A 72,089-nucleotide genomic window follows, 5' to 3' on the forward strand; every position below is an offset into this window, starting at 1 on the left:
CAAAAACTTGTCAAGGTATGTACTCATTGAAAAAAATTATCAAGCGTCTTGATCTATCTCTATAGATCTTGATGCTCAATATGTAAGCAGCTTCACCGAGGTATTTCTTTGAAAAACTCCTTTCAAACACTCCTTTATGCTTTCCAGAAACTTCTACATCATTTTCGATCAACAATATGTCATTCACATATACTAATCAGAAAGGCTGTAGTGCTCCCACTCACTTTCTTGTAAATACAGGCTTCACCGCAAGTCTGTATAAAACTATATGCTTTGATCAACTCATCAAAGCATATATTCCAACTCCGAGATGCTTGCACCAATCCGAAAATGGATCGCTGGAGCTTTGCACACTTTGTTAGCGCCTTTAGGATTGACAAAACCTTCTGGTTGCATCATATACAACTCTTCTTTAAGAAATCCATTAAGGAATGCAGTTTTGTTTATCCATTTGCCAAATTTCATAAAATGCAGCAATTGCTAACATGATTCGGACAGACTTAAGCATCGCTACGAGTGAGAAAAACTCATCATAGTCAACACCTTGAACTTGTCGAAAACCTTTTGCGACAATTCGAGCTTTGTAGATAGTAACACTACTATCAGCGTTCGTCTTCCTCTTGAAGATCTATTTATTCTCAATGGCTTGCCGATCATTGGGCAAGTCAATCAGATTCCACACTTTGTTCTCATACATGGATCCCATCTCAGATTTCATGGCCTCAAGCCATTTCGCGGAATCTGGGCTCATCATCGCTTCCTCATAGTTCGTAGGTTCGTCATGGTCTAGTAACATGACTTCCAGAACAGGATTACCGTACCACTCTGGTGCGGAACGTACTTTGGTTGACCTACGAGGTTCGGTAGTAACTTGATCTGAAGTTTCACGATCATCATCATTAACTTCCTCACTAATTGGTGTAGGCATCACTGGAACAGATTTCTATGATGAACTACTTTCCAATTCGGGAGAAGGTACAATTACCTCATCAAGTTCTACTTTCCTCCCACTCACTTCTTTCGAGAGAAACTTCTTCTCTAGAAAGAATCCATTCTTAGAAACAAAGATCTTGCCTTCAGATCTGTGATAGAAGGTGTACCCAACAGTCTCTTTTGGGTATCCTATGAAGACACATTTCTCCGATTTGGGTTCGAGCTTATCAGGCTGAAACTTTTTTCGCATAAGCATCGCAACCTCAAACTTTAAGAAACGACAGCTTAGGTTTCTTGCCAAACCATAGTTCATACGGTGTCATCTCAACGGATTCAGACGGTGCCCTATTTAACGTGAATGTAGTTGTCTCTACTGCATAACCCCAAAACGATAGTAGTAAATTGGTAAGAGACATCATATATTGCACTATATCCAATAAAGTACAGTTATGACGTTCGGACACACCATTATGCTGTGGTGTTCCAGGTGGCATGAGTTTGTGAAACTATTCCACATTGTATTAATTGAAGGCCAAACTCGTAACTCAAATATTTGCCTCTACGATCAGATCGTAGAAACTTTATTTTCTTGTTACGATGATTCTCTACTTCACTCTGAAAATATTTGAACTTTTCAAGTGTTTCAGACTTGTGTTTCATAAAGTACATATACACATATCTGCTCAAATCATCTGTGAAGGTCAGAAAACAATGATACCCGCCGTGAGCCTCAACACTCATTGGACCACATACATCGGTATGTATTATTTCCAATAAGTCAGTGGCTCGCTCCATTGTTCCGGAGAATGGAGTCTTAGTCATCTTGCCCATGAGGCATGGTTCGCAAGCATCAAGTGATTCATAATCAAGTGATTCCAAAAGCCCATCAGCATGGAGTTTCTTCATGCGCTTTACACCAATATGACCTAAACGGCAATGCCACTAATATGTTGCACTATCATTATCAACTTTGCATCTTTTGGCATCAATATTATGAATATGTGTATCAACATGATCGAGATTCAATAAACCATTTATTTTGAGTGTATGACCATAGAAGGTTTTATTCATGTAAATAGAACAACAATTATTCTTTGACTCAAATGAATAACCGTATTGCAACAAACATGATCTAATCATATTTATGCTCAATGCAAACACCAACTAACATTTATTTTAGGTTCAACACTAATCCCGAAGGTAAAGGGAGTGTGTGATGGTGATCTTATCACCCTTGGAATCATTTCCAACACACATCGTCACCTCGCCCTTAACTAGTCTCTGTTTATTTTGCAACTCTTGTTTCGAGTTACAACTCTTAGCAACTGAACTAGTATGAAATACCGAGGGGTTGCTATAAACACTAGTAAAGTACACATCAATAACATGTATATCAAATATACCTTTGTTTGCTTTGCCATCCTTCTTATCCGCCAAGTATCTAGGGGAAGTTCCACTTCTAGTGACCAGTCCCTTTGAAGTAGAAGCACTTAGTCTAAGGCTTAGGTCCAGACTTGGGTTTTTTAACTTGAGCAGCAACTTGCTTGCCGTTCTTTTTGAAATTCCCCTTCTTCCCTTTGCCCTTTTTTCTTGAAACTAGTGGTCTTGTCAACCATCAAAACTCGATGCTTTTCTTGATTTCTACCTTCGCCCATTTTAGCATTGTGAAGAGATTGGGAATTGTTTTCATCATCCCTTGCACATTATAGTTCATCACGAAGTTCTAGTAACTTGGTGATAGTGACTAGAGAACTTTTGTCAATTACTATCTTATCTGAAAGATTAACTCCCACTTGATTCAAGCAATTATAGTACCCAGACAATCTGAGCACATGCTCACTGGTTGAGCTATTTTCCTCCATCTTGTAGGCAAAGTACTGTCAGAGGTCTCATACCTCTTGACACGGGCATGAGTATGACATACCAATTTCAAGTCTTGGAACATCTTATATGCTCCGTGGCGTTCAAAACATTTTCGAAGTCCCGGTTCTAAGCCGTAAAGCATGGTGCACTTAAACTATCAAGTAGTCATTATACCGAGCTTTGTCAAACGTTCATAACGTCTACATCGGCTCCTGCAATAGGTCTGTCACCTAGCGGTGCATAAAGGACATAATTCTTCTGTGCAGGAATGAGGATAATCCTCAGATCACGGATCCAATCCGCATCATTGCTACTAACATCTTTCAACTTATTTTTCTCTAGGAACATATCAAAAGTAAACGGGGAGCTACATCGCGAGCTATTGATCTACAACATAGTTATGCAAATACTATCAGGACTAAGTTCATGATAAATTAAAGTTCAATTAATCATATTACTTAAGAACTCCCACTTAGATAGACATCCCTCTAATCATCTAAGTGATCACGTGATCCATATCAACTAAACCATGTCCGATCATCATGTGAGATGGAGTAGTTTTCAATGGTGAACATCACTAGGTTGATCATATCTACTATATGATTCACGCTCGACCTTTCGGTCTCAGTGTTCTGAGGCCATATCTGCATATGCTAGGCTCGTCAAGTTTAACCCGAGTATTCTGCGTGTGCAAAACTGGCTTGCACCCGTTGTATGTGAACGTAGAGCTTATCACACCCGATCATCACGTGGTGTCTGAGCACGAAGAACTGTCGCAACGGTGCATACGCAGGGAGAACACTTATACCTTGAAATTTTAGTAAGGGATCATCTTATAAAGCTACCGTCGTACTGAGCAAAATAAGATGCATAAAAGATAAACATCACATGCAATCAAAATATGTGACATGATATGGCCATCATCATCTTGTGCCTTTGATCACCATCTCCAAAGTACCGTCATGATCTCCATTGTCACCGGCATGACACCATGATCTCCATCATCTTGATCTCTATCAACGTGTCGTCACATGGTCATCTCACCAACTATTACATTTTTGCAACTATTGCTATCGCATAGCGATAAAGTAAAGCAATTACATGGTGCTTGCATCTTATGCAATAAAGAGACAACCATAAGGCTCCTGCCAGTTACCGATGACTTTAACAAAACATGATCATCTCATACAAAAATTTATACTCATCACGTCTTGACCATATCACATCACAACATGCCCTGCAAAAACAAGTTAGACTTCCTCTACTTTGTTGTTGCAAGTTTTACGTGGCTGCTACGGGCTGAGCAAGAACCGTTCTTACCTACGCATCAAAACCACTACGATTTTTCGTCAAGTATGTGATGTTTTAACCTTCAACAAGGACTGGGTGTAGTCACACTCGATCCAGCTAAAGTTGGAGAAACTGACACCCGCCAGCCACCTGTGTGCAAAGCACATCGGTAGAACCAGTCTCACGTAAGCGTACGCGTAATGCCAGTCTAGGCCGCTTCATTCAACAATACCGCCGAATCAAAGTATGACATGCTGGTAAGCAGTATGACTATTATCGCCCACAACTCTTTGTGTTCTACTCGTGCATATAACATCTACGCATAAACCTGGCTCTGATACCACTGCTGGGGAACGTACTAATTTCAAAAAAAATCCTACGCACACGCAAGATCATGGTGATGCATCGCAATGAGAGGGGAGAGTGTTGTCTACGTACCCTCGTAGACCTAAGCGAAAGCGTTATGACAACACGGTTGATGTAGTCGTATGTCTTCACGATCGACCGATCCTAGCACTGAAGGTACGGCACCTCCGCGATCTGTGTTGGGGAACGTAGTAATTTCAAAAAAATTCCTACGCACACTCAAGATCATGGTGATGCATAGCAACGAGAGGGGAGAGTGTTGTCCACGTACCCTCGTAGACCGAAAGCGGAAGCGTTATAACAACGCGGTTGATGTAGTCGTACGTCTTCACGATCCGACCGATCAAGTACCGAACGCACGGCACCTCCGAGTTCTACACACGTTCAGCTCGATGACGTCCCTCGAACTCCGATCCAGCCGAGTGTTGAGGGAGAGTTTCGTCAGCACGACGGCGTGGTGACGATGATGATGTTCCACCGACGTAGGGCTTCGCCTAAGCTCCGCAACGGTATTATCGTGGTGTAATATGGTGGAGGGGGGCACCGCACACGGCTAAGAGATCTCAAGGATCAATTGTTGTGTCTTTGGGGTGCCCCCCTGCCCCCGTATATAAAGGAGCAAGGGAGGAGGAGGCCGGCCCTTAGGAGGGGGCGCACCAAGTGTGGAGTCCTACTAGGACTCCCTAGTCCTAGTAGGATTCCACCTCCCATATGGAATAGGAAAAGAGGAAGGGAAAAAGAGAAGGAAGGAAGGGGGCGCCCCCCTTCCCTAGTCCAATTCGGACCAGACCAAGGGGAGGGGTGCGGCCACCCTTGAGGCCCTTTTCCTTCTTTCCCGTATGGCCCAATAAGGCCGAATACGTATTCCCGTAACTCTCCGGTACTCCGAAAAATACCCGAATCACTCGGAACCTTTCCGAAGTCCGAATATAATCGTCCAATATATCGATCTTTACATCTCGACCATTTCGAGACTCCTCGTCATGTCCCCGATCTCATCCGGGACTCCGAACTCCTTCGGTACATCAACATACATAAACTCATAATAAAACTGTCATCGTAACTTTAAGCGTGCGGACCCTACGGGTTCGAGAACTATGTAGACATGACCGAGACACGTCTCCGGTCAATAACCAATAGCGGGACCTGGATGCCCATATTGGCTCCCACATATTCTACGAAGATCTTTATCGGTCAGACCGCATAACAACATACGTTGTTCCCTTTGTCACCGGTATGTTACTTGCCCGAGATTTGATCGTCGGTATCTCGATACCAAGTTCAAGCTCGTTACCGGCAAGTCTCTTTACTCGTTCCATAACACATCATCCCACAACTAACTCATTAGTCACAATGCTTGCAAGGCTTATAGTGATGTGCATTACCGAGTGGGCCCAGAGATACCTCTCCGACAATTGGAGTGACAAATCCTAATCTCGAAATACGCCAACCCAACAAGTACCTTTGGAGACACCTGTAGAGCACCTTTATAATCACCCATTTACGTTGTGACGTTTGGTAGCACACAAAGTGTTCCTCCGGTAAACGGGAGTTGCATAATCTCATAGTCAAAGGAACATGTATAAGTCATGAAGAAAGCAATAGCAACATACTAAACGATCGAGTGCTAAGCTAACGGAATGGGTCAAGTCAATCACGTCATTCTCCTAATGAGGTGATCTCGTTAATCAAATGACAACTTATGTCTATGGCTAGGAAACATAACCATCTTTGATTAACGAGCTAGTCAAGTAGAGGCATACTAGTGACACTCTGTTTGTCTATATATTCACACATGTATTATGTTTCCGGTTAATACAATTCTAGCATGAATAATAAACATTTATCATGATACAAGGAAATAAATAATACTTTATTATTGCCTCTAGGGCATATTTCCTTCAGTCTCCCACTTGCACTAGAGTCAATAATCTAGTTCACATCGCCATGTGATTTAACATCAATAATTCACATCACCATGTGATTAACACCCATAGTTCACATCTCTATGTGACTAACACTCAAAGGGTTTACTAGAGTCAATAATCTAGTTCACATCGCAATGTGATTAACACCCAAAGAGTACTAAGGTGTGATCATGTTTTGATTGTGAGATAATTTTAGTCAACGGGTCTGTCACATTCAGATCCGTAAGTATTTTGCAAATCTCTATGTCTACAATGCTCTGCACGGAGCTACTCTAGCTAATTGCTCCCACTTTCAATATGTATCTAGACCGAGACTTTAGAGTCATCTAGACTAGTGTCAAAACTTGCATCGACGTAACCCTTTACGACGAACCTTTTGTCACTTCCATAATCGAGAAACATTTCCTTATTCCACTAAGGATAATTTTGACCGCTGTCCAGTGATCTACTCCTAGATCACTATTGTACTCCCTTGCCAAAATCAGTGTAGGGTATACAATAGATTTGGTACACAGCATGGCATACTTTATAGAACCTATGGCCAAGGCATAGGGAATGACTTTCATTCTCTTTCTATCTTCTGCCGTGGTCGGGCTTTGAGTCTTACTCAATTTCATACCTTGTAACACAGGCAAGAACTCTTTCTTTGACTGTTGTATTTTGAACTACTTCAAAATCTTGTTAAGGTATGCACTCATTGAAAAAACTTATCAAGCGTCTTGATCTATCTCTATAGATCTTGATGCTCAATATGTAAGCAGCTTCACCAAGGTCTTTCTTTGAAAAACTCCTTTCAAACACTCCTTTATGCTTTGCAGAATAATTCTACATTATTTCTGATTAACAATATGTCATTCATATATACTTATCAGAAATGTTGTAGTGCTCCCACTCACTTTCTTGTAAATACAGGCTTCAACGCAAGTCTGTATACAACTATATGCTTTGATCAACTTATCAAAGTGTATATTCCAACTCCGAGATGCTTGCACCAGTCCATAGATGGATCGCTGGAGCTTGCATATTTTGTGAGCACCTTTAGGATTGACAAAACCTTCTAGTTGCATCATATACAACTCTTCTTTAATAAATCCATTAAGGAATGCAGTTTTGTTTATCCATTTGCCAGATTTCATAAAATGCGGCAATTGCTAACATGATTCGGACAGACTTAAGCATAGATACGAGTGAGAAACTCTCATCGTAGTCAACACCTTGAACTTGTTGAAAACCTTTTTGCGACAATTCTAGCTTTGTAGGCAGTAACACTACTATCACTGTCTGTCTTCCTCTTGAAGATCCATTTAATCTCAATGGCTCGCCGATCATTGGGCAAGTCAACCAAAGTCCATACTTTGTTCTTCATACATGGATCTCATCTCATATTTCATGGCCTCAAGCCATTTTGCGAAATCTGGGCTCACCATCGCTTCTTCATAGTTCATAGGTTTGTCATGGTCTAGTAACATAACCTCCAGAATAGGATTACCGCACCACTCTGGTGCGGATCTTACTCTGGTTGACCTACAAGGTTTAGTAACAACTTGATCTGAAGTTTCATGATCATCATCATTAACTTCCTCACTCATTGGTATAGACGTCACAGGAACCGTTTCTTGTGATGAACTACTTTCCAATAAGGGAGTAGGTACAGTTACCTCATCAAGTTCTACTTTTCTCCCACTCACTTCTTTCGAGAGAAACTCCTTCTCTAGAAAGGATCCATACTAAGCAATGAATGTCTTGCCTTCGGATTTGTGATAGAAGGTGTACCCAGCTGTCTCCTTTGGGTATCCTATGAAGACACATTTCTCCGATTTGGGTTTGAGCTTATCAGGATGAAACTTTTCACATAAGCATCGTAACCCCAAACTTTAAGAAACGACAACTTTGGTTTCTTGCCAAACCACAGTTCATAAAGCGTCGTCTCAACGGATTTAGATGGTGCCCTTTTTTTTACGTGAATGCAGCTGTCTCTAATGCATAACCCCAATACTGTAGTGGTAAATCGGTAAGAAAGATCATAGATTGCACTATATCCAATATAGTACGGTTATGACGTTCGGACACACCATTATGCTGTGGTGTTCCGGGTGGCGTGAGTTGCGAAACTATTACGCATTGTTTCAAATGTAGTCCAAACTCGTAACTCAAATATTCTCCTCCACGATCAGATCGTAGGAATTTTATTTTCTTGTTACGATGATTTTCAACTTCACTCTGAAATTCTTTGAACTTTTCAAATGTTTCAGACTTATGTTTCATTAAGTAGATATACCCATATCTGCTCAAATCATCTGTGAAGGTGAGAAAATAACGATATCCGCCACGAGCCTCAATATTCATCGGACCACACACATCTGTATGTATGATTTCCAACAAATCTGTTGCTCTCTCCATAGTTCCGGAGAACGGCGTTTTAGTCATCTTGCCCATGAGGCACGGTTCACAAGCATCAAGTGATTCATAATCAAGTGATTCCAAAATCCCATCAGTATGGAGTTTCTTCATGCGCTTTACACCAATATGACCTAAACGGCAGTGCCACAAATAAGTCGCACTATCATTATTAACTTTGCATCTTTTGGCTTCATTATTATGAATATGTGTATCATTACGATCGAGATCTAACAAACCATTTTCGTTGGTGTGTATGACCATAGAAGGTTTTATTCATGTAAACAGAACAACAATTGTTCTCTAATATAAATGAATAACTGTATTGCAATAAACATGATCAAATCATATTCATGCTCAACGCAAACACCAAATAACACTTATTTAGTTTCAACACTAATCCCGAAAGTATAGGGAGTGTGCGATGATGATCATATCAATCTTGGAACTACTTCCAACACACATCGTCACCTCGCCTTTTACTAGTCTCTGTTTATTCTGCAACTCCCGTTTTCGAGTTACTACTCTTTAGCAACTGAACCAGTATCAATTACCGAGGGGTTGCTATAAACACTAGTAAAGTACACATCAATAATCTGTATATCAAATATACCTTTGTTCACTTTTACTAGTCTCTGTTTATTCTGCAATTCCCTTTCGAGTTACTACTCTTAGCAATTGAACCAGTATCAATTACCGAGGGGTTGCTATAAACACTAGTAAAGTACACATAAATAATCTGTATATCAAATATACCTTTGTTCACTTTGCCATCCTTCTTATCCACCAAATAGTTGGGGTAGTTCCGCTTCCAGTGACCAGTCCCTTTGCAGTAGAAGCACTTAGTCTCAGGCTTAGGACCAGACTTAGGCTTCTTCACTTGAGCAGCAACTTGCTTGCCGTTCTTCTTGAAGTTCCCCTTCTTCCCTTTGCCCTTTTCTTGAAACTAGTGGTCTCGTCAACCATCAACACTTGATGTTTTTCTTGATTTCTACCTTCGTCGATTTCAGCATCACGAAGAGCTCGGGAATTACTTTCGTCATCCCTTGCATACTATAGTTCATCACGAAGTTCTACTAACTTGGTGATGGTGACTAGAGAATTCTGTCAATCACTATTTTATCTGGAAGATTAACTCCCACTTGATTCAAGCGATTGTAGTACCCAGACAATCTGAGCACATGCTCACTAGTTGAGCGATTCTCCTCCATCTTTTAGCTATAGAACTTGTTGGAGACTTCATATATCTCAACTCGGGTATTTGCTTGAAATATTAATTTCAACTCCTGGAACATCTCATATGGTCCATGACGTTCAAAACGTCTTTGAAATCCCGATTCTAAGCCGTTAAGCATGGTGCACTAAACTATCAAGTAGTCATCATATTGAGCTAGCCAAACGTTCATAACGTCTGCATCTGCTCCTGCAATAGCTCTGTCACCTAGCGGTGCATCAAGGACATAATTTTTCTGTGCAGCAATGAGGATAATCCTCAGATCACGGATCCAATCCGCATCTTTGCTACTAACATCTTTCAACATAATTTTTTTTCTACGAACATATCAAAAATAAACACAGGGAAGCAACAACGCGAGCTATTGATCTATAACATAATTTGCAAAATACTATGAGGACTAAGTTCATGATAAATTTAAGTTCAATTAATCATATTACTTAAGAACTCCCACTTAGATAGACATCCCTCTAATCCTCTAAGTGATCACGTGATCCATATCAACTAAACCATGTCCGATCATCACGTGAGATGGAGTAGTTTCAATGGTGAACATCACTATGTTGATCATATCTACTATATGATTCACGCTCGACCTTTCGGTCTCCGTGTTCCGAGGCCATATCTGTTATATGCTAGGCTCGTCAAGTTTAACCTGAGTATTCCGCGTGTGCAACTGTTTTGCACCCGTTGTATTTGAACGTAGAGCCTATCACACCCGATCATCACGTGGTGTCTCAGCACGAAGAACTTTCGCAACGGTGCATACTCAGGGAGAACACTTATACTTTGATAATTTAGTGAAGGATCATCTTATAATGCTACCGTCAAACAAAGCAAGATAAGATGCATAAAGGATTAACATCACATGCAATCAATATAAGTGATATGATATGGCCATCATCATCTTGTGCTTGTGATCTCCATCTCCGAAGCACCGTCATGATCACCATCGTCACCGGCGCGACACCTTGATCTCCTTCGTAGCGTCGTTGTCGTTTCGCCAAATAATTGCTTTTACGACTATCGCTACCGCTTAGTGATAAAGTAAAAACTATTACATGGTGATAGCATCTCATACAATAAAGCGACAACCATATGGCTCCTGCCAGTTGCCGATAACTCGGTTACAAAACATGATCATCTCATACAACACATTATATCACATCATGTCTTGACCATATCACATCACAACATGCCCTGCAAAAACAAGTTAGACGTCCTCTACTTTGTTGTTGCATGTTTTACGTGGCTGCTACGGGCTTAGCAAGAACCGTTCTTACCTACGCATCAAAACCACAACGATAGTTTGTCAAGTTGGTGCTATTTTAACCTTCGCAAGGACCGGGCGTAGCCACACTCGGTTCAACTAAAGTGAGAGAGACAGACACCCGCCGGTCACCTTTAAGCAACGAGTGCTCGCAACGGTGAAACCAGTCTCGCGTAAGCGTACGCGTAATGTCGGTCCGGGCCGCTTCATCTCACAATACCGCTGAACCAAAGTATGATATGCTGGTAAGCAGTATGACTTATATCGCCCACAACTCACTTGTGTTCTACTCGTGCATAGCATCAACGCATAAAACCAGGCTCTGATACCACAGTTGGGAACGTAGTAATTTCAAAAAATTTCCTACGCACACTCAAGATCATGGTGATGCATAGCAATGAGAGGGGAGAGTGTTGCCCACGTACCCTCGTAGACCGAAAGCGGAAGCGTTATAACAACGCGGTTGATGTAGTCGTACGTCTTCATGATCCGACCGATCAAGTACCGAACGCACGGCACCTCCGAGTTCTACACACGTTCAGCTCGATGACGTCCCTCGAACTCCGATCCAGCCGAGTGTTGAGGGAGAGTTTCGTCAGCACGACGGCGTGGTGACGATGATGATGTTCCACCGACGTAGGGTTTCGCCTAAGCTCCGCAACGGTATTATCGAGGTATAATATGGTGGAGGGGGGCACCGCACACGGCTAAGAGATCTCAAGGATCAATTGTTGTGTCTTTGGGGTGCCCCCCTGCCCCCGTATATAAAGGAGCAAGGGAGGAGGAGGCCGGCCCTTAGGAGGGGGCGCACCAAGTGTGGAGTCCTACTAGGACTCCCTAGTCCTAGTAGGATTCCACCTCCCATATGGAATAGGAAAAGAGGAAGGGAAAAAGAGAAGGAAGGAAGGGGGCGCCCCCCTTCCCTAGTCCAATTCGGACCAGACCAAGGGGAGGGGTGCGGCCACCCTTGAAGCCCTTTTCCTTCTTTCCCGTATGGCCCAATAAGGCCCAATACGTATTCCCGTAACTCTCCGATACTCTGAAAAATACCCGAATCACTCGGAACCTTTCCAAAGTCCGAATATAGTCGTCCAATATATCGATCTTTACGTCTCGACCATTTCGAGACTCCTCGTCATGTCCCCGATCTCATCCGGGACTCCGAACTCCTTTGGTACATCAACATACATAAACTCATAATAAAACTGTCATCGTAACTTTAAGCGTGCGGACCCTACGGGTTCGAGAACTATGTAGACATGACCGAGACACGTCTCCGGTCAATAACCAATAGCGGGACCTGGATGCCCATATTGGCTCCCACATATTCTATGAAGATCTTTATCGGTCAGGCCGCATAACAACATACGTTGTTCCCTTTGTCACCGGTATGTTACTTGCCCGAGATTTGATCGTCGGTATCTCGATACCTAGTTCAATCTTGTTACCGGCAAGTCTCTTTACTCGTTCCGTAACACATCATCCCGCAACTAACTCATTAGTCACAATGCTTGCAAGGCTTATAGTGATGTGCATTACCGAGTGGGCCCAGAGATACCTCTCCGACAATTGGAGTGACAAATCCTAATCTCGAAATACGCCAACCCAACAAGTACCTTTGGAGACACCTGTAGAGCACCTTTATAATCACCCATTTACGTTGTGACGTTTGGTACCACACAAAGTGTTCCTCCGGTAAACGGGAGTTGCATAATCTCATAGTCAAAGGAACATGTATAAGTCATGAAGAAAGCAATAGCAACATACTAAATGATCGAGTGCTAAGCTAACGGAATGGGTCAAGTCAATCACGTCATTCTCCTAATGAGGTGATCTTGTTAATCAAATGACAACTTATGTCTATGGCTAGGAAACATAACCATCTTTGATTAACGAGCTAGTCAAGTAGAGGCATACTAGTGACACTCTGTTTGTCTATATATTCACACATGTATTATGTTTCCGGTTAATACAATTCTAGCATGAATAATAAACATTTATCATGATACAAGGAAATAAATAATACTTTATTATTGCCTCTAGGGCATATTTCCTTCAATTTTCACACGTTCGGCTCGGTGACGTCCCACGAACTCACGATCCAGCAGAGTGTCGGGGAAGAGCTTCATCAGCACGACGGCGTGATGATGGTGATGATGAAGCTACCGGTGCAGGGCTTCGCCTAAGCACTACGACGATATGACCGAGGTGGATTATGGTGGAGGGGGGCACCGCACACGGCTAAGAACAATGTCTGTTGTGTCTCTAGGGTGCCCCCTACCCCCATCCTTGGGGCGCGCCAAGGAGGGGGAGGATTCCTCCTCCTAGTAGGAGTAGGACTCCCCCTTTCCTAGTCCAACTAGGATGACGAAGGGGGAAGAAAAGAGAGGGAGAGGGAGAGGGAAAGAGGGGTCGTGCCCCCTTCCCCTAGTCCAATTCGGACTCCCCTTGGGAGGGGGCGCGCCACCTCCTGGCTTGCTGCCCTCTCTCTCCCCTAAGGCCCACTAAGGCCCAATACTTCCCCGGGGGTTCCGGTAACCCCTCCGGCACTCCGGTTTTCTCCGAAATCACCCGGAACACTTCCGGTGTCCGAATATAGCCGTCCAATATATCGATCTTTATGTCTCGACCATTTCGAGACTACTCGTCATGTCGGTGATCATATCCAGGACTCAGAACTACCTTCGGTAAATCAAAACACATAAAATCATAATACCGATCGTCACCGAACTTTAAGCGTGCGGACCCTACGGGTTCGAGAACTATGTAGACATGACCGCGACTCATCTCCGGTCAATAACCAATAGCGGAACCTGGATGCTCATATTGGTTCCTACATATTCTATGAAGATATTTATCGGTCAAACCGCATAACAACATACGTTGTTCCCTTTGTCAACGGTATGTTACTTGCCCGGGATTCGATCGTCGGTATCTCAATACCTAGTTCAATCTTGTTACCGGCAAGTCTTTTTACTCGTTCTGTAATGCATCATCCCGCAACTAACTCATTAGTTACATTGCTTGCAAGGCTTATAGTGATGTGCATTACCGAGAGGGCCCAGAGATACCTCTCCGACAATCGGAGTGACAAGTCCTAATCTTGATCTATGCCAACTCAACAAGTACCATCGGAGACACCTGTAGATCACCTTTACAATCACCTAGTTACGTTGTGACGTTTGGTAGCACACAAAGTGTTCCTCCGGTATTCGGGAGTTGCATAATCTCATAGTCATAGGAACATGGATAAGTCATGAAGAAAGCAGTAGCAACATACTAAACGATCAAGTGCTAAGCTAGCGGAATGGGTCAAGTCAATCACATCATTCTCTAATGATGTGATCCCGTTAATCAAATGACAACTCATGTTTATGGCTAGGAAACTTAACCATCTTTGATTCAACGAGCTAGTCAAGTAGAGGCATACTAGTGACACTCTATTTGTCTATGTATTCACACATGTACTAAGTTTCCGGTTAATACAATTCTAGCATGAATAATAAACATTTATCATGATATAAGGAAATATAAATAACAACTTTATTATTGCCTCTAGGGCATATTTCCTTCAATTACAAACCGAGTAGGAGTCCTAATCCTATTACAAGTTGTATTCTAACATCCCCCCGCAGTGTCAACGGTAGGCTCGACGACATTGAGACTGAAATGAATGTCTTGAAACGGAGTAGTCGCCAGACCTTTAGTAAAGATATCAGCAAACTGAGCAGAAGTAGGCACGTGGAGAACGCGAACTTGACCGAGAGCCACCTTCTCTCGAACAAAATGAATGTCGATCTCAATATGCTTGGTGCGACGGTGTTGAACCAGATTCCCTAACATGTAGACAGCTGAAATATTATCACACTAAACAATGGTAGCTTGCTCAATAGGACGGTGCAGCTCCGACAGCAACTGGCGCAACCAAACCGTTTCAGCAACCGCATGAGCCACAGCGCGGTACTCAGCTTCAGCAGACGAGCGGGAGACCGTAACCTGCCTTTTTCAAGACCAAGAAACCAAATTGTTGCCAAGAAAAACACAAAATCCAGATGTGGACCTACGAGTATCTGGACAACCAGCCCAGTCTGCATCAGAGTAAGCTGTCAAGGAGGTGGGAGAGGATTTGTTGATATGAAGACCTAAGTCTAGTGTGCCTTTGAGATATCGAAGAATACGTTTGACATGATTGTAGTGTGGAATACGAGGATCATGCATGTATAAACAAGCTTGTTCGACAGCAAAAGAAATTTCAGGACGAGTGAGAGTAAGATACTGAAGTGCACCGGTAAGACTACGATAAAGAGAAGGATCAGAGAAAGGATCACCGTCGGCAGAGAGTTTGGAACCTGTATCAACAGGGCTACGAGAAGTTTGACAAGCAAGCATACCAGGACGAGAAAGAAGATCCAGAGTGTACTGACGTTGAGACAAGAAAAGACCAGAGGAGTCACGGATAACAGCAATACTTAAGAAGTGGTGAAGAAGACCTAAATCTGTCATAGAGAATTCATGGCGAAGAAGAGAGATAATATGATCTAAAAATTGTTGTGAGGAAGTTGTGAGGATAATATCATCAACATATAAAAGAAGGTAAGCAGTGTTGTTGTTGTGATGAAAGGTGAAGAGTGAAGTGTCAGAACGGGAAGGGGTAAAACCAATGGTTTGAGCATAAGTAGAAAAACGTTGGAACCAGGCACGTGGTGCTTGTTTAAGACCATAAAGAGATTTTTGAAGAAGACAAACATGATTAGGGTAGGAGGAATGTTTGAAGCCAAGAGGTTGTTGACAATAGACTGTTTCTTGAAGAGAGCCATGAAGGAAAACATTTTGACATCTAGTTGATGAATTGGTCAGGAAGAAGAGACGGCGATGCTAAGGACAGTGTGAATAGTGCTGGGCTTGACAACTGGAGAGAAAGTCTCATCATAATCGATGTTGTGTTGCTGAGAGTAACCACGACATAGCCATCGAGCCTTATAACGTGCAAGACTCCCATCAGAATTAAATTTATGGCGAAAAACCCATTTGCCCGAAACGATATTTGTATTGGAAGGACGAGGAACTAACTGCCACGTGTTATTCTACAGAAGGGCATCATATTCATCTTTCATAGCTGCGGCCCAATTAGGATCTAGGAGAGCTGATTTGTAAGATTTGGGTAGAGAGGAAGAAGATAAAGATGCATGAAGATTGAGACGATCTTTTGCAGGTAAACGAAACCCGGACTTGGCACGTGTGCGCATGGTATGATCGTTAGTGGGAGCTGGAACAGGAATAACATGAGCAGGAAGGGTGGGGGAAGATGTGGTGGACGCGTCCGGCGCAGCGGAGGAAGCGGGCGCGGGGGGTGGTGGTGAAGACTGCGGCTGCAGGACTGCCGCGTCAGAGTGTAATGTGTTTTCTTCTGCCGGGACAGAGGTGATGACAGAAGTGGTGGTGGCAGGATCTGCTACTGCGGCTGGTTTCGCTGAATTGGTCGGCGGGTGAAAGAAGGGAAGATGATTGCGACGAGAGGGACTAGTGGATGGCGCGGGTGAGTTGGAATCTAATTGTTGACACTCGAAAAAGGGGAAAATGTTTTCAGCAAATGTTACATGACGAGACACATGAACACGACCACTAACAAGATCTAGACAACGATAACCCTTGTGCTTGTCAGAAAAACCTAGATGGACACACGGGATAGAGCGCGGGGAAAGTTTGTTAGGAGAAGTGGAGTAGGAGTTTGGAAAACAAAGACAACCGAAGACGTGAATGTCGGAGTAATTTGGATGAGAGAGAAATAAAGAGAAGTAAGGAGTAGTTTGTGGGTTAACTTTAGATGGATGAATATTGAGCAAATATGTGGCTGTGTGGAGTGCCTCTGCCCAGAACATCGACGGCATAGAAGATTGAATAAGCAGAGTGCAAATGATGTCATTAAGAGTACGAAGAGAACGCTCGGCTTTGCTGTTTTGAGGGGGGGTATAAGGACAGGAGAAACATAAGAGAATTCCATATTGTAGAAAGAAATTTCGATTTTTAAAGTTGTCAAATTCACGACCATTATCACATTGTATGAATCTTATAGGGAGGAAAAAGTGGACCGAGACATAGCGCTGAAAGTTAAGGAATATATTATGAACGTCGGATTTGTTTCGTAAAGGAAAAGTCCAAACATAATGAGTAAAATCATCAAGAATCACGAGATAATACTTAAAACCAGATACACTTCCTATTGGTGACGTCCAGAGATCACAATGAAGTAATTCAAAAGGAAAAGTGCTAGAGGATTGAGAGGAACTAAAGGGAAGGCGAACATGTTTGCCCAATTGACATGACTGACACATAGAAGAATTATGAGAATCTCTATTACAAGGTATTGAAAATTCACTAAGAAGTGTGGATAACACATTTTTATTGGGATGGCCGAGACGTTTGTGCCACAGATCAACAGAGGCCATCATAGATGTTGGAGGAGCAGCGACCGGAGCACCATGGAGAGAATATAAATCACCAGAACTATTGAATCGAGCGATCTCGGCCTTGGTCGGGTAGTCCTTCACAGACAAACCAAATGGGTCAAACTCAACAGAAACATGATTATCAGTGGTGATTTGGCGAACAGAAATCAGATTTTTAATAAGAGCAGCAGCGACAAGAACATCACGAAGAAGCAAAGGCTTAGTTGGGGATTGGATTTGAGCCTGACCGACACAGTAAATAGGAATAGAGGATCCATCACCGAGAGTGATGGAGGGAAAAGGCGAAGGTGTGCAAGAAGAAAGCAAATTACTCGATACAGACATATGATGAGAAGCACCAGAATCGAAAATCCAATCTATACCTGAGTTCCCTTGTGCAGCAAAGTTGTTCATGGCTTGTAGAAAAGCAGCTTGGTCCCAGCTCGGAGTCGAAGTAGAGGCCGGTGTAGTCATGGGAGCTTGCAGGTGTGGTCGCGTCGGCAGTAAGGCAGGCATCGGCGTAAAGAGAGAGGCACCAACATTGTATTGCTGCATGTAGGGGGACAATGGAGCGCCATAGGATGCATAAGGACTGGTGTTGTAGATCGGTGGCGCGTAGGCGGGAGCAGTGTGGTACGCGGTCGTCGGCTATCGGGGCACGAAGACGGGCGCGCCGGTGTGAGGGCGAGCACCGGGCTGCCAGCCACCGGTATAGGTAGGCGGGGCACCATATGACATAGGGGCGGACCAGGGCATAGGCCACGCCTGGACTAACCCTGTCCATGGATCAAGAGATGGGCGCCATCCGGGCGGCGGTGATGGTGCAGTTGATGAAGCTGGGGGCGGTGGTGGTGCATTTGGTGGAGCCGAGGCGGAGCAGGAGCGGGCGACATGCGGAACTACGGTAGCCTAGGGTTTTTTGCCCGATAGTTAGGACTTGGACGCCAGCCGGATGGTTGAGGAGGTGCTATTGGTGGAGGTGGGGGTGGCGGCGTCGACGTAGGCGGGCAAGGAGAAGCAGTGAAGACCTGAGGACGGGAGTCCTTCGTAGTTAGGGCACGATCGGCCCGTTGGAGCATCGAGCGAACCTCGGCGAAGGAGGGAAGCGGACGCATCATAGGGATGAAGGAGGCCTGCTTCTCGAACCGCTCGATGAGGCCGACGAGGAGGACGTTGATGAGTTGGCGATCGTCGATCGGATCACCAAGTTCGCGGAGTTCATCCGTGATCGCCTTGAGGCGTTGGCAGTAGACGCCGACTGGTGAATCACCTTGCACCGTATTTCGAAGCTTGGTGTGGAGATTGTTGGCGCGAGCGTCGACGTTGTCCTGGAAGAGCTGACGAAGGGCCGCCCATAGATCGGCGGCAAAGGCACCGTCACAGTGGACGATTGAAGATCTCTGTGGAGACTCGCATGTAGATCCATTGAATAATGGCGAGATCATCCTTGACCCATTGCGGATCATGAAGTTGATGTAGAGAGTCATCGGCAACATGAGAGCGGAGATTGCATCGCCCAAGGTGGACGTCGAAGAGGTGACGCCAATGGTAGTAGTTGTGAGCAGCAAGGTCTAGGGTTATGGGGATGTAGGGGCCAATATCGAAGATGGTGTCGGTGAAGGAGATGGAAGGGGGTATTGGTGGGAGTAAAGCTAGAGTAGAGGTAGAGGCCGAGGAGGCCGTGGCCACAGCGACCTTGGCAGCGACGATGGCGGCGCGCCGCTCGAAGTAGCCGGGTGGCGGCGGCAGTGGCGGGGCTGGAGGGTTAGCCATACCCTAGGATCGAAAGTCTGATACCATGTAGAATTGTATTGAATAATTGTTGATGCAATATTGGGCCAGTACAATAGGTATATATAAGAGCCAAGCTGCACCTAACCTAGCCCTATTAACCGAGTAGGAGTCCTAATCCTATTACAAGTTGTATTCTAACAATAGAGGCCAGCCCTATGAGGAGGAGAAGGAAAGAGGGGAGGGCAAGGAAAGTGTGGATTAGGATTCCTATTTCCTTCCCTCTCCCCCCTCTTTCCTTCCACCTCGGTTATATATGGCAGGGGGCGCGCGGCTTGGGAGGGACTCCAAGTAGGATTCCTCCTACTTGGGGCGCCCCCTTGGCTGCTCCCTCTCCCTCCCACCTATATATATGAGGAGGGAGCCTAGAACACACATCAACATCTATTAGCCGTGTGCGGCGCCCCCCTCCACAGTTTACGCCTCCGGTCATATTTCACGTAGTGCTTAGACGAAGCCCTGCGCGGATCACTTCACCATCACCGTCACCACGCCGTCGTGCTGACGGAACTATCCCTCGACACTTTGCTGGATCAAGAGTTCGAGGGATGTCATCGAGTTGAACGTGTGCAGAACTTAGAGGTGTCGTACGTTCGGTGCTTGATCGGTCGGAACAAGAAGAAGCTCGACTACATCAACCGCGTTGTCAAACGCTTCCGCTTTTGGTCTACGAGGGTACGTGGACACACTCTCCCCCTCTCGTTGCTATACATCTCCTAGATACATCTTGCGTGAGCGTAGGATTTTTTTTTTTGAAATTGCATGCTACGTTTCCCAACATTTCTAAGCAGGACACAAACCCTACAAAATAAAAATAGAACATCTAAAAACGAAGCCCTTTCACTGGCAAGGACCAGGATCCACAGCAACCGCAGGCCGTGTCGAAGGGCAATGTTTCGGCGAGACGGCTTTGCACCTCCTCTGGGCCACACCACAACCACCATCACAAATAGAGATAACCAGGATACTATGAGGCAACCAAACCTCAAACCTCATCGAAGGACACCAAACTCCGAGAGCTCACCACCGCCACGAGCCCCCAACAAAGAGGTCGACCAACAACACCAGAATGGCCAAGGCAAAGATCGTCGCCATAGATCAGATCCACCGCCACCACCAGACACCCCAAAACACCCACCACGCTCCAACCGAGACATCAAAACGACCGGTAGCGGACCAATGACTCCAAGACAACACCCCCAAGGAGGAAAGCGACATCATAGATGCCATCATCATCCAATCCAAAGATAAATTCTAGGCTTTCGCCCAGAGCACACTAAAAGCGGTTGACGAAAGCTTCACAATGATGTCTTCAAGAAGGTAAGCGATGCCTGATGGCATCACCATCATCGTCGCCGACCAAGTCGGCATTAGGCTTTTTCCTGAAGCGTCGCGACTGTGCCTCACCTTGACACACTGTCCTTCGAGTTCGGCAAGCACATGAGCGCAAGACTTTACCACCCTCCTACCAGACCACAATGAGCGTCCTCGCCATGTCCGAAAGGAGACCCTCTTCAAACGCAATCACTCACCTCGAGCACAAGAGTCAATGGAAGGTAGGATTGGTCCTGACTGTTGCACTGGTACCTCTATCACCCGCAAACCGCTATGCCCCCCCCCCCCCACACCGCCGGAATATGTGGGTAGCACCCCGCTGTCGTCGACGTGGACACCCAATCCCCCACCAGCAACCAAAAATCCATCCACCACCACGAACCTAACCACGCCGGCCATAACCACCACCACCATCCCCGCGGCCAGCCCGTCCAGTTGCGGCCACGGACAGCCGTCGGCTTAGCCGAGCCTGGGGTGGCCGTATCCGGTGAGAAATGCACCAGGCGGCCAGATGTGTGGTCCCCAAGAGTGGGCACCCGTACCTTGCGCGTCGGGTTGTAGCCCAACTACCAGTCCACTCCTGCCTCGCTCCCACACTCACCTGGCCACCACGTCGAGTCCTGTTGCGACAGCCGCTGCTAGCCACGCACCCAAGGGATGTCCACTTCCCCCTCGCGACTGCCGATGCAGCACCTCGCTACCGCCGTCCCTGAATCCAGCTGAGTGGTGGCGGCGGCGAGAAGAGGGAGGGTTGTGGCGGCGGTAGGGTTTCGCCCCCAAGTCGCCAGGGAGGGCGTCGTGGGGTCCAGTATAGAACAAATTTTGATCTAACTCCCCTCATTCTCCGGTATCGGCGTTGGTGAATCTCGAGTATGATTTTTCTTGAGACTTTTACACAATTCTCTCTTTTTCCAACGAATCCGCGTTTGGGGACGTGTCATTGTAATTTTGGCCATGGTCTTTGTGAAGACTTCCACGTAACACTCTTTCACTCTATAAGTGTATAAGACGTTCTTTTCTCGACAAATGCAACAAGACGGAAAACATTGGTATTTACTTGAAATAAAAAAATGATGTGTGATAAAAAATGGAGACAAACTTGCAAAAGAAAAAAAATTGTCATGTGCTAATGTCTAGCACACTCGTCTATCTGTACATGCTACATACTGTACAACATTTTCTTTTGTACATATGTACAATTTATAATTTATTCATAATTTATAATATACAACATCTTTTTTTTGCCTTTGCACCCTTGCCGGGTGCGAAGTGATGTGACCAGCCGTCTATTTTAAATTGGGTCTACGTTGTCCTGCTAAGCAGTACGGTATAATCGTTTCAGCCCGAACCACCGACGAAAATTAGTACGGAGGAAAACCGGCGCTAGTCCTACAGTCCTCCGCCAACGATCGCCCCGCCTCCGGCGCTTCGCTCACCGTGCTCCCGCCGACCGCTGGTAAGGTGCCTCCGACGGCCTACGATTGCCATGCGCGTCACCACCGCCGTGCAACTAATCGGATGCACGGCAGAACGGCCCGCCGTGGGACACCAGGCGCGGCACATTCGTACCCTGTTTTCTCCTGGCAAAATGCCCCAGGACCCAGATCTTTTCCGGCCCAGTTCCTTGATGCTTGATTAATGACCTCTGGAGGAACCTCTAGCGCGCCCTGGTGCACACCCCCTGCCAATGCCAGCACCAGTAAGATGGAGGTGAGCGCAAGAGCTGAATCTAGAGTGGCAATGGTGGAACTAGGATGATCATGAGTTAAGAGGAAGCTATGCGTATGCAGTGGAAGCATGTAGTATATGCAAGTGTGATGTTCAATGAAAGAATCAAAAAAAAAAAAAAATTGAAACGAGGCAAAAGACTTGCCATTTTCATTAATTAAGAAGAAGAGAATTGCCCAATTAACTGACAGAAAACCAGGCTAAAACCGATACTACCCAACCCACATGACATGGGCACCACCAGCCAACCTGGCCATCGACATGAAACAAAAAGTTGCAAAGAAGAAAGACATCCGCCGATGAGTCGCAAGCGTCATCGTCATCACCGGTTGCCTCGAATCGAGCGACTCCGACTTCACCATACAGCTCCGTCAACGAAGCCAACCCGCAAACAGCTGCAGAAGCCACGACGACACATGCCAACGAATGGCCACACGCACCAGCAAACGACAGCTTCGATTTCGACGACGAGCATCGCAAGGGAAATATGCAGGACTTGCGCCGAGCATGTCCTCCGCAAACGACCATCGAGTGCCTGTCATCGTTGCCACATGGACCCGCTCCACCGCAGCTCCAACTTCAAAGCAACCAAGCAACCCAAAGGAGAGCACCTCGAACATGCCGGGAAGAACCGAGTAGCAAAGTCCATGCCGTGACCCCATCTCCTGTCGACGCCATCATCGTTACCAAAACAGAATTTCTCCCGGAGGTGCGCCGACCACCTACCACCATCGACCGCCGCCCACTGACCACCACACCCCTGCCGAAGCTGACTCCAATCAGGCTGCGAGATCCCTCAATCCGCCACGCCCAGGCACGCACCGCCCCTGGCCGAAGCCGCCACCACCAAAACCCGGGCCGCTGCCCCGACAACACCAACAACCACATGTCCCCGTAGCCGGAGACTCGGTCAGGGAGACAAGCTGCAACAATGACACACTCAATAGGGTCACGACGCCCGTGGACGCCGCCATCATCGCCCCGACCGCAGCTAGGCATGGTTTTCACCGGCAGTTGCACCACACAACCAAAGACCGCCTGGTCCAACCTGCGTACCACGACCACTGCTTCACCAGCACGAACACCGCAGCCGTCGTCACCCACCACCGTCCCCGTGCCGCCGCCCCAGGATCCAGCCTCCACCGCAAACAACAGCCTAGCTAGGGAAGGGCGACCAGGCCTGCCGGCCAAGGGCCCGCCTCGCCGAATCTGGAGGCAGAGGGGCCTGACCAGATCGACGAACAACCCAAGCCTTGCTACGAGAGGCCAGCCAACAGCCGAAGCTGCCGCCAGGGAGCCCGAGGCCGCACCGCAGATCGTAGATCCGCCATCGCCGCGAAGTTGGAGCCGCACGGGGACAGGGAAGGCGTCGCAGTCGCCGGGCCACGTCCAGCTCGCAAGGAGCCGACACGACGCTGCCAAAGCAGCAGCCACACAATGCGCCACCAGGAAACCTCATCTGAGGAAAAGCCGGCGTGGCGAGAGAGGGCCCCGGCCTGAATCAGAGGGGAAAAAAGCCGTCGCGGGATGCCCCGCCGTCGCTGTCCGTCGCCCGGGCTTAGCCTGGCGGCATCCTTCGGCGACTGTGAGGGGGGGGGGGAGGGGGGAGGTGGGTGGCGGCGGCGGCGGGAAGGGTTCCCGCCCGAGCCGCCCGTGAAGGCGACGCGGGGGCGATACGCTGCTGTGTAGGCCGCTTTTAATGGCTGCTTGTTGTGCAATGTGGAGATCAGCAATCTTGCTGCATTTTGCCAAACTATTCAAGTTCCAAGAATTTTAATTTGCTATTCTCAAAAATATAAAAAATATATAAAAATGCTATGCTCATACGAAAATACTGTGCTCCAAAAGGGGACACTCTAATAGAAATCTAAATAGAAGGTTAAGCATGATATATGTATACATGTGTGCGCTCCAGAAAACTGAAAATGAATGTGCTTAAAAAAAATGTGCCATGACATAGGAATGTCATAGTATGGTGCCAAAATGATTTTTTTTCTTCTATACATGAGCACGCATCAAGTTCTAATCAGTTATGGCAAATCAAATATCGCCTGCGAGAATAAAACTATAATATACTCCGTACAATATATCCAAGCGGATCATTAAATCATTTCTTTTGTACCAAACAAAACTAAAGGTGCAGACTTATTATTCTAACACTGAAACATCAATACTTGATAAAAACCACACACAGGCACAAAAAGGACCAGGGCAGGAGAAACGGCGGTCGGTCCGGAGACCAGCATAAATACTGCAGATGTCCAGAAAAATCACAGATTGTCGACTTACTGTTCTTACTATCAACAAATTTATTTGACTTGGCAAGAACCTTGACCTGGGCCTGTACTATATGTAGGTCATGCAAAACGATGTTAAAATGAACCTCCCTAAGAATCCTATGTAGAAAGAGGACAGAAATACACCAGGTATGATTGGAACAAAATACTGGCGTGGAGATCTATACTCAATCATAGGCATCAGATTGGTATTGCAAAAAATCTGCATGACTCTACCATTGTGAAACAAGATTACTTGGAAATATTTTGGTGTATTTTGCCGCATAATTGTGTCGGGAACTCAGATTATTTTCGAACATGCATGAACTATTTACCCACACGATGGGATTCTGGACTATGCCAGCAGTAATGAAGTACCAACGAAAAGGGAGAAAATTGTACCAGCTATGCTGAAATGAAATTGCAATCAAATTCCCTCTTCAGATGGAGTCCACATAACCTGCAAAAAGGGATCAAGGAACCCAATGAAATCCTTCCAGATTAAATCACAAAACTGAACCAGGAATAAGATATGTGGCCCATCATGCCATGCTAAGTGCAGAAACCATAGAAATCAGAAAGAATATATACATTGTTGCCCAATTGCTGTACCAAGAATCACCTCAATTCATGTCTGTGGATCGCCACTGCACTATTTACCAGTTAACCGAGCATAGGGAATCAGAAAAATAATCAAAATCATATAAACGGAAAAGGAGGGCAAATAACTCGATGGGCAGATCGGTGCAGCAGAAAATCATCAGGGGAAGAAGCAACGAATTAGAGAGGAGGGCGCATATTGTTCAACGGCGCGGGAGAGGGAAGCAGCGGCGTCCACCCCAATTTTCTCCTCTTCACCTAGCGGTCAAAGGCACTCGAGACGACGTAAAACCACCGCGCTGCTAATGAGCACCATGGGTGTCAGGTATGTGGGCCGATGCGGTGAAAACAGTTTCCACAGCCACTGGTAGTCAAGTCCCCACACAGTACCGTTCCTCTCCTACACCGACAGACCCAGACCACACTGTCCAGCCTCTGACCAAATGGGCCTAGCAGTTGCCCACGATCTGGTCAAAATTGTGCACATCGACGAAAATCCCTAGACTCAATCAATCTGGGAGCTTAGTGAATTAAATGATGATGTCTATATTCATGGTTCAGGTTTGACCTTAGTTTAATGTTTCAAACAGAGCCATCATTGTTGTTTCAGATCATATCCTCAATAAAGAAGTTAGTTCAGTTGCCTGTCAAGAAGATTGCATCTACTCTTGGAGCGAGGAAAGTCTCGTATAGGCTCAAACTCAACACATGAGCCAATATGGGGTTAATCTGAAGCTGCGCAGTCAGTACGTGGAATTAGTGTAGTGTGATGCTATGCTATATACTTTGCTCTGTTTCTTTGTCTCTGTAAGAACTGACAGTTCAACTAGCAGTTTGCAAAATTACAAAACCTAAGATAGGTATGGTTAACCAAGTGGTATTGCAAAACTTCCAGATACTCCTGTTGTGCACATTTTGTTTGGCTAGTGTGGCGCAAACGCCAATCCAAAGTTTTTCATGGTGTTCGAAAATAGTACTACCATGACGTCAAAAGCACAATGTGATGGAAAATGCTAGTACCATTACCCAAGAAGCCCAAATTGCAGATATCACCCACTGGATTATTACATGTTTCTTCCAAAAGAGAACTGGCATGTATGAGGAGGCATGCATTATGGAAGGTGTGCACCTCAATATTGTATTGATCCGGAAATGTAGAAAGAAAGGGGAAAAGCAGCCAACTCATGCATTCGATTAGACTATCATCCAAGGTGCACCCTGCGTCGCAGCCATCTGATCTCCTCTTGGCCGAAGCTACCTCCCTGCTGCTTGAACTTCCACCAAACTTCACGACCCATGGGAACCTTATATACATGAGCCTTGGTGAATTCTGTTTCTGAGGAAGATAGGACTGTGCTTAGAGTAAGTTGGGGTGCAGCCAGCCCCCTTTGTAGCATCCAACTGTACATCAACATCTTAAGTTTGCTTATGTGCACAGTGAACTCTAGGTACCGTGGGAAAGCAGCCACAGCACTCGGGGGATAACCTGCCACATGCACAAGGAACGATATCTTATAAGCAATGGCGTCCGTCTTCTGATTCAGAATCCGAGGAGCCATCTTCACCATGTGAGTTACATCTTTTGGGTCCAACCCTTCCTCCACTAAATTGCTGTATTTATCTTGCAGGTTGGCGCCTTTTCCACGGATAGCTTTGAGTGCCTTCTCCATATATTCCGAGCCTTCAACAAACCCTATGCGTCTTAAGAATTCCCTCTTCTCCTTGACACAGGGTTCAGGTTTACATCTTGGTAATCTGCTGACCTTTGAGCCAATCTTATAATTCATCAACTGACGTGGTTCCTCCATTACGATCCTTCCCAGCCGTGCCTTCCCCACATTGAGTTGCCCAAGAATGGTGCTCGCGGCCTTCATGGTGGCAGCACCGAATATCCATCCATGAGAATCCAGAAACTTCTTCACATCCTCATGGCTCATGCCAATGCCACGTAAGAAACGTGTTCCCGTCCATATGTTCTTACCAACATCCCCGCTTTTAAGATTGCGGTAGTTCAGAAAAAGATCAAGTAACTCCCTTTTCCCAGATCCCAACCTTTGCATGTCGGCAACCACTTGTCGTAGCATCTCACCAGACCATTCCAACAACAAATCTGGATGTTTCCTCACCGCTTTACCAATATCATCCTTAGTAAACCCCAAATCACTCAAGAAGTGCAGAGCTTCGACAATCTTTTGCCAATTATAGGACTGATATTCAGTGAAGAACTGGCCGATCCAGTCTGGCTGAATCCCAATGTCGTCTAGCCACTGCAAGATCGTCTTCAGTTCCACAGCCGGATCATGAACCAATACGGTAGGAGTAGAGATCACTAGTTTGATCACACTGGCCTTACTGAAGCCTAGACCCTCAAGGACCTCGAGCTTAGATGCAAGAACGCCCTGGCCAAGACTAAACACCTCGGTAGCATTCCGGTATATCTCTCCAATCTTGTCATGCGCAATGCCGTAACTGTATAGTGCACGGTAGCTCTCGAGCAGCATGTCGGCATCGGCGAGGAATGTGAGATCCCGCGGCAAGAGGGAATCCCACTCGTCCGGCCTCAGGCCGATGCTCTCAAAGAAGGGCCTGAACTCGTTGACAGGGCGGCGATGGAGCAATCGCACCAGCGCCTTGCTGACCCTCTTCTTCACTTTGGACCTGAATCTCGCCCCCTCTGCAACCTGATCAGCAGGCTTCGGCACCGCATTGTTCACCTTCTCCAGCAGCTCGCTGAGGAAGACGGGCGATCGCTCGCTGATATGCTTGGCGTCAGTGAGGCACAGGCCGCGCTTGACATGGAGGTAGTCCCTGAAAGTTGTCTGTGCGGCGCGGTGTACCCATCTGTTCAGCATCTCTTGCCTGGCCTCATCCGCATCCTCCTCCCCGCCGTGGCTGGGGCTGGGAGCGGTTGAATAAGGCTGCGATCGAATGATGAGGCTGATCGAGCCGACCCAGCCGGACGGGGACGATGAATTTGGGGTGCGCCACCTTGGAACTCCGGACCGGAGGGCTGCCCATGCCCATCCCATCGTCCGCAACAAGCGCGATTGGAGGAGCGCGCCTGAAGCGAGCTCGGGAGGTGGGTGTGAATGGTGGGGTCCGGCAAGTGGAGATGGCAGCAGCCGCTTTGGGACCAACTGGGGATGGCGGCGGCCACCGGTGGCGGCAGACGGAGCTGACTCCAGGCGGCGGGCGGCGGAGCAAGGTTCGTGCGGCGGTAGAAGGCGGCGGATCAGCCACGGAGCGAGGTCCACGCGCAAATAGGATGCCCGCACGCGGGTGCGCGGCGGCCGGCGGGAGGAGAGGCAGAGGCCGGCACGACGGCGGGGGAGACCAGGGAGACGGACCTGGGGTTTTTCGAAGCGAGGAGATCCAAACGCTCTGTTTTCTTGGGCCAGAACAATATCGAATGGAAAGGCCCACAAAGTGCACTTCTCCTCTTTCTTTCTTTTTTCCTTAAAAAAAACGCACTTCACTATTTCCAATTTTCGCGACGAGCATGGTGCGAAAACTCGGGACTCGGAGCTATGGTGAAGTTCTTCTAAAAAATGGCTTGCCAAAAACACGTTCGGTATTCCAGACTTTCAGTGAACACGAATTGCACCTGTCATGTTTTGCGCTTTAACAAAACTCCCAACATGATTGATATGGCTCTAAAAACTATACCACGCCTCTGCGAGCATTAGGGTTAGCCAAGCAACGGGAGGGTTTATGTGTCATCACTAGTAGAAAACATGGCTTTGGTTCGGTCAGAAAAGAGTATTAATTCCGGTTGCATTACGAACCGGGACTAATGTGAGCATTAGTCCCAGTTCGAGCCGCTAGGGCACCGTACAGGCATTAGTCCCGGTTCAAATGGGACCTTTAGGGGCTGTTTGGATTGTGACTGTCTTTGCCATATGTTGCCACATAATTTTAGCCACATTTGCCACGCTTGCCTTAGTTGAGTTGCTCAAATTGTTAGCCACACTTTGGCTTGCCTAAGAGAATCTTGCCACATTTTTTCTGTCTATGACATGTGGGGTTCATTGCTCATAAAAAATTCTTGCCTTAGGTGTGGCTAGAACCAAACGCCTACCTAATTTGGTCAAAGTTGCCTAAGGTTAGGTGTGGCAAAGTGTTGCAAGGTGTGGCTAGGAACCAAACAGCCCCTTAGTCCCGGTTGGTGCCACGAACCGGGACTAAAGTGTGCGATGCCCATTAGTACCGGTTTGTGGCACCAATCGGTACTAAATGTTAGACCTTTAGTCTTGGTTCGAGCCACCAACCGGTACTAATGGGGTTTGAGGCATTAGTACCGGTTCATGGCACGAACCGGTACTAAAGGACCATTTTCAAATTCTACCCCCCCATCGCCTTTTCAGTTTTGTAAAAAGCAAAAGAAAATAATAAAAATTTCAAATATTAAAATCCTTTCAGATGTAGTTATGTTGCTACATGTACTAGTTAGGAAAATTTAAAAACTTAAATTTGGACATGTTTTGCAAAAAGTGTAGGGAAAATGTAAAACGGCTATAACTTTTGCATACGATGTCAAAAAAACGTATAATATATCAAAATGTTCAGCACGAAAATCCGCATCCGATTTTGACGGCCTATGGCCTGTTTGCAAATTTTTAGAATCCTCAAATTCTAAAAGGAAAAAAGTTATGCTCAAATTTCTGTTTTTTTTTTGAATTTTTGTTAAATCTGGTCAAACTATGGTCAAACTACTTATTCAAGAAGTATTAGTGTTACTAAATAATTATTCAAAAATATTAGTGTTACTAAATAATTATTTCAGTTTTTTTGAATTTTGGTCAAATCTGGTCAAACTATGGTCAAACTGTGGTGAAACAATGGTCAAACTAATTATTCAAGAAATATAAGTGTTACTAAATAATTATTTCAAGTTTTTTTGAATTTTGGTCAAATTTGGTCAAACTATGGTCAAACTACTTATTCAAGAAATATTAGTGTTACTAAATAATAATTGTTTTTTAGAACAATAGTTTCAAACTCAAACAGTGAAATGTGTGACTTCATGCTCAAGCTAAATTCCTGAGGGTTAATAGGATTGACATCTTACTATTGTCAGGAAAACAACAAGTGCACACTTGGAAATGAGGGAGAATAAAACCCGGAAGTTAAGTGTGCTCGGGCTGGAGTAGTGAGAGGATGGGTGACCGTCCGGGAAGTTAGATGATTTGGAATGATGAGGGGTGATTAGAGATTAGAGGTTAAATTGAGCAGTGATGAGGGGTGATTAGAGATTAGAGGTTAAAATAATTCAGAAATTTGAAAATAAAAAAAATTCAAAAAAAACCAAAAAAATTAAAAAAATCATAAAATTTTCTTTAGTACCGGTTGGTGTGTGTTACCAACCGGGACTAAAGGTGAACCTCCAGGCAGCGGCCACGTGGAGAACCGGGACTAAAGGGGGAGGCTTTAGTAACGACCCTTTAGTCCCGGTTCCAGAACCGGGACTAAAGGCCCTTTTTCTACTAGTGCATGCCATCGCCGGATCAGGCAAACAGAAACAAACCTTAACCACTCACGGAGGCATGATATAGTTTGTCAGAGGCATATCAATCATGGAGAAATGGCCGAAGAGCGGTGTCACCGCCGCACGAAGAGGAGCTCCGCCGCGGAACCGCCCCGCATTAAGGGGAGGCCATGCCCCGCCTCATGACGACACAGAAGGCTGGAACGCCTCGCCGCCACCCTCCTTGGGCAGGCCCGAACTACGCCAGCATCCCCTCCGAGTACGCCACGGATTAGGTGGTTACACTACTAGGGAAAACCTTATACACAGAATCTTAGCAGCAGCGTGGTTTAAAAACAAACACTACTGCTAATTAGCAGTAGCGAGCTTCAGGAAACCGCGCTACTAATAGCGGTGTAGCAGTAGCGCTCTAGGTGAAACGAACGCTACTACTATAATTGCCACGGCGTTGCCTCCAGGCTAGATATAGTAGTAGCGCCCTTCTCCTGGACGCGCTACTGCTAAATTACTTAGTAGCAGCGTTTTTCTTCAGAACTTGCTGCTGCTAAGTATCACCGCAACTAATTAAGTTTAGTCCCATACTGCTAAGCGAACAAGGTGTTTACCACCTTAAATATGTTACTTTCTCAAACTAAATATGTTACTTTCTCAAACTATCTCGAGCACTTGGTCTTCATTGAACTATATATGTAGGATTTGTGGCTGCAATATGAATCCTCGCCTGTACCTATACAGGTACAGTGAGGATTCATGTTGACTGTTTAAATTCTACATAAAAAGATCAATAATGACCAATGTATATTTTTGATGTTTTTACATTGCTTAGACTTATAGCGTTTTCTAGAACAAAGCGCTACTGATATTGGGATAAGCAAAAAAAATAACTGCTTTCATTAGCAGTAGCGTTTTTCTCTAAAGCGCGCTATAGGTAAATTAGCTATAGCGCGTTTCCTAATGAGCGCTATTGCTAGTTCGACTTAACCACCCGCGGGCTCAAAATTTTGCTAAGTCCTTCCTTTCTCCCCCTGTTCCCCTACTCCTTTGTCGTCGCCGCCCGAGCCCGAGCCTGCCCTCAACCTCACCGCCGCCGCCCGCCGCCGCTCTCGACCTCACCGTCGCCACCCTCGACCTCACCGCCGCCGCCCTTGACCTCACCGCCGCCACCCGCCGCCGCTCTCGACCTCACCGTCGCCACCCTCGACCTCGCCGCCGCCGCCTGAGCTCGCCCAGGACCGCCGCCTCCCGATCCTGAGCCCACCCTCGTCGCCCCTACCTCCGTCGCCGAGCACCTCCCCGCCACCGTCTCTCCCCTCTCTGTAAGCCCCCCACTCCTCCCCCACCCCCCCTCTCTCTCTCTGCTTAGTTAGTAGATGTTAATTTAGGGTTCATAGATAATTATTTTTAGTAGTAGTAGATGTTAATTAGTAGTAGTGATGGTACTAGTTAACTAGGGCAGTATGGTTAATAGTAGATGTTTTTTACTATTGTATAATGTAGTTTTTTTACTGTTTTTAGTAAGTGTTTAAAATAATTAGTAAGTAAATTAATAAACTAGTTGAACTAGTTTAGTTTTAGTTGAACTAGTTTAGTAAGTAAATTAATAAACTAGTTGAACTAGTTGAATTAATAGAACTAATGTATTTTTAGTAAGGAAATTAATATAACTAGTTGAACTACTTTATTTTTAGAAAGAACTAGTTTTTTTTCTATTTATAGTAATTTTATATTTAGTAAGAACTAGTTGAATTAATAGAACTAGTTGAACATGTCATATTTGTTGTTATTTTTTTTATTTTAAGCAATTATTCGGGATGTATTAGTGATAACTTAAAGGGTTTTTGTTTTTGCAGAAATCAAGGAGCCCCTCCATCATCCCCGCCGTCGTCCCCGTCACCGACCCCCTCCGACCTCGAGGTGAGACCAGCCAAACCTTCATGTCAATATGAGTCCTATAAGATATGATGTAGATAAAAACATGTATATCTTGTGTTGCTCAAATAGGATATGTGGTTGCCCAAGTGGCCGGTCATGTTCAGGTTACACCTCCGAGTGGCCTATGTTTTGCCGGAGTGTTGATTAATTTCCGTTCTGGCAAATTTCAGGCGCTCGATATGTCCCTTTTTAGCAAAGGTCATGCCGGAATTTTTCCGTGAATTTTGGCATGACTTGTGCTAGAATATGTAGGAAATATCGAGTGGCCTGGATTTTCTTGAAAAATAATTAAACGACATTTCGGCTTGACTTTAAGTTTGTCGAGGCCGAAGAATCCCGACTGTTGTCGTGGGGGTCGTTTCTCCTTCTTCTCCTTGTGCTAGACCTTTGTTATGCACTAGGGGAAGGAGGAGTAATGACCCGGTCGCAAATGTCAGAGAGGAATCAGTGAGAGAGAGTCTCCACCATATATGAGAGGACGAAGAAACCCGACTGTTGTCGTGGGGGTCGCTTCTCCTTCATTCCCGTATGCTAGACATTTTGGTGTAATGCACTTGGGAAGGAAAGGAGGAGCGACGATCACCAACGGTCGAATGTATACACCACGTGAGCTGAGAGTTTTCAAGAAAAGACTCGACAGACCGATAGTCAACCCGTGATGAATAATAATGATGTAATTTAGGTTTTTTAGTACATATATTCAATTGTACAAGTTTAATTTTTGAATTATGAACGTAGGAAATGTCATAATCGGACGACGAAAGTCTCCCGGGGGAGTGCAGCTGGTGCCACGATGATCGAGGTCTGTGCGACAGGCCTCACCTGGACGAAGATCGGCGCTTCAGCATTAAGCTCGAGGAGGCCTTCGATGTTGAAACGGTACACAACGACGACAAGTGTTTTTTTCGTAATTAAGCACGACTTCAACTATTTCGACGTCTAATTTTCATCTTTTACAATTCGACTAGCTTATCCCATGCCATGCAAGACACCATCTCTTGGAGAGGATGGGTTTTGAAGACCATGAAAATTTTGAAACAAATAAAATACACCTAAGAACCCATCATGATATGGATTTTGAAGTAAATCTGTACAATTCTCAGAGCGTAACCCATTTTGGTTGGTTGCCAAAATTGGGAAGCACTTTGCAAGAGGTACGGTTTTTATGAGGATATGATTGTCACCATGGATCTTGGTGATCCTGACATCGAGCAAGACAATATGGACATTTGGGTCCTTGTTGATACGCTTCCGATTCTACCGCTATGTGAGTTTCTCAAACATAGTTATTAACTAATTTATATTGTTTATTTTAAAATAGTTGACAACTTATTTTCATTGACAGCTTATTTTGATTCTTCAAACAATGTGCGAAAGATGGTAGACAAAACCCATTACACCGATGGCTCCGAATTAACTTATAAGGAGAAAAATCATCTGATCGCATTTTGTACATATCTTGAGAATTACCAATACCTATTATCGAACTCCTCCAAATTATGGTGAATACGTGCCATTAGTGCACGTGTTGAACCACGATAACTTCTATGGAGATACCCTGGTAAGATTTTTTACTATTACGACATCCGTGTATCTTTTGCATACTTCTAAAACTAGTACATCATTGCTAACTACAAAGTTATTACTATGTTTTTCAACAGAAAATCCCGATGGATTGTGTGCCTCATCTGATGTATCAGAATGGTCGCCTTGAAGTTATGAACATACAGCCAGGTCATCCTACGGATCTCACCTGTGCATATCGGATTTCTAAAATCGGTGAACACATGCTAATCAAAGAATGGAAAAAAATGTTTGGACAGTCGTAAGGAGGTTCTTGGAAGCAACATTAAGCGAAAGGCAAGAATTGGAGACAGGATAATCGCCATTCTCCATAATGGAGAGTCAGGGGCTATCTTGTTTTATACTATTTTACCTTAGAGAATATAGTAGGTCCTAAGAGAATGTAGTAGGTCCTATGAGGTACAAAATGTTTATTATGTGGTACAATGTGTTAGAGTTGATGATGAGGAGTAGTTGTGATTATAACTAGTGACCAACTTGCTATGTGATGTCTCGTTGATGAAAACGATGATCATGAGGAGGTGTTATATGACAATGATGTATTATGATGATAAGTTATTAATGATATGATGATGATGATGATGATATTTATTATATCATTGCGTGAAAGAACCGCGGATTAGTTTCAAGTTGATGTCCATCCACTTGAAACTAGTCCACGGTTCTTTCACCCAGTGATGTAATAACTCATTATGATGTTAAAACAATCTCTAAATTGCTGCTGTATGAAAACTTGTATAGAGGTGTATGAATACAACATGAAATAAAATACGGAATAATAGTAGTAGCGCGGGCTGGGAGAAGCGCTACTAGTAATTACCAGTAGCGCTGTTTGGAGAAAGCGTTGCTACTAAGTCGGTATAGCAGTAGCGTGGGTTAACCCACGCTACTGCTAACCTTTAGCTATAGCGCCGTACTAGTAGCGCTCCTGCCCGCGCTACTAATAGGCCTAAAACCCGCGCTGCTACTAGGCTTTTCCCTAGTAGTGTTAGTGATCCTCGTGTGTTCGGGAGTCATGCTTTGATCAACCTTCTAATTAGTTGGAAGATCCTCCTTATTATATCCTCTATAACACTAAGTTCCTTAGTTTTAAAGAGCTCATATGTTGAGGTCTTCAATTAAAATTGGATCATCCGATTTGGACCGTAACAATTTATCAAAGCTCTCTCATTCAAATTTTTATACTATATACTTTGCTTCCTAATTTTTAAGGCCTCACAATTAATTGAGGTGTTCAATTTAGAGTTCGGTCACCCAATTTTGATCGGGTCAACAATTTCTCAAGGCATTTTCCCATTCAATTCTTTTAATTCTCTATGTTCCCTAATTTTGAAGCTCTTCCATGCAATTAAGGTAATCAATTTTGGATTTGGTATACGATTTTGATCGGGGCAACTATTTTCAAATCAATCAGTAGCAACCAGCCTACAAAAGCACATCAATTCCGTGCACCCTCCCACGACCTAGAAAAAAGAAGCGCCGCCATGTGATACTGTAACACCAATCTAATGCAGCCACCGATGAAAAAAATTCCTCACATAAATATACGTTAGTTAGCGGACAACACAGGACCACACCAGAAAGGCACATCAAATCACGCATTATAAATAAAATAAAACACACTCCATCATCTACCCCACCGGTCAAACTAAATATTCCATCAATTTTAAAATAAAAATATAAGGGGATTATTTTTTGGAAAATCAAATTTTTTTAACTTTGACAAAGTTCAGAGCAAAAAATATCGACATCCACAAGATAAAAAAAGTATGTAAATTCATTTCATGATGTATCTAATCATATCGATTTGATATTGCGGCTTGATATATTTCTCTACAAATTTGATCAAACTTAAAATGGTTGACTTTTAAAAAAAAGTAATACACCTTACATTTTGAAATAGATTGAGTAATTTTTTTAAGAAACCCAACAACAACAACCGCGTAGCAAAGCGCGCACAACCTCCTAACTAGGAAGTACGTAATAAAGTTTACATTTTTTATGTAAAGTAATTACTCCACAAGACATGATCCGTGTACCCAGATGGTTCAAAAAAGGGCAATACTGGGCGCCGGCGCGCCGGCCGAAAGTTTCGGCCGGTCGCACCCTAGCCGCCAGATGCGCCGTTGGATATATAGAAAAAAAACCGATTCGCCCAGACATCATCTTCCTCCTGACGCATCTCGCCCTGTATTTCACCGTCTCGTGCAACTTTCCCCAGCGCCGCGCTCGCCTTCCACTTGCGCCGCCCGCGCTCGTCCTCGGCCTCATGCTCGCCGGAAACCCGCTCTCGCCGACGCATCCTTGGGCCGCCCGCGCTCGTCCTCGGTCTCATGCTCGCCGACAACGGGCTCTCGCCGACGCATCCTTGGCCGCCCCCACGCTCGTTCTCGGCATCGTGTTCACCGGCAACCCACGCTCGCCGCCGCATCCTTGGGCGACCGTGCTTACCGGCCATGGCAACCCTGGTGGAGATGGCCGCAGCACCCCGTCGTCGAGCTCGCGCCGTACCTCGCCCTCAATTTGCTGGTCACAACAAAATAAATCATGGGTCATAGCAAAAAATTAAGACAGTTCCAGCAAAAAATCACTTCACCTCACCGGTGATGCCCATCCCCCTCCCTCGTCCTTCTGTAGAAACAAATGGCGACAACTCCGTGGTCTCGCAGCAAACGGCAGTTGTAGCAAAAATTGGGGCTGGTTCCAGCAAACCAAGAAACGGTAGTAGCAAAAATATCGGAAATTAGACGGCGTCCCAACAAACCAAACCCTGGTGGTAGCAAAAATTAAAGCTTGTTCTAGCAAACCAGAACACCGGTGGTAGCAAAGATGCAAAGTTGAGGGCTGGTTCCAGCAAATCAAAAAGGCGATGGTAGCAAAAATCGACGCTGGTTCCAGCAAAATACAAAAGGGTGGTAGCAAAAAATACAAAAGACGACGCTAGTTTCAGTAAAACCAAAACACCGATGGAAGCAAAAAATTGTGCGGGTTCCAGCATCTGGCCACCATGGTGGTAGCAAAGATGCAAAGTCGAGGGCTGGTTCCAGCAAATCAAAAACGCGGTGGCAGCAAAAAAAGACGCTGGTTCCAGCAAAATACAAAACGGTGGTAGCAAAAACATACAGAACAGTGCTAGTTTCAGCAAAAAACAAAACGCCGATTGAAGCAAAAATTTGTGCGGATTTCAGCACCTGGCCGCCATGGTTGTAGCTCTTGCCAGCATCCACAGGCTGCCGCTGTAGCTTGAAGCACCACACCTCCGCTTGCCGACAGTCATCCTCTACGCATCTCTGCATCTTCGTTTGTGCTCCTCCGGGGTCGCTCGCTCGCCACACACCTCTTCCGCCGCTGGCGAGCTGTTTATTTGGAGGTAGACCACGGGAGGGAGAGGACGTGGGAAAGAATGGCTGTGTGGCTGGGAACGCAAGAGGATAAGAAAGAAAGGATAAGGAAGAGGACCAGTTGGGTTCAGTAGATTAAAAAGCGGTGGGGTCAGCAGATAAGGCCGCACACAGGCCAGACGATCTGCTGCAATCGAACGAACCGCGCGTGACCGGCGCAATGGTTCGGCCGGCGCCCCGGCCAAGAATGTTTCCCTTCAAAAAATACTTTTCATAGATCGACCTGCGGAAGTTGAGGACTAATATTACTCGACATCATTTCATCCAATCAAACCCTTTGCATCTAATATTGCCACATATGTATTCTTTTCATCAAATCAAGTGCACGGCTAATACTTTTTTTAAACACTGCACAACTAATTTTCGCAAAAAAAAAAACTGCACAACTAATACTTAGGAGGGCAAAAAAGAACGATGTGTGTGTTTTATGCGTGGCGAAATACTGAAGTAGTGAACTATGTGCGCTCAATTTGTACATCCGAGGTGAGCCCCTGCATCAAACGTCGGGAGAATCGGCGACAGCATCAAAGGGCCTTCAAGATATACCGACCGTCTTCCCCAGCAGCCACATGACGAGCGAGAACTCGATCATGAAGAGCGCGTGCAGCCATGTCCGGTCGACCACGAAGCCGTACACCGTGATGCCCGCCCGGTTGTTCTCCAGGTAGTTCACTGAAAAAGAAAACACCGGCCGCCATTAGCAACCAACAAGAAGCTAAGCTGGTGTTGATGCAAGCCCACAATCGATTCTATTCCTGTGTGTGCAATTGCGCTTACCCAGTGCCTGCCTCTTCTGGAAGCACATGTTGTTGACCTGGAAGGGCACGAGCTTGGAGTCGTCGATGGAGCCCTCGCTCATGTTGTCGTCGTCATCGTCGTCGTCCCCGTAGCCGTCGGACTCCTCGCCGGGGGCCACCCGGTAGGCGTTGGCCGGCGCCAGGTAGCCGGTGGCGGCGGGCAGGGCGGGGTCGGGGTCCTCCAGGTCGTTGTCGAAGGCGTGGATGGTGGCGTCCGCGTGCCACGCCGCCGCCACGCTCGTGATGGCCTGTGTCTTGTGCGTGATCTTGGCCGCGCTGTGGAGGCAGACCAGCAGCCCCGCCACGAGGCTCACTGAGCAGAGCTGCATGCAGACAACAATGGAGATCTTGGTCAGTGCACGGCTGACATCGTGGCCAATGCAGGGATTTGCAGTTAGGTTAACAAATGACACTCCACAGATATATCCAACAAACGAGACTAAATTAGAAATATGCTAATCCAATGAGACTCTAATTAGACAGATTCTATTTCAGTATTGTTAAAGCACATCTAGATGTGCCATAAGGATTGCGCTTCTAAGTCATATGTCATTAATTTTACGCGAAGATTCATGTGAGTCACTTAAATGCGCAGTAACTAGTGTACATCTAGATGTGCCCTAGACGCACTCATTTTAATTATTCCCATTTTCGATTCAATGTCTATATGTATCACTGAAAAACGTTTCCACCCGGCTTTATATATAAAACAACATAGCCGAACTGATACATGATGATGAGGGAATCCTTTTACAAAGCAGATCAAAAGAAAGCGAGAAAAACAGGAGAATTCACACCCTACCACAAGGAATCCTAGACTACTAACAAGGAGGAAGACTAGCCACCAAGGAAAATCGCTGAGTCTCAATCCGCCGCCCATACCAAGTTGACGCCGAAGAGGGCCCCCTGCCCTCCCGCTCCAGATCGTGGAGCCCGATCTTGCCTGCAGAGAACAAAGGTCGGGAGTGGCACGAATGAGGACACGTGTAGAGGATAAGGAAGCAAGTGCGACCACCGATGACGGCACGGTGCGTTGGAGGCAACCTGGGCTCCACGACGACATCCTCAAGAGGTAGACGATGCGTCACGTCGCTGCCATCGAGACCGAGGGAACGGTCAAGGGTTTTCCCCGGGAACCCTGGCTTGGCAAGAGGGGCCTCAGCGGGACCCCCAAGAGGGAAGTGACACCCACGGGCCTCATTGCCGCTGGCGCCGGAGCACAAGACTTTCGCGCAGTATCTCTCACCCATGCCACACCGAGGAACTCCAAGCACCTGCCCACCTTGAGGGAGGACACGCCGCCACCAAGTAATGCCTCCAAAGCACGATCTGGGAATCGCCACTGCCGCGGCACCACCGACACCAGGTTCACCCCACGCAACATCCTCCGCCGCCCACACGACCAAAAGACGCCACCGCCAAGATGCCTGCTGAAGAGCCAATCTGACGGACCACCACCCGAGGTCGCCGCCTCGGCGTCCAGGTTCCCCACCTCACTCCCGTAAACTACTCCAAACCCCTAGCACTGCACACACCGGCAGCGAGACAGAAAGCCCCCTCCATTCTAGTCCCACGACACACCATGGCCGCCGGTGCCACAACCACTTGCGGCGGCACCCAACGAACTCAAATTGGTCAGCCGAAACCAGATCTGACCGGGAGCAACCCTCCACATCTGCCTCCACCGCGCCCCGACGAGCACGGGTTTCCACCCCGGCGGTACCCCAACCACTAGACGATGGAGGAGGAGGCGGCCGCAGGCCCCCGGGGCCATGGCCACGACCTCCAAGGCAGATACTCCCCCCGCATGGGTAGGGAACCAAGACGGTGCACCATCGAGCCCCACGGGCCGGTCTGGACACAGCCGGCGCCGCCGGCCACCGAAAGGCCTGGTCTGGAGCCCGACCAGCAGGGCCACGCAAGAGCTCGAGGAGAGAGAGAGTGGGGGACGATAGGAGAAAAGGAACCGCACCGCCATCCTACAGTCGCTGCAGAGTCACCGCCCGACAATGCCGCCGGCGCGCCCGCATGTTGCCCCGCCACTACGCCCCACACCACAGCAAGGCACCCTCGCCAAGTCACCGCGCCCGCGCCGTTGCAGACCGAGCGAGTAGGAGAAGGAGCCCTGCGCCTTCGATGTCGGTCGGGCTTCGCCTGACGGCGCACCGTGGCAGCGGCGAGGGGGAGAAAACGGAAGGGGCTGGCGACGCCTAGGGTTTCACCCGGTCTCTCACGGGAGAGACACGGACGAAACAACTCCAAATACTCTTTGTTTATCTTGCCTGTATGTATCCAATTTAGCTGGATGTAAATCGCTTGAAAGTAATATTTGGTTCAGTCGATTTCATATTAATGAATTAGCAGCCGCCGGAGGGAAGGAAGGAGGAGCCAGCGGTTCATCGGAGAAGCCCTCTAGGTCTATCTTAGGGTGGCAGATGACCCTGATATCTATCTTAAATAGGGTTGTAGGCGACCCCGGTATCTATCTTAGGGGTGTGCGTGTTGAGGGAGGTGGGGGGAGGGGTGCAGGTTCGCCGGAAAATTTTGTTCATTGTTGGGGTTAGAGGGGGCAATTTTAACATGGTCCTTCTTGCCTCCTCTTTTCACAGAAGAGATAAGAGTATATAATAGGCCTAAGCCGTTGATTTCATTTAGTGGATTGAGTAACTCTTACCTTCTTATCTCGTACGTGAAAGGAGCAACGCTACACTTATGGGGTGCATCATACATAATTAACGTAAAGGCCTAGCTGGGATTTTTTGATTGGATAAAAATCAGGGCGAGTGGTCCACCGAGTGAAATTAGGTGGGAGTGGAGAATTTAGTGGGGAGTTTCGTAACAATTTCGTGAGTCCTAGCATTTTTTCATGTGAAAATAGGAGGTAAGAGGGGCCATGTTAAAATTGCTCGAGAGGGATGATAGGTGGCAGCATGACGGTGGGCGACAGTAGAGGGGAGGGCGGGGAAGCGAGGCTGGCACAGGAACACCGTCGGCCGCGGACGGTGGGGGCCTATGGTTAGGCCAGTGGTCCTTGAGGCGGTTGGGGAAGAAGAAGAATAGGAACAGTACGTGACACTGGAAGGTTGAAGATGAACATCCACCGTTCGTTTTACATCTAAAGGCTTGTTAAAATTAGGAATAAGGAAGCCAAATAGCTAAAAAAAGATAGTTTTGATTTACTAGAATCATCTGCATATTGTGTCACCGAACTCCTAGCGAATTCCATTTGTATCCCATCCATATGTACCGGCCAGCCTATTTATATTTTCACGGATACTCGTTGTGATACTGCTTGCTTCTTACTCCCTCCATTTCAAATTATTATGTTTCACGGGAGTAATTTGGAACAGAGGGAGTACATGCTCCACGGAATCTTGTGTGTGCCATGATACGGTAGCTACAACCACGAGTTTCTTCATTTCGAACACCAAAACCACATAATTGTTATCCGAGTAGCTGGAGACACGATAATTTAATTTTTTATTTTATCTTACTCGATTTGAAAATTTCTCTACTGAAATTGCAGAATTACGTGACGAAATTTCATCATGGATCTTTAAAAATACTACTAGTAGATACTCTGTCTACAATGCAATATACGTATATAGTATTAGTACTCACCGCGAGCTCGCCGGCGGTGGCGATATTGATCCGCGCATGTGGCCTGGTGGTGGCGAGCAGGGCGGAGAACTGGCTGGCGGTGACGAGCACGAGGCAGAAGATGATGAACCGGCGGTACCGGTGGCTGATCCGGCGGAGCTGGTCCCTGATCCGTCGGTGGTGCTCCAGCACGACGGCGACGTCGGCGAACCTGCCGAACTCGCGCGCGAAGCCGACCATGCGGAGCACCTGCAGGTAGCAGATGACCCGGAAGAGCACGCAGATCATGAAGAAGACGGCGGTGCGGTAGACCCATGAGGCGGCCTCGAGCGCGCATGCGGCGGCGTTCCACCAGGGCGAGCGGAAGGGCGCGGCGGCCCAGTACCAGTAGACCTTGTAGGCGGCGTCGGCGAGGGAGCATGGCGCGAGGAAGCAGGCGAGGACGCGGAAGGAGCGGTTGAGCTGCGCGGTGTACCCGGCGCGCACCTCGTCCGAGTCGTGCCGGAGGCGGTCGATGCAGAGCAGGCGGCGGAGGCCGACCCGGAGCAGCGAGCAGAGGGAGAGGAAGGCGAGCATGGCGGCCAGGGTGAGCGAGACCTGCACCTGCCCGTCCAGCGGCCGCGGCGGGGCCGAGGCCGGGAGGGCCAGGGTGACCGCGGCCGGCGCGGCGACGGCGAGGAGGAAGAAGACCGCCCAGGAGCCCGCGGAGCGCGGCCCGTCGGTGTGGTCGATGCACATCCAGCGGAGGCAGGCCCGGAAGCTGCGCAGCTCGTCCCCCGCGTGCGACGCGCTCCGGGTGTACTGCGCCGCCCCCGACGACGACTTCTTCCGCGGCAGCAGCAGCGGCCCCACCGCCGCCGCTGCCGCCGACCTGTTGTCCGCCATGGCGCCCGCCGTTCTCGGATCGCGCGCGGGCGGTTTGCCGAGCGGGAAGAGTCGACGGGGGCCCAGTCGCGGGCACAGAGAGAAGTGCGGGAGCGGGAGTGCTCCGAGTTCGCTAATCTAATCTCTGGGATTTGTTTCTCTCCGGGCCAGTAGGAGGAGTGGATGCTTATAGAAGAGGAGGATAAAAATAATGGTGGCGCCGCGCGCGGCGATGGGTTGCGTGCTGCGGCGGACGGGATCACGGGCATGACGGGGGAGGATCATGTGCCGCGCCTTTGATTTACATAGACAAATGGGAAAGAACACAGGTGTCACGCCGGGATGGTGAGATGGCCTTGATCGGTCGATCCTATTTCTGTGTGGCGAGTCTGAGTTGGTTCTGTGGAAGGGAAAAGCATGTGCGTGGCCACCTGCTGACAGCCAGCCACAAACCACAGGTGGAGTGATCAATCCATATTTAGTGATTTGGCCTCAATCATCGGTCAGCTCGGGTAGGCGTGCAAGTGTCATTTTGTGTTGCGTCGCTGGCAGAGGCCGACCGGCCGGGCAAATACGAGGTGTCCACCGTGGGAGGAGTCATAGTGAGGAGTCCTGGATATACTCACGGAAAAGAACAAGAGATGGAGAGGGGGGCGGGACCGTGGCCGTGAGAGGAGTGGTTGGCTGTTTGGCATCCCGGACCATGGGCCACATGTCGTCGTCGTCGGGCTTGTGAATTGTGATTGTGAGGACCCTCGACCTGAGGAGGAGAGAATGAGATTTGTAAGAGAACAGTAATCACTGATCTCGATTGATAATGATGTGTACATATTTATATCTTTTGAAAGGATGCATCGCACATGCGCGATGGTTACAAACGACACGAATGAAATGTTGCATCGGCTAGGATAAGAGAGAGAGGGAGAGAGAACGGACGCATCCCCTCGGTACGAAACCACACATTCATGTCGGTTAAGGAAAAGCTGAGATTTCCTTTAATTAAACTAATTAATTATATCCTAACACTCTCTAATCCCTGCTTCAATTATTCTTGTAAACATCATCATCATCATCATCATCATCATCATCATCATCATCATCACCAGTCTTCTCCAAAAACTATGTAGGAAAAATATGAGGAGATACGTGCAAAATGCCATCAAAAACTTCTTTCAAAAACACGGTGGGAAAATAAGGAGAAACTGACATATCACAATGCAATGTTTGTATTACTATTGCCTCATTAAAAGCTTTTCGTAAGAAACCATTTAGGAAAAACTTATAAAGGAAAAGAGTGCAATATAAAAGATCCGAGGATCACAAACAGATTATCATTCAGGAATACACTCTCCCTGAACTTTGCAAGTCCCGAAGTCGTTTCAGACCAATTCCATTGATGTACTTCTCAAATAAAGAACTTGGTAATGACTTTGTAAACAAGTCACAAGATTATCACATGACTTCGTTTGCAAAATATTTACCTCCCCGGCTGTAACTCATGGGGATAAAATAACTTAGGAGAAATATGCTTGTAATATTACTCTTTATATAACTTGTTTGCATCCGTGTAATACATGCAACATTATCTTCATAGATAACAGTGGGTGATTCCAATGATCCAATCCCACTTGAACTTTCAATAAAGTTTATCATTCTGCGATGCCAATGCACATTCACGTGATGCTTCAAACAAAGCAATAATTTCAAAATGATTTGTGAACGTAGCCACTAGAGTTTGTTTTACCGACTTCCAAGAAAAAGTTGTACCTCCACTCAAGAAGACAAAATCAGTCTGTGATCTGGCATTATGGGGATCCGACAGGTATCCAGCATCACAATATCCCACCATGGTCTTATCTTGATCTTTCTAATAGAACAAACCAAGATCTTTGGTGCCTTGAAGATATCTGAAAATGATCTTCACACCAACACAATGCCTCTTTGCTGGTGATGCACTGAATCTAGCCAATAAATTTACTGCAAATGATATATCAGGCCTGGTACAGTTTGCTAGATACATTAGCACTCCAATAGCACTGAGGTAAGGAAAATCATGTCCTAATACCTCTTCATCATCACCCATAGGTCTAAATGGGTCTTTATCTGTATCAAGATATCTAACAACCATTGGTGTTTTCGATGGATATGCTTTACCCATATTAAATTTCTCAAGAATCTTTTGGATATAAGCAGACCGAGGAACAAGTATTCCCGAAGGAAGATGTTCAAGTTGTAAGCCCAAACAAAATTTAGTCTTACCTAGATCTTTCATCTCAAGCTCTTGTCTTAATATGATTACTTGCCTCATGTATTTCTTGTGTAGTCCCAATGATATTCAGATCATCCACATACACAGAAATAATACAAAATCCATCTTTTGATTTCTTGATAAACACACATGGGCAATCATTATTATTACTTGAGTAACCCTTCTGAAGAAGGAATAAACTCAGTCGGTTATACCACATTCTTCCCGATTGCTTCAAGCCATACAATGACTTCTAAAGCTTTAAGCAATACATGTTGCGATTAGCCTTTGGATTCGGAAGCTTCATTCCGTCGGGAACTTTCATATAAATATTTGAATCCAGTGACCCATATAAATATGCAGTCACAACATCCATGAGTTGGATAGACAAATTCATTTCACTGCCAGTGATATTAAATATCGAAATGTTGTCCTACTCATAACAGGAGAAATGTTTCATCATAACAGATGTCGGGTCTCTGCGTGAACCCCTGTGCTACAAGCCTCGCCTTGTATCTCACCACCTCATTGTTCTCGTTCCTCTTATGAATGAAAACCCATTTTGCTCCCACAGGGAACACATGCTGAGGAGTGGGTATTACAACAGTAAATACCCCTCTTTTTATGAGCGAGTGATACGTCTCCAACGTATCTATAATTTTTGATTGTTCCATGCTGTTATATTATCATTGTTGGATGTTTTACAATCATTTTATATCATTTTTTGGTACTAACCTACTGACATAGTGCCAAGTGCCAGTTGCTGTTTTCTGCTTGTTTTTTACATCACGGGAAATCAATACCAAACGGAATCCAAACGCAGCGAAACTTTTTTTGGATTTTTTCTAGACCAGAAGACACCAGATGGGCCAGGAAAGTAACCGAGGGGTGCTCTGAGGGGAGCACAACCCACCAGGGCGCGCCTGGGGGCCCAGGCGCGCCCAGGTGGGTTGTGCCCACCTCGGTGGCCTCCCGCACCGCCTCTTTGCTCTATAAATACCCAAATATTCCAGAAACCCTAGGGGAGTCGACGAAAATCAATTCCAGCCGCCGCAAGTTCCAGAACCACCAGATCCAATCTAGACACCATCACGGAGGGGTTCATCATCCTCATTGGTGCCTCTCCGATGATGCATGAGTAGTTCATTGTAGACCTACGGGTCCGTAGTTAGTAGCTAGATGGCTTCCCCTCTCTCTCTCTCTTTTGATTCTCAATACAATGGTCTCTTGGAGATCTATTTGATGTAACTCTTTTTGCGGTGTGTTTGTTGGGATCCGATGAACTTTGAGTTTATGATCAGATCTATGTTTTTATCCATCAAAGTTATTTGAGTCTTCTTTGATCTCTTATATGCATGATTACTTATAGCCTCGTATTTCTTCTTCGAATCTTTGGTTTAGTTAGGCCAACTAGATTGATTTTTCTTGCCATGGGAAGAGGTGCTTTGTGATGGGTTCGATCTTACGGTGCTTGATCCCAGTGACAAAAGGGGAACCGACACGTATGTATCGTTGCTATTAAGGATAACAAGATAGGGTCTATTTCTACATAAATAGATCTTGTCTACATCATGTCATCGTTCTTATTGCATGACCCCGTTTCTCCATGAACTTAATACACTAGATGCATGCTAGATAGCGGTCGATGTGTGGAGTAATAGTAGTAGATGCAGGCAAGAGTCGGTCTACTAATCTTAGACATGATGCCTATATAATGATCATTGCCTGGATATCGTCATGATTATTTGAAGTTCTATCAATTTCCCAATAGTAATTTGTTTACCCACCATATGCTATTTTTCTCGAGAGAAGCCACTAGTGAAATCTACGACCCCCGGGTCTCTTCTTTATTATATTTGCCTTCGCGATCTATTTTTATTTGCTTTTATTTTCAGATCTATGTTTCCAAAACCCCAAAAATACCTTGCTACACTTTATATTATTTTGCGTTTATTTGAGACCTATTTATCTAATCTATCATATTTTTATCTCGTCTACTTGCCAATTTCTGGCGCCGTTACCCGAAAGGGATTGATAACCCCTTTAATACATCGGGTTGCGAGTATTTGTTATTTGTGTGCAGGTGCCATTCACGTAGTGTTGCGTGGTTTTCCTACTGGTTCGATAACCTTGGTGTCATCAGTGAGGGAAATACCTACCGTAGCTGTGCTGCATCATCCCTTTCTCTTTGGGGAAATACCGACGTAGTTCAAGTCGCATCAGCGAGCACAATTTATCCTCAATTGCTACCTTCCATTTGGACCAGTCCGAGTGCTTCATACACTCTGCCATGGACTTAGGTGCGCAATCCAAATCAAGGCCTTCTGCAATTCTAGAGGAGAAATAAATGTCAACAACTATAGTCTTTGTATTGTATGATTCTCCTGAATCAATATAGTTAATGAATATCTCATCCATACCTTTTGATCCTTCATGATTTCCCTCAACAATTGGATGAAGGTCTTTCGATGTCCCAACACCAAAATTTGTGTGCACACTCGTGTTGGGTTCTGGATGTCTAACGTCCTTCAGGTGTCCTTCAACCCTAGGTTGAATATCAACATCTTGTTGACTTGCATTTATTATTTGAGGACTCCTCATTCCCCTTGGACGCTTCTGCAAAGCCTTGTCCTTTGTGTACAGATTCCTCCCCTTCTTAGGTGGCTGAGTAGATCTATGGGTCACATCTACTCTGTCTGGCACATTCATAGCGGGAACATTTGATTTCCTGACACCTTTATAATTAGTAAATGCATCTGGCAGATTATTTGCAATATTTTGTAAATTTATAATCTTCTAAACCTCCAGTTCAGACTCATCCGTATGTGGATCTAAGGACTGGATGCCTTTCACATCCCGATCTATTATCGACATCCTTTGTGGTTATTCTCTCCCCCTAATGTCGGGAAATTGTCGCAATGAGCGTACCAGGCTGTAAACAAGTCCCCTGTCAAGGATTCCAGGTACTTAATGATTGGCGAAGAATTGTACCCCACATAGATCCCCATTCGTCTATGAGGGCCCATTGATGTACGCTGCGGTGGTGAGATTGGTACATATACGGCGCATCCGAATTGTCGCATATGGGAAATACTTGGCTGGTTTCCACGTACTAACTACAACGGGGAGACTGTATGATATGCAGTTGGCCGAATTTGTATCAACTCTGCAGCATGTAAAACTGCATGACCCCAACATGAAGCTGGAAGATTACTATTCTGTAGGAGCGGTCTTGCTATCAACTTGATCCTCTTGATAAGTTATTCCGCAAGACCATTCTGGGTATGTACATAAGGTACCGAGTGCTACACAGAAATGCCAAGCTAGGCAGTAATCATTAAGTGCTCATGAACTAAATTCAGTGGCAGTATCCATTCTAATGGTTTTTATCCTATGCTCAGGATGATTTGCTCTCAATTTAATGATCTAAGCTATTAGCTTTGCAAAAGCATGGTTCCTTGTTGACAGTAGACATATATTTGACTATGTTATTGATGCATCAATTAGGACCATGAAATATTTGAATGGTCCAGATAATGGTTGTATTGGACCACAAATATCTCCTTGAATGCGTTCAAGGAAATCAAGTGGCTCATCCTTTAATTTTGCATAAGATGGCCCTGTGATCAATTTCTCAGTTGCACATGTTGTGCATACAAAATCCGATGATTTTAGGAACTTTCTATCCGTTATGTTGTGCCCAACAGAACCACCAATAATTTTCTCATCATCCTAATGCCAGGATGACCCAGGCGACCATGCCAAATCTTGAATTTATCAAGATTCTGAAAAACTATCTAATACGCCATATGCGTATCTGGTTTAATGTATGTATAATACAACCCAGAAGATAGAGAAGGCAAATTCTCAAGGATTCCTTTTGAAATACCTTTTGCTAAGTAATGAGTAGGAATCTAACCCCACTCTCTTCATTAGTTTCCACATGGAAACCATTTTTGTGGATATCCTTAAAACTCAGCAAGGTACGAGTAGAATCTGGATACAGTAGAGCATCCTAGATTACCAATTTAGTACCCATAGGGAGTGTAAATGTAGCTTGACCAGAACCAACAGTTACCGTGTCTCAACCAAAAATTGTCATTACACTTCCATTACTCTTCTTGAGTGTCTGGAAATACTTCATCTCCCTAAGTATCGTGTTAGTAGATCCACTATCCACTAAACACATTTCCTCCTCCATTGTATTATTTCTTGAAGTTCTATAGAGTAAACGAACAAAATTCAGTATATAATCAAACTCATATCACTACAAAAAAAAGACACATCCGTGACATTTTGGGCCGAACGAATTTTTTTTTCTGTCATACTTATGACACTTCTATGACGATAATTGTGACAAAACCCGGTATCATCATAGATGTGGTGGGGTCCTACTTCTATGACAAAAAATCATGACAGAAAATGGGCTTTTTGTCCTGGGCGGGCCGGAGACGCAGCTGCATGACATTCTTTGGGCCGTCCATGACGGAAAAAACCGTGGTAGAAGCGAGGGCGAGGAAAATATCGGGGTGTTCCTGGTTACGGTGGGTGGTCGGGGCCGAGCGATGCACGTTTCTCTCGTACACGCACGCGCGTGGGTGCGAGGCGTTGGGCTCTAACTGAACCCGAGCGAGGCGTTGGGCTCTAACTGAACCCGAGCGATTGCACTGCAGGCTACGCGTTACTGAACCCGAGCGATCGATCGATGGCTGTTAACTGAACCCGATCGAGCGATTCCTTCGCTACTGCTGCTAACTGAAGCCGATCGATGCTGCCTCTGGATGAACAGTGAGTGTTGCTGGGGGGTTTGGATGAACAGTTCCCAGTGGGGGTGGATGAACAGGACCCCGTGGTGTTGCCTCTGGATGAACAGGACCCCGATCGATCGAGCCGGTTGGGGCTAGATGAACAAGACCCCGTGGAGGGCAGGATGAACAGGACCACCCCGTGGAGGGCTGGATGAACAGTAGACGGTGGAGGGCTGGATGAACAGTAGCCCGAGGAGGGGTGGTTGAACAGGAGCCCGTGGAGAGGGCTGGTTGAATAGTAGCCGGTGGAGTAGCGCGCGGTGGAGGCTGGATGAACAGGAGCCCGTGGATGAATAGTCGCAGGTGGAGGCTGGAGGAGGTCGACAGTGGAGATGAACAGTATCCCGTGGAGTCCCGTTTTGCGGTACACCACACCCCTCCCGATGAACAGGACCCCCGTTTCGACCGTAGCGCTCCAACACAAATCCGTTTCCTCTGTTTTGCGGTACGCCACACCCCTCCCGATCAACAGGACCCCCGTTTTGACCGTAGGAGGTCCGTTCCCTTCGTTTTGGGGTACGCCAGACCCCTCCCGATGAACAGGATCCCATTTCGAACGTGGCCGGTCGAACACAAGGCCGTTCCCTTCGTTCTGCGGTACGCCAGGCCTTGTTTCCATCGGCTATTACGTCCAAGCCGGTTGGCTCCCACGCGTTCCGTTGCCTCCCGATGAACACGACGCATTCCGTTGCCTCCCCATGAACACGACGACGACGCAGTTTCTCCGTTCCGACCCAGCCATGTACACGAGCCCTGGCCGTACGTACGCGCGAGTAGGCGTTCGAGACCCCACCCGTATGTACGTACGTGGCCGTATTTACTTTCTTGCACCCTGGCCGCTGTACATATGTGTACATGCTACGTGCGCGCCTCTACATCGACCAGTATGTACGTACACGTTCACGAACAGAATGACAACGCTACGTACGCTTCGACCAGGTGGGTCCCGACTGTCAGGCACTTCCTTGCATGCGAAGATGTAGCTGGTTGGTCCCAGCTGTCAGGGGGCGAATTATTTTTTCTTTTTTTTTGCCCGGACGCACTTCCTTGCGTGCGAAGATGTAGCTGTGGGTTCCAACAGTCAGGGGGAAACATTTTTTTCGTGAAATATGGTGGCCCGTCCGGTGGGTCCCCGCTGTCAGGTGGAGAAATAATTATTTTGCGCGTAATAAGGAGGCACTTCCTTGCTGCGGCCGTGGACCCAGCTGTCACTAGTAGGAAAAGGGTCAAATGTCAAGCACATTAGTGCCGGTTTGATTTTGAGCCCGCACTAATGTGTGTATTAGTGCCGGTTCCAACGGCTAGCCGGCCGCTCTCATTAGTACCGGTTCATGGCTAACTGTGACGCCCGGATAATTAAGCTACAGTGAACCCCTGCTAATGATGCCACGTCACCGAGATTACTGTTGTTAACCTCCCGATGATTCAAAACCAATTCAAAAATCAAACTTAAAATAAAGTCAAACAATAAAAGTTTTCGAATATCAAAACTAAAAAGTACAAACTAAGACAATTAAATCATAAATAATGTTGGTGAATAAACCACATTTTTATAATGAGTTTAGATGCAAAAATTAATTAAAACAGCAGCAAAAACAATTATTTAAATGCCTTTTATAATTAATAAGATATTAAACTAATTTATTTGTCGACTAACCCTTATGTGGTAGTAGCATATTTAGTTATACTAATTTATGAGCTATTCCTATATTTTAGAATTAAACTTAATGTAAGAATAAAATTTAAACAGTAAAGAATAAATAAAATAAGAAAACGAAAGGTAAGTAAAAACAAAAAAGTCCCTCCTCCCCCGCTGGGCCTCGGCCCAGCTGGCCATCAGGCCGATCAGGCCGGCCCATCTATCTACCGTCCCCTTCCTCCTGTTCACAGGGGGAGATCGTGGCAGAGATCCCCCGGCTGTGGCCGAGGCATGTCGCCGTGGCAACCATCCGCCCTCCCCCACAGCGCCTACTTGACGCCCCCGAGCCCCGGACGAACCCTAGCTGCCCCCAGACCTCACTTCCCCTTCCTCCCTCGCTCCTCTGCTCGCGTTCGAGCGTGCCTCTCGGCGTTGTTCGCTGCCACCGCGACCACCGTCATTCCCATGCTCTTCCGCCTTGTCCCCGAGCTCCGCAACGAAGCACTCGTCCCCTCCATCGAGTCACACGAGCTCGAACGCCCTGCAACGCCGTCTCCATCGCCGTCTTCGAGCTTCGGTCACCGAGGTCGCCACCGTCGATTCAACGCCACCGAGCCCTCCCCAAGCACACCCGGCTTCTCTCCGAGTCCGCTGTGAGCCCCGCCGTCCTTCCCCTCACTTTCCCGCTGTCGGTTCCTCGCCGTAGACCCGTCCCCGCCCGAGGCCGCCATGGATGGGAGCGAAGCTCCTGTGTGTGCCCGTGCGATGTTGCTGCTGCTGTCGCCAGGCCCTGCCTCGCCTCTGGCCGCGACCCTCGCGCATGCCCGGCCGCGCCCCTCGCGCATGCCCGGCCGCGCCCCTCGCTGACCATTGATTCCCCGCGCGCCAGCAAGCCCTCTAGCCGCCTCCTACCGCCGTGAGTCGCGCCCTCGCTGCCTCTATGCTGCGGCGCTGCTACTTGCTTCTGCTATGAGCTGCTGCTGCCTGCTACGAGCCGATGCATGCCGCCGCTGCTGTCGCCGCTTACTGCTGCTCTAGCTGCTCCGGGCTGCTAGCTATTGCTGCTCTAACCGCTGCTAGTCGTTAATGGCCATGGCCGTGGCCTTGTCCAAACACGTGTGGTGTGCGTGTGTATGCACAACCACCACCGGTCGGCCTGTGAAAATTAGATTAGGGGATAATTACTAGTTAGTTTAACTACTAGCCAATGACAGTGGCCCCCACTGTTAGTTAATCTAATTTACTTAAAGTCTAGCTAACCACAGACAATGACATGTGGGTCCCCTGTCCAATTTGACCAGTCAAACTGTTGACTTGGTTGACCCAGTCTATGACAGGTAGGCCCTGTAGGACCCTGTTGACCAGTCAACTGTGGACCAGTCAACTGTTGACTATGTAGTTGACTGGCCCCACTGTCAGCCACTAGTGCAACGCTGGGTGCACTGCACCAGGTGCACACAACCCGTTCTGCCTTTTGTTTAATCTGAGTTTATTTATTAAAATAATTTCAGAAATGAATTAAAACTTTGGGAAATCATATTTATTAATCCGTAGCTCGGATGAAAAAACTTTGTACATGAAAGTTGCTCAGAACGACGAGACAAATCCGAATACGCAGTCCGTTCGTTCACCACATGTCCCTAGCATAGCGAACATGCAACAATCCACCTCCTATTCGTTTGTCCGAAAACGCGAAACACCGGGAATACTTTCCCGGATGTTTCCCCCCTTTGCCGGTATCACCTAGTACTACATTAGGTCACCTCTAGCACCGCGTATTGTCATGTTATGCTTTGTGATGCTTTTATTGCTCTGTTATTTATTGTGTTCCCCCTCCGTTACTTCTTTCCGGTAGACCCGAGACCGCTGCCGGTACCCCTGTGATCGACTACATCGACGACGAACCCTTCTCTTGTCAGAGCAACCAGGCAAGCCCCCCCCTTTGATCACCAGATATCGCCTATTCCTTCTCTCTACTGCTTGCATTAGATTAGTGTAGCATGTTACTGCTTTCGGTTAATCCTATTCTGCTGCATAGCCTGTTATTGTTGCTACAATTGTTACCTTTACCTGCTATCCTAATGCTTAGTATAGGATGGTAGTGTTCCATCAGTGGCCCTTCACTCTTGTCCGTCTGCCATGCTATACTACTGGGCCGTGATCACTTCGGGAGGTGATCACGGGCATATGCTACATACTTTATACTGTTACATTACTTATGATACTGTTCGGAGATGGGGGCTGAAGGGGCAGGTGGCTCCATCCCGGTAGAGGTGGGCCTGGGTTCCCGACGGCCCCCGACTGTTACTTTGTGGCGGAGCGACAGAGGAGGTTGAGACCACCTAGGAGAGAGGTGGGCCTGGCCCTGGTCGGTGTCCGCGGTTACATCAATTAACACACTTAACGAGATCTTGGTATTTGATCTGAGTCTGGCCATTTGGTCTATACGCACTAACCAACTACGTGGGAACAGTTATGGGCACTCGACGTCGTGGTATTAGCCGAAGCCTTCGTGATGTCAGCGACTGAGCGGCGCGCGCCGGATTGGACTGGAACGCCTGCTAGGCTAGGTCTGCTTCGGGCCGCCCACGCAACGTGCAGGTGTGCAATGGGCGATGGGCCCAGACCCCTGCGCCATAGGATTTAGACCGGCGTGCTGACCTCTCTGTTGTGCCTAGGTGGGGCTGCGACGTGTTGATCTTCCGAGGCCGGGCATGACCCAGGAAAGTGTGTCCGGCCAAATAGGATCGAGCGTGTTGGGTTATGTGGTGCACCCCTGCAGGGAAGTTTATCTATTCGAATAGCCGTGATCTTCGGTAACAGGACGACTTGGAGTTGTACCTAGACCTTATGACAACTAGAACCGGATACTTAATAAAACACACCCTTCCAAGTGCCAGATATAACCCGGTGGTCGCTCTCACACAGGGCGACGAGGGGAGGATCACCGGGTAGGATTATGCTATGCGATGCTACTTGGTGAACTTACCATCTACTCTCTTCTACATGCTGTAAGGAGGAGGTGGCCACAAGCGTAGTCTTCGACAGGATTAGCTATCCCCCTCTTATTCTGGCATTCTGCAGTTCAGTCCACCGATATAGCCCCTTTACACAGATACCCATGCATATGTAGTGTAGATCCTTGCTTGCGAGTACTTTGGATGAGTACTCACGGTTGCTTTTCTCCCCCTTTTTCCCCTTTCCCTTCTACCTGGTTGTCGCAACCAGATGCCAGAGCCCAGGAGCTAGACGCCACCGTCGACAACGACTCCTACTACACCGGAGGTGCCTACTACTACGTGGAGGCCGCTGACGACGACCAGGAGTAGTTTAGGAGGATCCCAGGCAGGAGGCCTGCGCTTCTTTTGATATGTATCCCAGTTTATGCTAGCCTTCTTAAGGCAAACTTGTTTAACTTATGTCTGTACTCAGATATTGTTGCTTCCGCTGACTCGTCTATGATCGAGCACTTGTATTCGAGCCCTCGAGGCCCCTGGCTTGTATTATGATGCTTGTATGACTTATTTATGTTTTTAGAGTTGTGTTGTGATATCTTCCCGTGAGTCCCTGATCTTGATCGTATATGTTTGCGTGCATGATTAGTGTACGATTGAATTGGGGGCGTCACTAGTTGGTATCAGAGCCGACTGCCTGTAGGAATTCCCCTTCAAAATTCCTTGGCCGAAGTTGAGTCTAGTCATTGTAAAATCTTTACTAACATGGCTGTGTGGCCTGTGGGCCCACGTCACCATTGGGTGGTATTCGGATCTTTTATTCCTCGACCTATACTCTGGGACTCTGACCTCTCTTTTGTTCGGGTGAAATGATTTTACTAACTCTGACTCTAGATTCTCGTAACTACTTTCTCCCGGAGAGCCCCTTCGGTCCAGATGATCGCCTGCTGAACCAGAAAATTTTGAAGATACTCTCCGACATTTCCCCGAGACCCTTGTGCCCTTCGTCGTTGCAATTCCATACCACCATTAAATCCCTACGGAAAACTACATACACTTGTCGTCCATAACTTCACTTCCAATTGTTGTTGTTATTACAAGATACCCTGAAATACTTCGGATATTCTGAGAATCCTTTGTGTCTGCTGCCTTGCAGCTCCTTTTCCTCATGAATACCCTTACGGATAATTCCTCGCACTTATCGAGTATCCGCTCATTCCCAGTTGTTTATGTGTTTCACAAAAGTTTTCGAAATACCATTCGATCTTTCGAAATTCCTGAGCATCCTATTGCTCTTGAAATTCTTGCTTGCTTGCGTTGTGGTTAATCCCATAAGTCTCATAATCTTATTGGCATCTCTTGTCATTATCATTTTGAGTCCGTTGATTCAGTTTGTTGCGAATGCTCGCAATCCTCAATCAGATCCTAGAATTCATCCTTTCGGCTCAGACGTCATTTTAAACATGAGCTGGTTCTTGCCAATCAAATTGTCGTCGATTGTGCCCCTAGGTCTATTGAACTTATCCATCCTTGATCAGAGCGTCTGCTTCTGATCCTTCGCTTTGTAAATCATAATTCCTTGCAATTGAGCTCTAAGTTATTCAGTTGTTTCTATATTCCAATGTCTTTGCATTGATTCTTCCTCTGGTTGTGTGCCGATACTCACATCAGATCCTTTGTGGACCACCAGATCCTTTGTTGGATTTTATCCGACAATGTCCTTCATATTCAATAACCTTGTGAGCCTTTCCTAGGATACATAATGCCTTTGCGAAATTGTATCCTCTGCTTTACCAACCATGCTCTATTTTCGAGCTTGTATAAATTACTCCTGAAGTTGTGGTATATGTTTCTAAGATGCCCCAGTGGCTTGAAGATATGCCTTTTCTAATCTGTGTGAACCCGGAAAGTACTAAGGGTCATACTCTATTGTTGTTATGTTAGATAAAATTTCAACACTACAACTTTGTTGCAGGCGAGAAGTGAATGAAAGGTTATGCATTTGAGAAGTGGGAGTCGACCTTGAACTTTGTGTTCATGCTCATGGACATGATGTAGATCCTATCATGGAAGCTTCTTGTAATAATAACTATTTCCTTGATAAATATCATGTGGTATCAGTGAATTGATCCTTTGCAACCGTGGTTCCGACCATGATTGTTCTCCTCTCATTCTATTTCTCGGACAAGTTAAACTACTTGCCTTCTACAGATCAGTACGCCTGCCCAACCTCTATTTTGTTCTACCTTCGAGTATTATCCCCCTGGTATCTCGAGGATATCATGCCATTGCACTACATCTTACGAATTTGTGCTGGAATAATACCTTTCCCTATCATAGTCACTCCACAAGTTCTGGGTGTTGGGGAACGTAGCAATAATTCAAAATTTTCTACGCATCACCAAGATCAATCTATGGAGTCATCTAGCAACGAGAGAGAGGAGTTCATCTACATACCCTTGTAGATCGCGAGCGGAAGCGTTCAAGAGAACGGGGTTGATGGAGTCATACTCGTCGTGATCCAAATCACCGATGATCCTAGCGCCGAACGGACGGCACCTCCGCGTTCAACACACGTACGGTTGGGAGAGACGTCTCCTCCTTCTTGATCCAGCAAGGGGGGAGGAGAGGTTGATGGAGATCCAGCAGCACGACGGCGTGGTGGTGGAAGTAGCGGGATTCCAACAGGGCTTCGCCAAGCGCTGCGGGAGGAGGGAGATGTGTCACGGGAGGGAGAGGGAGGCGCCAGGGCTTGGGAGCGGCTGCCCTCCCTCCCCCCTCTTTATATAGGGACCCTGGGGGGGGCACCGGCCCTAGGAGATCCAATCTCCAAGGGGGGCGCGGCGGCCAAGGGGGTGGCTTGCCCCCCAAGCCAAGTGGGGCGCCCCCACCCCTAGGGTTTCCAACCCTAGGCGCAGGGGGAGGCCCAAGGGGGGCGCACCAGCCCACCAGGGGCTGGTTCCCCTCCCACTTCAGCCCATGGGGCCCTCCGGGATCGGTGGCCCCACCCGGTGGACCCCCCGGGACCCTTCCGGTGGTCCCGGTACAATACCGGTGACCCCCGAAACTTTCTCGGTGGCCGAAACTGGACTTCCTATATACAATTCTTCACCTCCGGACCATTTCGGAACTCCTCGTGACGTCCGGGATCTCATCCGGGACTCCAAACGACTTTCGGATTTCCGCATACTAATATCTCTACAACCCTAGCGTCACCGAACCTTAAGTGTGTAGACCCTACGGGTTCGGGAGACATGCAGACATGACCGAGATGACTCTCCGGTCAATAACCAACAGCGGGATCTGGATACCCATGTTGGCTCCCACATGTTCCACGTTGATCTCATCGGATGAACCACGATGTCGAGGATTCAATCAATCCCGTATACAATTTCCTTTGTCAATCGGTACGTTACTTGCCCGAGATTCGATCGTTGGTATCCAACTACGTTGTTCAATCTCATTACCGGCAAGTCACTTTACTCGTACCGTAATGCATGATCCCGTGACCAAACACTTGGTCACATTGAGCTCATTATGATGATGCATTACCGAGTGGGCCCAGAGATACCTCTCCGTCATACGGAGTGACAAATCCCAGTCTCGATTCGTGCCAACCCAACAGACACTTTCGGAGATACCTGTAGTGCACCTTTATAGCCACCCAGTTACGTTGTGACGTTTGGTACACCCAAAGCATTCCTACGGTATCCGGGAGTTGCACAATCCCATGGTCTAAGGAAATGATACTTGACATTAGAAAAGCTCTAGCAAACGAACTACACGATCTTGTGCTATGCTTAGGATTGGGTCTTGTCCATCACATCATTCTCCTAATGATGTGATCCCGTTATCAATGACATCCAATGTCCATAGTCAGGAAACCATAACCATCTATTGATCAACGAGCTAGTCAACTAGAGGCTTACTAGGGACATGTTGTGGTCTATGTATTCACACATGTATTACGGTTTCCAGTTAATACAATTATAGCATGAACAATAGACAATTATCATGAACAAGGAAATATAATAATAACCATTTTATTATTGCCTCTAGGGCATATTTCCAACAGTCTCCCACTTGCACTAGAGTCAATAATCTAGTTCACATCACCATGTGATTAACACTCAAAGTTTACATCGCCATGTGACTAATACCCAAGAGTTTACTGGAGTCAATAATCTAGTTCACATCACCATGTGATTAACACTCAATGAGTTCTAGGGTTTGATCATGTCATGCTTACCCAGAGAGGTTTTAGTCAATGAGTCTGCAACATTCAGATCCGTGTGTGCTTTACAAATCTCTATGTCATCTTGTAGATGCAGCTACCACGCGCTACTAGGAGCTGTTCCAAATAACTGCTCCACTATACGAATCCGGTTTACTACTGAGAGTCATCCGGATTAGTGTCAAAGTTTGCATCGACGTAACCCTTTACGACGAACTCTTTTACCACCTCCATAATCGAGAAAATTCCTTAGTCCACTAGTTACTAAGGATAAGTTCGACCGCTGTCATGTGATACATTCCTGGATCACTCTTGTACCCCTTGACTGACTCATGGCAAGGTACACTTCAGGTGCGGTACACAGCATAGCATACTGTAGAGCCTACGTCTAACGCATAGGGGACGACCTTCGTCCTTGCTCTCTCTTCTGCCGTGGTTAGATCTTGAGTCTTACTCAATACTCACACCTTGTAACACAGCTAAGAACTCCTTCTTTGCTGATCTATTTTGAACTCCTTCAAAATCCTGTCACGGTATGCACTCATTTGAAAGTATTATTAAGCGTTTTCGATCTATCCTTATAGATCTTGATGCTCAATGTTCAAGTAGCTTAATCCAGGTTTTGCATTGAAAAACACTTTTCAAATGACCCTGTATGTTTTCCAGAAATTCTACATCATTTCTGATCAACAATATGTCAACAACATATACTCATCAGAAATTCTATAGTGCTCCCACTCACTTCTTTGGAAATATAAGTTTCTCATAAACTTTGTATAAACCCAAAGTCTTTGATCATCTCATCAAAGCGTACATTCCAACTCCGAGATGCTTACTCCAGTCCTTAGAAGGATTGCTGGAGCTTTGCATACTTGTTAGCATTTTTCAGGATTGAAAAAACCATCTGGTTGTATCACATACAACCTTTCCTCAAGAAAATCGTCGATGAAACAATGTTTTGACATCCTATCTGCAAGATTTCATAAATAATGCAGTAACTGCTAATATAGTTCCAACAGACTCATAGCATCGCTACGAGTGAGAAAATCTCATCGTAGTCAACTCCTTGAACTTGTCGGAAAACATCTTAACGACAAGTCGAGCTTTCTTAATGGTGACACTTACCATCATTGTCTGTCTTCCCTTTAAAATCCATCTGCACCCAACAGCCTTACGACCATCAAGTAGTTCTTCCAAAGTCTACACTTTGTTTTATACATGGATCCTCTCTCGGATTTTATGGCCTCAAGCCATTCGTCGAAATCTGAGCCCACCATCGCTTCTCCATAGCTCGTAGGTTCATTGTTGTCTAGCAACATGACCTCCAAGAAAGGATTACGTACCACTCTGAAGTAGTACGCATCCTTGTCGTCCTACGAGGTTTGGTAGTGACTTGATCCGAAGTTTCATGATCACTATCATAAGCTTCCACTTCAATTGGTGTAGGTGCCACAGGAACAACTTCTTGTGCCTTGCTAGACACTAGTTGAAGTCATGGTTCAATAAGCTCATCAAGTCTCCACCATCCTCCCACTCAATTCTTTCGAGAGAAACTTTTCCTCGAGAAAGGACCCGTTTCTAGAAACAATTACTTTGCTTCCGGATCTGAAACAGGAGGTATACCCAACTGTTTTGGTATTCTATGAAGATGCATTTATCCGCTTTGGGTTCGAGCTTATCAGCCTGAAACTTTTCCACATAAGCGTCGCAGCCCCAAACTTTTAAGAAACGACATCTTAGGTTTCTCTAAACCATAGTTCATACGGTGTCGTCTCTACGGAATTGCGTGGTGCCCTATTTAAAGTGAATGCGGTTGTCTCCAATGCCTAACCCATAAACGATAGTGTAATTCGATAAGAGACATCATGGTATGCATCATATCCAATAGGGTGCAGTTATGATGTTCGGACACACCATCACACTATGGTGTTCCAGGCGGTATTAGTCGTGAAACAATTTCCACAATTTCTTAATTGTGTGCCAAACTCGTAACTCGGATATTCATCTCTATGATCATATCACAGACATTTTATCCTCTTGTCACGACGATCTTCAACTTCACTCTGAAATTACTTGAACCTTTCAATAATTCAGACTTGTGTTTCATCAAGTAAACATAGTCAGCATCTACTCAAATTATCTGTGAAGCAAGAACATAACGATATCCACTGCATGCCTCAGCACTCATTGGACTGCACACATCAAAATGTATTACTTCCAACAAGTTGCTTTCTTGTTCCATCTTACTGAAAACGAGGCCTTTCGGTCATCTTGCCCATGTGGTATGATTTGCATGTCTCAAGTGATTCAAAATCAAGTGAGTCCAAATGATCCATCTGTATGGACTTTCTTCATGCATATATACTAATAGACATGGTTCGCATGTCTCAATCTTTTCAAAAACGAGTGAGTCCAAAGATCCATCAACATGGAGCTTCTTCATGCGTTTTATACCAATATGACTCAAGTGGCAGTGCCACAAGTATGTGGTACTATCATTACTATCTTATATCTTTTGGCATGAACATGTGTATCACTACAATCGAGATTCAATAAACCATTCATTTTAGGTGCAAGACCATTGAAGGTATTATTCAAATAAACAGAGTAACCATTATTCTCCTTAAATGAATAACCATATTACGATAAACATAATCCAATCATGTCTATGCTCAATGCAAACACCAAATAACAATTATTTAGGTTTAACACCAATCTCGATGGTAGAGGGAGCATGTGATGCTTGATCACATCAACCTTGGAAACACTTCCAACACATACCGTCATCTCACCTTTAGCTAGTCTCTGTTTATTCTGTAGCCTTTTATTTCGAGCTACCAACACTTAGCAACCGAACCGGTATCTAATACCCTGGTGCTACTAGGAGTACTAGTAAAGTACACATTAATATAATGTATATCCAATATACTTCTGTCGACCTTGCCTACCTTCTCATCTACCAAGTATCTAGGGTAGTTCTGCTTCAGTGACCGTTCCCCTCATTACAGAAGCACTTAGTCTCGGGTTTGGGTTCAACCTTGGGTTTCTTCACTAGAGCAGCAACTGATTTGCCGTTTCATGAAGTATCCCTTCTTTCCCTTGCCCTTCTTGAAACTAGTGGTTTTACTAACCATCAACAATTGATGCTCCTACTTGATTTCTACTTTCGTGGTGTCAAACATCGCGAATAGCTCAAGGATCATCATATCTATCCCTGATTTGTTATAGTTCATCACGAAGCTCTAGTAGCTTGGTGGCAGTGACTTTGGAGAACCATCACTATCTCATCTGGAAGATTAACTCCCACTCGATTCAAGCGATTGTAGTACTCAGACAATCTGAGCACATGCTCAACGGTTGTGCTTTTCTCCCTTAGTTTGCAGGTTTAAGAAACTTGTCAGAGGTCTCATACCTCTTGACGTGGGCACGAGCCTAAAATCCCAATTTCAGCTCTTGGAACATCTCATATGTTCCGCGACGTTTCAAAATGTCTTCGGTGCCTCAATTCTGAACCGTTCAACCTTATGCACTGAACTATCACGTAGTCATCAAAACGTGTATGTCAGATGTTCGCAACATCCACAAACGACGCTCGAGGTTCAGCACACCGAGCGGTGCATTAAGGACATAAGCCTTCTATGCAGCAATGAGGACAATCCTCAGTTTACGGACCCAGTCCGCATAATTGCTACTATCGACTTTCAACTAAATTTTCTCTAGGACCATATCTTAAACAGTAGAACTAAAGCGTAAGCTACGGCATAATTTGCAAAGACCTTCTGACTATGTTCATGATAATTAAGTTCATCTAATCAAATTATTTAATGAACTCCCACTCAGATAGACATCCCTCTAGTCATCTAAGTGATACATGATCCGAGTCAACTAGGCCGTGTCTCGGTGAACATCTCCATGTTGATCGTATCTACTATACGACTCATGTTCGACCTTTCGGTCTCTTGTGTTCCGAGGCCATGTCTGTACATGCTAGGCTCGTCAAGTCAACCTAAGTGTTTCGCATGTGTAAATCTGGCTTACACCCGTTGTATGCGAACGTTAGAATCTATCACACCCGATCATCACGTGGTGCTTCGAAACAACGAACCTTCACAACGGTGCACAGTTAGGGGGAACACATCTCTTGAAATTTTAGTGAGGGATCATCTTATTTATGCTACCGTCGTTCTAAGCAAATAAGATGTAAACATGACAAACATCACATGCAAATCATAAAGTGACATGATATGGCCAATATCATCTTGCGCCTTTTGATCTCCATCTTCGAGGCGCGGCATGATCACCTTTGTCACCGGCATGACACCATGATCTCCATCATCATGATCTCCATCATCGTGTCTTCATGAAGTTGTCTCGCCAACTATTACTTCTACTACTATGGCTAACGGTTAGCAATAAAGTAAAGTAATTACATGGCGTTTTTCATTGACACGCAGGTCATACAATAAATTAAGACAACTCCTATGGCTCCTGCTGGTTGTCATACTCATCGACATGCAAGTCGTGATTCCTATTACAAGAACATGATCAATCTCATACATCACATATATCATTCATCACATCCTTTTGGCCATATCACATCACATAGCATACCCTGCAAAAACAAGTTAGACGTCCTCTAATTGTTGTTGCATGTTTTACGTGGCTGCTATGGGTTTCTAGCAAGAACGTTTCTTACCTACGCAAAAGCCACAACGGTGATATGCCAATATCTATTTACCCTTCATAAGGACCCTTTTCATCGAATCCGATCCAACTAAAGTGGGAGAGACAGACACCCGCTAGCCACCTTATGCATCAAGTGCATGTCAGTCGGTGGAACCTGTCTCACGTAAGAGTACGTGTAAGGTCTACCCGGGCCGCTTCATCCCACAATGCCGCCGAATCAAGATAAGACTAGTAATGGTAAGCAAATTGAACAAATCATCGCCCACAACTACTTTGTGTTCTACTCGTGCATAGAATCTATGCATAGACCTAGCTCATGATGCCACTGTTGGGGAACGTAGCAATAATTCAAAATTTTCTACGCATCACCAAGATCAATCTATGGAGTCATCTAGCAACGAGAGAGAGGAGTGCATCTACATACCCTTGTAGATCGCGAGCGGAAGCGTTCAAGAGAACGGGGTTGATGGAGTCGTACTCGTCGTGATCCAAATCACCGATGATCCTAGCGCCGAACGGACGGCACCTCCGTGTTCAACACACGTATGGTTGGGAGAGACGTCTCCTCCTTCTTGATCCAGCAAGGGGGGAGGAGAGGTTGATGGAGATCTAGCAGCACGACGGCGTGGTGGTGGAAGTAGCGGGATTCCAACAGGGCTTCGCCAAGCGCTACGGGAGGAGGGAGATGTGTCACGGGAGGGAGAGGGAGGCGCCAGGGCTTGGGTGCGGCTGCCCTCCCTCCCCCCTCTTAATATAGGGCCCCTGGGGGGGGGGGGCGCCGGCCCTAGGAGATCCAATCTCCAAGGGGGGGCGGCGGCCAAGGGGGTGGCTTGCCCCCCAAGCCAAGTGGGGCGCCCCCACCCCTAGGGTTTCCAACCCTAGGCGCAGGGGGAGGCCCAAGGGGGGCGCACCAGCCCACCAGGGGCTGGTTCCCCTCCCACTTCAGCCCATGGGGCCCTCCGGGATCGGTGTCCCCACCCGGTGGACCCCCCGGGACCCTTCCGGTGGTCCCGGTACAATACCGGTGACCCCCGAAACTTTCCCGGTGGCCGAAACTGGACTTCCTATATACAATTCTTCACCTCCGGACCATTTCGGAACTCCTCGTGATGTCCGGGATCTCATCCGGGACTCTGAACGACTTTTGGATTTCCGCATACTAATATCTCTACAACCCTAGCGTCACCGAACCTTAAGTGTGTAGACCCTACGGGTTTGGGAGACATGCAGACATGACCGAGACGACTCTCCGGTCAATAACCAACAGCGGGATCTGGATACCCATGTTGGCTCCCACATGTTCCACGATGATCTCATCGGATGAACCACGATGTCGAGGATTCAATCAATCCCGTATACAATTCCCTTTGTCAATCGGTACGTTACTTGCCCGAGATTCGATCGTCGGTATCCCAATACCTTGTTCAATCTCGTTACCGGCAAGTCACTTTACTCGTACCGTAATGCATGATCCCGTGACCAAACACTTGGTCACATTGAGCTCATTATGATGATGCATTACCGAGTGGGCCCAGAGATACCTCTCCGTCATACGGAGTGACAAATCCCAGTCTCGATTCGTGCCAACCCAACAGACACTTTCGGAGATACCTGTAGTGCACCTTTATAGCCACCCAGTTACGTTGTGACGTTTGGTACACCCAAAGCATTCCTACGGTATCCGGGAGTTGCACAATCTCATGGTCTAAGGAAATGATACTTGACATTAGAAAAGCTCTAGCAAACGAACTACACGATCTTGTGCTATGCTTAGGATTGGGTCTTGTCCATCACATCATTCTCCTAATGATGTGATCCCGTTATCAATGACATCCAATGTCCATGGTCAGGAAACCATAACCATCTATTGATCAACGAGCTAGTCAACTAGAGGCTTACTAGGGACATGTTGTGGTCTATGTATTCACACATGTATTACGGTTTCCAGTTAATACAATTATAGCATGAACAATAGACAATTATAATGAACAAGGAAATATAATAATAACCATTTTATTATTGCCTCTAGGGCATATTTCCAACACTGGGTTGTTGTCAACCGAGAACACCGAATAGTGAATTGAGTCCGCACTGCGATTCGACAACTCTTAGTAATCTTCATTGCTAACAAGTTTGTACTCGATCATGTCATTCCCAACTGATTGACTACATCATCACCGTCAGGCTAACTGCTTGACCATTCTACATATGTCCTTCATCCCAGGGACACAATCCCGACAGTGCTCTAAGCTTACATCGAACTTTCCGCATCATATTGTTTGTCTTGAGAGACAACTCCGAATTCTGAGATGGCATCTTATATATGGTTATAGTAACCTTTTGCCTCACCATTCCCTTGGTGTGATGTCGTCACCGATCGATTACATCTTCTTGTAACCTCTCGATAAATGTGCCGTGATCATCGTCAACATTTTAACTTCTTCCAAGACATACATTGAGTTCCTGATGAGAAATTCCATGCTTGCCCCCTCGATTATTTGTGTTAACATCAACAACATTATTGATTTCCCTCCCAACACAAAACTTGTTCTAGTTTTGCGTTGTACTTTGAGTTCCTTGCTATCCGACTTATGTTATGCTCTACCTTGGAGTATTACCATTGTTTATGTCAAGAATGTCGTGAGAATTTTACCACCTCTTAAGAATTCTTGATATAGTAATACTTCTCACCATCACCATTTTTTCTTGGTCCCCGTGTTGATTCTAACCAGGATACTAACAAGTGAACGGTGCTGCTTGGATTCTTTACTTCTAGCAACCCTATTGTTTTGAAGTTGATGAACGATAGTTCGTTCTTAGACTATTGGTTGTTGAACCACCATTCTAACTTGATCATGCACCCTAAGCCCATATTTCGGGTGCAACTTTCAACCAATGTTTAATTGTGTATGTTTTTCCTCGAGCATACATCATTATATCATTTGATATGACAAATGTTATCTCCTTGTTCACATAATTGTGGAATCCCATCTTTTGGAGATCCCAATGAGTTATCACTGAGTCCATCAGCCACACCCTCATCCTCTCCTTGGTTTAATGATGAAGTCTGGTTTAGGAGCTCACTTCCATAGTTCATCTCCCGAGAACCTTACAATGTCATCTCGACAATATGTGTTGCACCATCTTCTCACGCATCCTGAGTCTGAGGTATCCTGACACCAATCAGATATGAATCTCGGTCAGATATGATGGTTGGATCATATTTTCAGGAGTTATAACATTGGTCTTTATATGAACCGGTAAGATGATGTCATGCCTAGCACACCTGGCCGGAGGCCCTATTGTTGTGGTTTCCTTTTTAACAAAGTTAGCCATTCTTCCATGAGGAAATTGTAAGACTTATTCTGTAAGTTGTTCCTGATGGATCCCTTGTGTATCCAAAGTCCAACCTTTGCTTGAAGACCATGTCAATGCTATCTCGAAGAATGTCTATGGTACTCCGATTCTCAACAAGAACATTTGAAGCCCAATGCTACATGTTTCCTGCTCAATTATCCAAACACCGCTGCATGGGTAATGTCATGAGAAATTCTTCCCCTTACCTAAAGAGTTTTCTACATTATATCCTGTCATGGATATCATGCTCTGCTTGTCCTTGGGAAGGATATAACCTTGAAATATGTGTTTAAACACATTTTTCTTTCCATTGTTCTGTTTAATCTGATAATCATATTTTCCTTTCCATTGTTTGGTTTAACCTTTCTTGTGATCTATATGATCTAAGCAGTAATATTCTCCTGCTTATCTAAACCCCTTGGTGTACAATTCTGTCAGCAAGACCCTGTTTCTACTGTTGATGACATCCCAGTAACCGCCGATGGACGAGAACTTTGCCTATTGGCCCGCCTCGTTCAACAAGCAGGAAAATGGTTCTCTTCGTCCCTCGCCCTTGGTACCGATGTTGATGCCGACATAACTGACAGGTTATTCCCTGACATGCCTTGCTATCATGACCATGCAAGATGTCGCTGCCCCTCTTACTTTAACCCACATGGTGGGCCCATAACCCACAGCTCCTCAGGATCAAAACCTGACTCTTCTCTATATCCCTGTCTCCAAAGTTATTCAGACGCAATACTTATTTGCGTTGCCCTGAAACCCTTTCACCTATTGATGAGGCATCGAACAATTGCCTATTCGTTTGAAACTTCTCATGGTATCTTCTTACTTTGCTCTCGATATCTTCTTAAGTTTCAATTCGAGAGATGTCGGAGTAAATGACCACGGGTAGCCTAACCGACTCCCCCTGGCTCTTCGAAAAATTATCAGGCCAATCGAGCCTTCAAGCATCCAGAGCATGGGGCCGCCTTCCTCCAGCTGGCTATCCCCAGGGCCGACTACCAGAAGACGACCCGGACTCAAAAACCTTCCCGAAGAAAGCTACGAGATGGCCGACTCCAGGAAGCCGGCCCCAAGAGGACCGACTCCCAGAAGCCGGCCATGAAGAGAGCCGACTCCCAGAAGCCGGCCAAGACTGCACCCACCAGGGCTGCACCCACATAACGGTGATAAGACGGGGCGTGGCCGCAGTACAGCCCACTACCCCCGAATCCCGGAACATGCATGGCCACAGGGCGCCGTACGGGTCAGCCATCCCCCGTCCGGCGCGGCACTGTAGCCATGTTGACCTCGACGTCACCCACGACAGGCGCCAGTACGGCCCGCGGGCGGCAGGCCCCTTTAGCCAGAGAGACGCTCGAAGGCGGCCCGGCCTCCCCTAGTCGGCCGGGGGCGTAGCCGGCTACCTCCCTCCCTCGAAACATGTGCATCATTAAGGAGACAAGACGAGGTGAGGCTACAGTGAGAGCCCACAAGGCGGCGGCACTGTAGCCACGCTTACCTCGACAAAGCCCTCGTCATCAGGGGCGAGGCAACAGTAACCAGCCGCCGACAAGGCCCCCAAGCGGTGGGGCTGGCCTGTCGGCCAAGAGGCCGGCAGCCGGCGGGACCCACCAGTCGGCGGGCCCCAATGGCCGGCGGAGAAGCCGGCGAGCATAGACACTGACGGCAGGGACCCGCGCCCAGCCGGATTACCATTGTACCCCTGGGGGTAGGCCTATATAAACCCCCCGGGACACCCATGCAAAGGGTTGATCTCATAGAGTTTCACACACCACATAGAGAGAAAAGGAGAGCTAGCCTTGCCCTTCTTCTTCCCCTAGCCAAACAGCTCAAGGAGCACTTGTAGCTACTTGTATTGATCTAGTGATCATGCGGAGACCCTGCAGAGCAGGACTAGGGGTGTTATCTCCACGGAGAGCCCCGAACCTGGGTAAGATTCGCCGGCGTGCATATCTTTGCCTTATCCCATTTCCAGGCACCGGCGATGTCTTACTGGCTCCCACAATGATAAGCCACCCGTTGGCATATGTCGCACCTACCACCGGACATTTGGCGCCCACCGTGGGGCCAGGTGCACCGTCGTCCGGAGACCTATTCTGGACGGGAACCCTTTTCCTCCCCCGCGAGCGTAGCCAGCCCGCTACGCCCGATGGCGCTTGCCCTGACGCGCAGAAAGGCGTCGACGACGCCTACGCGGCGAGCTGCCTCGCCGACCTTCTTGGCGAGACTCGCATCTCCGATGAGCCCGCATCCGACGCAGGCACAGACTACCCCGAGAGCCGCCTCGTCAGCCTCCTCGACCAGCTTCACGTCTCCAGCGAGCTTGCTGTGGACATGGAGTCGGTCGGCTCCACCGACCCGATGCTTGTCGACTCCGACACGGCATCGCTTGACGCCTTCCCCACCGACGTGGTGATATTCGACGACCCTCTCCCTCGAGCCGATAGTGGCAGCAGCGCTGTCGCTGAGGTGCTGGTCATCAGCCACGACGCCGACTCGGGCGAGAACGCCCACGATGCCCTACAAGCAGCGCTGCACGACTTATCCGTCCCCATCTCGGCCGATGCCGATGCTGAGACTCTGGAGGCACGCCGCCTCGCCCTCATCGCGGAGGGCCAGAAGATAGCCTCCATGAGACGCCTCACTGAGGCTCACCAGCGCGAAGTCGACCGCGCCGCCTTTGGTACGCCGCCTCATGCCGGGCCGAGCCGAGCCGGCCTCGTCAAGAAGCGCGGCGCGGCCATCGCCAGCATGCTGGGAGCAGACCGCCCAGTCTACGCCACGCCACTCGAGAACCCGCGTGCCGCGCAGGCGGCCGCGGAAGTGCTGAACGGGCTAGGGGCTGATGAGGTCCCCTACATGACAAGGCGCATCCAACAGCTGATCGACGCGGCCGCGAACGGCATGAAGCCGGCGCCCATGCTGAGAGTCCTCCCCCACGCCGAGAACACGCCGCGACATCCCGGTCGCCGACTGCGAGCGGCGCCCACGCGAGGAAAGACAAGGAGCCGGCTGCTAGCTGCAGCCGGACTCGAATCACCATTGAGCGCGACGCAGAAGGCCGCCCCCGAGCGGTGGAACGCCAAGGCAATCCGCCTCCCCCCGCCTCTTGGGGAGAAATATCCCACCCCGCCGCCTGTCATGCATCCGACTCTCGGTGGCCGACTAGGCCACCTCGAAGGAGTCGGCGAGAATGATGCCCGCCACCGGATCGACCGCCTAGCGCGATCCCTGGCGTTAGAAGAAGAAGATGATGTCGGCCCGCCTTGCTTCGGCCCCCGCATCCGCGACGAGCCCTTCCCCAAAGGGTTCTCACTCCCTAGAGACACGCCCAAGTACAACGGCTCCGTGAAGCAGGAAGATTGGCTGATCGACTACTCTACCGCGGTCATCATAGCAAACGACAATAGGCGCGTTGCCATGAAGTACGTCCCTCTCATGCTTCAAGGCACGGCGCGCACCTGGCTGAACAGCCTCAAGCCCTACAGCGTCAACAGCTGGCTAGACTTCACGGAAGTCTTCGTCCGCAACTTCACCAGCACATACAAGCGGCCTCCCAAGCCCCGCCAGCTCTCCTTATGCGTCCAAGAGCCCAGCGAATCGACTCGCGACTACCTCACGCATTGGGCCGAGCTCTGTAACTCCTGCGAGGGGGTGCACGAGGTTCAAGCCATAGAATACTTCACCGCCGGGTGCCGAGAGGGCACCCTCCTCAAGCACCGACTCCTCTGCGACGAGCCGACTACCCTCGACGAGCTGCTGGTCATAGCAGACAAGTACGCCACAGCCGACTCCTCGATGAAGACCGAGCTCCGAGTGGACGCCTCTGGAAAGGTGCTCGCTCCGGCTCCCAAGACGCCGGCTGGTGACTCTAACCGACGCCCCTACCAGAATGACCACAAGCGCAAGGCCCCTATGCTGCCTTCCACCAGTCGGCAAGTAGCCACCGTCCAAGACGAGCATCCCGAAGAGCGGCCCGCTCCCAAGAAGAAGGGCAGCAGGCCGGCTTGGCAGCCGGCCTTCTCCTACGAGCAAACTCTCGATGCCCCCTGCAAGTTCCACAGCGGCGCGAAGCCGTCCAACCACACGACCCGGAAGTGCCATTGGCTCACGCGGATCTCCAAGGGCGAGGGGCTGTTGCCGCCTCCGCCTCCCAGCCCGCCGCCTCCAGCCCCCCAGCAGCCGGCTGCTCGAGCAGCAGTCGGAGCCATTCAGGATGAGTTCCCAGATGAGCACGCCGCCTACATCGTCTTCATGAGCCAGATTGAAGACAAGCGCAGTCGGCGCCGACAGCACCAAGAAGTCAACGCGGTCGCCTCCAGCAACCCCGAGTTCATGCATTGGTCTGAAAGGCCTATCAGTTGGAGCCGGGCCGATCACCCAGAGGTGATGCCGTCTCCTGGCTCCTACGCATTGGTGTTAGACATCACCCTCGCAACGGAAAGGCGAGCTGCCCGTTTCTCCCGCCTGCTGATTGATGGCGGAAGCAGTATCAACATACTGTACCGGGACACCATGGAGAAGTTGAACCTCAAGGTGAAGAAGCTCATGCCAAGCCAGAGTGTGTTCCACGGCATCGTACCCGGCCTGTCCTGTTCCCCGATCGGCAAGATCAAGATGGATGTTCTCTTCGGAGACAAAGATCACTTTCACCGAGAAGCGATCTGGTTTGAAGTGGTGGATCTAGAAAGCCCTTACCACGCCTTGCTTGGCCGACCTGCCCTGGCCAAGTTCATGGCTGTGCCCCACTACGCTTACCTCAAGATGAAGATGCCGAGTTCAAAGGGGATCATCACTGTAGCTGGAGACTACAAGAAGTCCATCGAGTGCGCTGCAGCCAGCAGCCGACTGGCCGAGTCCCTCGTGGTTGCTGAAGAGAAGAAGATGCTGGACCGAGTCGTGGCCATGGACGGCAAGTAGTCGGCCCTGTCCCCCAACCCCAAGGAATATGATGCTCAGGGCTCCTTCCAGCCGGCCAAGGAGACGAAGAAGATACCTCTGGACCCGGAGAACCCGGAGAGGTTTGCTGTCATTGGT

The 72,089-nt window shown here is 47.2% G+C and overlaps 2 protein-coding genes across 7 annotated transcripts; both read right to left on the bottom strand.

Annotated features, from left to right (window-relative positions):
* Nucleotides 1-26,458: 26,458 nt before the first annotated feature.
* LOC109743844 (transcription termination factor MTEF18, mitochondrial-like) lies at nt 26,459-29,337 on the bottom strand. The gene has a single exon (XM_073506664.1). It carries the CDS (start codon nt 28,484-28,486, stop codon nt 26,660-26,662), a length of 1,827 nt encoding a protein of 608 aa, XP_073362765.1. The 5' UTR covers nt 28,487-29,337; the 3' UTR covers nt 26,459-26,659.
* Nucleotides 29,338-36,350: 7,013 nt separating this feature from the next.
* LOC109743845 (uncharacterized) lies at nt 36,351-43,569 on the bottom strand. Of its 6 annotated transcripts, none has more exons than XR_002228170.4 (5): nt 42,278-43,569; nt 38,637-38,979; nt 37,650-38,531; nt 37,060-37,155; nt 36,351-36,984 (listed from the first exon to the last, which is right to left on the bottom strand). XR_002228170.4 is itself a non-coding variant. In XM_020302924.4 (3 exons), the coding sequence occupies exons 1-3, from the start codon at nt 43,139-43,141 to the stop codon at nt 38,395-38,397; spliced, it is 1,344 nt and encodes a 447-aa protein (XP_020158513.1). In that variant the 5' UTR covers nt 43,142-43,569; the 3' UTR covers nt 36,351-38,394. The 6 variants fall into 6 exon arrangements, 1 of the variants encoding a protein (XP_020158513.1); XR_002228171.4 differs by having other exon boundaries at nt 37,055-37,155; XR_002228172.4 differs by lacking the exon at nt 37,060-37,155.
* Nucleotides 43,570-72,089: the final 28,520 nt, after the last annotated feature.

This window comes from Aegilops tauschii, chromosome 1 (genome assembly GCF_002575655.3).
Source record: "Aegilops tauschii subsp. strangulata cultivar AL8/78 chromosome 1, Aet v6.0, whole genome shotgun sequence".
In the NCBI taxonomy this organism is placed as follows: domain Eukaryota; kingdom Viridiplantae; phylum Streptophyta; class Magnoliopsida; order Poales; family Poaceae; genus Aegilops; species Aegilops tauschii.

Bases quoted from the DNA above. Each gene is read 5' to 3' on its own strand.
- LOC109743844 (XM_073506664.1), bottom strand. From the start codon at position 28,486: ATGGGATGGGCATGGGCAGCCCTCCGGTCCGGAGTTCCAAGGTGGCGC.
- LOC109743845 (XM_020302924.4), bottom strand. From the start codon at position 43,141: ATGGCGGACAACAGGTCGGCGGCAGCGGCGGCGGTGGGGCCGCTGCTG. The intron at 38,980-42,277 runs GTGAGTACTAAT...GTCTGCATGCAG, and splicing joins CCACCGCCGGCGAGCTCGCG to CTCTGCTCAGTGAGCCTCGT. The intron at 38,532-38,636 runs GTAAGCGCAATT...TTTCTTTTTCAG, and splicing joins CCAGAAGAGGCAGGCACTGG to TGAACTACCTGGAGAACAAC.